Consider the following 54,374-nt stretch of genomic DNA (forward strand, 5'->3'; position numbering starts at 1 on the left):
CAGGCTGGAGTGCAGTGGCACAATCTCGGCTCACTGCAACCTCCGCCTCCTGGGTTCACGCCATTCTCCTGCCTCAGCCTCTTGAGTAGCTGGGACCACAGGTGTCTGCCACCACGCCCGGTTAATTTTTTTTTTTTTTTTTTTGGTATTTTCAGTAGAGACAGAGTTTCACCGTATTAGCCAGGATGGTCTAGATCTCCTGACCTTGTGATCCACCCGCCTCAGCCTCCCAAAGTGCTGGGATTATAGGCGTGAGCCACAGCGCCCGGCCAAACCCCAGAAAATTCCTAAACAGTTCTCGAGTCCCTATGTTCCACTGGCTCCCACCCTGTGGAGTGTACTTTCGTTTTCAATAAATCTCTGCTTTTGTTAAGCTTCATTCTTTCCTTGCTTTGTTTGTGCACTTTGTTCAATTCTTTGTTCAAGATGCCAAGAACCTGGACACCTTCAACAGGTAACAACCCACAGGCAGTAGTTTGCTACTCTAGTAGAGAATGCATAGGGGTTTCCATTGAAAATCATTTTTCAAGCCACTTGCGGTGGCTCATGCCTGTCATCCCAGCACTTTGGGAGGCTAAGGCGGGTGGATCACTTGAGGTCAGGAGTTCGAGACCAGCCTGGCTAACATGGTAAAACCGCTGTCTAGACCAAAAATACAAAATTAGCTGGTCGTGGTGGCCCGTGCCTGTTGTCAGGCCTCTGAGCCCAAGCCAAGCCATTGCATCCCCTGTGTCTTGCACGTCTACACCCAGATGGCCTGAAGTAACTGAAGATCACAAAAGAAGTGCAAATGCCCTGCCTCAACTTAACTGATGACATTCCACCACAAAAGAAGTGAAAATGGCCGGTCCTTGCCTTAAGCAATGATATTATCTTATGAAATTCCTTTTCCTGGCTCATCCTGGTTCAAAAAGCTCCCCCACTGAGCACCTTGTGACCCCCACTCCTGCCCACCAGAGAACAAACCCCCTTTGACTGTAATTTTCCTTTACCTACCCAAATCCTATAAAACAGCCCCACCCTTATCTCCCTTCACTGACTCTCTTTTCGGACTCAGCCTGCCTGCACCCAGGTGAAATAAACAGGCAGGTTGCTCACACAAAGCCTGTTTGGTGGTCTCTTCACACGGACACGCACGACACCTGTAATCTCAGCTGCTTGGGAGGCTGAGACACGAGAATCGCTTGAACCCGGGAGGCGGAGGTTGCAGTGAGCGGAGATCGTGCCACTACACTCCAGCCTGGGTGACAGAGCAAGACTCCATTTCAAAAAAAGAAGAAAAGAAAAAAATGGGCCAGGCGCAGTGGCTCAAGCCTGTAATCCCAGCACTTTGGGAGGCCGAGACGGGCGAATCACGAGGTCAGGAGATCGAGACCATCCTGGCTAACATGGTGAAACCCCGTCTCTACTAAAAAATACAAAAACTAGCCAGGCGAGGTGGCGGGCGCCTGTAGTCCCAGCTACTCAGGAGGCTGAGGCAGGAGAATGGCGTAAACCCGGGAGGCGGAGCTTGCAGTGAGCTGAGATCTGGCCACTGACTGCACTCCAGCCTGGACGACAGAGCCAGACTCCGTCTCAAAAAAAGAAAAGAAAAGAAAAAAAAAAAATCATTTTTCCCTACGGAACGGTATAATTAGGATACAATTGTTTCTGCAAGAGCACAAATTCGCTTGGAAGGAGTCAACGTGAATCGTATGCCCAGAACAGTGACTAACACTTCAATTACTATCATTATTCGGAACCTGAGATAAGAGAACCAGTCAAGGTCAGGCCCAAGGTCATTTTCTGGACCAGGCTCCAACTGGGCTGAGCCGCAGCAGAACTGTACCCCACCCCAAGTTCCATGAATGTGTTTTACAGGATTGGAGTCCACCTCGGTAGCTGTCCTGGTGACAGATCACATCCCTTTTGGTTAAGTCCAGGAGAATCCGGAAATACGGAAGGCAACCAGGCCAGAAGGCGTTGTAACTTCCTAAGATTGTCCAACCTCAAAGCGGGAGGCGGGACGACGGTCACTGATTTGCCCGCGTGACACCGGTCTACGATTGGCCAGGGCCATACTGGGCTGTTCGGTAGCTGCGACGGTTTCCCATAGGCTGGCACAGAAAGGGGCGGGGCAACAGGAGTGCAGCGTTACCAATCGGCATGCGGGAAGTAACGCAATTCTTTTTTCCGATTGGTCCGTGAACCTCGGGCGGTCACTGGGAGATCGACCTTGGGATAGAACGTCTGCCTTTTATTGGTCAATACGCTTCGGGGCGGGCAATGTGGCGCTCCGAGGCTGCCTGCGATTGGTGGACGCGGCGCGGCTCAGGGCGGACCTGCGGACTGAAGATCCCTATGCATTGGTCGGGATGCCGGAGGGGCGGGCAATTTGGGATCGACTGTGACTCGCGACTGGTCGGCGCGGCGAGAGCAGAGCGGCGCGCGGATTCCTTGGCTCCCGAGGGCTATGGCGCGGGGTGGCTGGCGCCGTCTGCGCCGCCTGTTATCCGCGGGGCAGCTTCTATTCCAGGGCCGCGCGCTGCTCGTCACCAACACGCTGGGCTGCGGCGCGCTCATGGCGGCCGGTGATGGCCTGCGCCAGTCATGGGAGATCCGTGCCCGGCCCGGCCAGGTTTTCGACCCGCGGCGCTCCGGTGAGGACGCCACGCTACTTAGCCCTTCACCCCGGGCGACCTTTGATCCCGATACCCGACTGCTGGCCGTGACCCCTGACCCGTGGCCTCAGTCCCCCGCAGGACCCTTGCCCTGACCGCGCCTCTTCCGGGTGTCTGTCTCCCGCAGCCCTGGGTCTTCATCACCTCCCAACCCCCGGGGGTCTCTACCCACTACCTAGGAGCCTCTGGAGCCACGCCTGCTGGTGGGGCTTGTAGTGGAAGAATGCACGGGTGGGCTCTTCCGGTTTTCTCGGTGAGGCTGAGGCTCTGGGATGGCATTGGGCTTACCCAGGCCTTAGGCAGGGAGGGAGGGAGTGGACTGGAGAATTTGCCGGCCTAACCCAGCCCCCTGACTTACACTCTTATAGCGAGCATGTTTGCGGTGGGCTGCAGCATGGGTCCCTTCCTGCACTACTGGTACTTGTCGCTGGACCGTCTATTCCCTGCGTCTGGCCTCCGAGGCTTCCCAAATGTCCTCAAGAAGGTCCTCGTGGATCAGCTGGTAGCCTCTCCCTTGCTGGGCGTCTGGTACTTCTTGGGTAAGGAGCCTCCTAAGCCTAGGCTTTGCCTCTCATAGGTGGCGAGGGGTGGAGCCAGCTTTGTGTTAAGAAGGATGCAGAGGTGCATTTCCAATGTGCCCCCTGTTTGGGTGGCCCCGAACTAGGAGCCAGGTCACAGCGGGGACGGGACAGATTCGGCCGATGTGAACACTGGCGAGTGTAAGAGGGACCTCGTCCCTCCTACAGTATCTGCTGGGGCCGTCCTGGGCGGGAGGTTGAGAGCATTTCCCAAAGAAGGGGACGACAAAAAGAAACAAAAAACAAAAACAACAACAACAAAAAAAAAGAAAGGCCGGGCGCGGTGGCTCACGCCTGTAATCCCAGCTCTCAGGGAGGCAGAGGCGGGAGGATAGCTTGAGCCCAGGAGTTCGAGACCTGCCTGGGTAATATAGCGAGACCCTGTTCTCCACAAAAAAAGGAAAAAAAAAAAAAAAAAAAGACAAAAAAAAAAGAAGGGGGGCCGGGCGCGGTGGCTCAAGCCTGTAATCCCAGCACTTTGGGAGGCCGAGACGGGCGGATCACGAGGTCGGGAGATCGAGACCATCCTGGCTAACACGGTGAAACCCCATCTCTACTAAAAAAATACAAAAAACTAGCCGGGCGAGGTGGCGGGCGCCTGTAGTCCCAGCTACTCAGGAGGCTGAGGCAGGAGAATGGCGGGAACCCGGGAGGCGGAGCTTGCAGTGAGCTGAGATCCGGCCACTGTACTCCAGCCTGGGAGACAGAGCGAGACTCCGTCTCAAAAAAAAAAAAAAAAAAAAAAAAAAGAAGGGGACGACACTCAGTCGAGACGTGAAAAGGGAACCAGCGGGCAGAGGGAACAGCTAATGCAAAGGCTCCGAGACCTGAACGAAGAGAAATTGAGGCTGGACTTCATGAGGTGCAACGGTGCCAGCCCTAGGCTCGGTAAAGACAGCAGTATTAATAAAGGAGTCTCTCATTCTCCACCTCCCAGGCCGGCTTCCTGGTCTGTGATGGAAAAGTAATACAACTGACTCAACTACAGGGTGTGTCTCCTTTGGGGCACGTGTTTATATGTTTATGACTTCTGTCTCTCACTGGGACTGACTTGCTCTGTTTTGTCCCTACACCAGCTACCCTAATTCTCTGTCCTTCCCATCTGAAAGTCCCTGTCCCTCTGCCCGGGGTGGGGGGCGCGGGCTCTCAGGGGCCCAACCCCGCGCTCTCCATCGTCAGCCCATCTTGTCATCTCAACAGTACTTCCTGGCCTCTAACACTCTGATTTCTTGGTTTCCTTCCCAGGCCTTGGCTGCATGGAGGGTCAGACAGTGGGTGAGAGCTGCCAGGAGCTGCGGGAGAAGTTCTGGGAATTCTACAAGGTGGGAGCACCCGCCCCTTGCCCCTGTCCGGCCTCGCCCCCTCATGGACGCTCCGCCCCCACCCAGCTCCGGCCCCGCCCCTCATTCCCCGCCTTTCCCCGCAGGCAGACTGGTGCGTGTGGCCTGCTGCACAGTTCGTGAACTTCCTCTTCGTGCCCCCCCAATTTCGAGTCACCTACATCAACGGCCTGACGCTGGGCTGGGACACGTACCTGTCGTACTTGAAGTACCGGGTGAGTGTGGAGGGCATACCAGGCACCCAGGGGACTCCCCAGGGGGCTACACGTGTGAGCTACAAGTGGCAGTGTAGCCAGCCACCCTGGAGAGTGGGAGTCCCCTGTGCTCCAGGCAACCTTTACCCAACAGTGGGCTGGTGGAGAGCTCCTCACTAGCCGTTAAGACCCAGCCCCGGCTGGGCGCCATGGCTCATGCCTATAATCCCAGCACTTTGGGAGGCCCAAGCGGGTGGATTGCCTGAGATTGGGAGTTCGAGAGCAGCCTGGGCAATCTGGTGAAACCCCTTCTCTACTAAAAATACAAAAAATTAGTGGTACCCACCTGTAATCCCAGTTACTTGAGAGGCTGAGGCAGGAGAATCGCTTGAACCCAGGAGGCAGAGGCTGCAGTGAGCCGAGATCATGCCACTGCACTCCAGCCTAGGTGACAGAGCGAGACTCCGTTTCAAAAAAAAAAAAAAAAACCCAGCCCTTCTGTGCTGTCTGATGCGACCTCAGCCAGGTCCCTGCCATGTCTGTTGAGCAGGGCTGACGTCTGGCCCGAGGGCAGGTAGGATAGGGCTCAGTTAGGAGGGACCAGGAGGGATGAGCCAGGCTTCTGACCAGATGCCTTGTCTTGTGTGGACAGAGCCCAGTTCCTCTGACATCCCCAGGCTGTGTGGCCCTGGACACCCGAGCAGACTGAACTGTCCACCTCCGGGACTAGATGCAAGACTGACTCCTGGCAGACCATCCCCTCTACCAGAAGGGGAATGGGCCCCTGCAGCGAGCTCGGGTCCTGGGCCACGTCCCAGCGCCACTCCAGCTCCCGGGCATTGGGCTGAGCCGTCCTTCCCAAGCGCACTTCTGGGACTCAGTTTCCCCAACTGGAACACACCCGTGAAGATGGATGATCATCCCCTAGCCCTTCTCAGCAGGAACCTCATACGACCTGTGACCAAGATGTCCCACTTGGGACTCAGCACGGGGCTCACCCTGCCAACCAGTCCCAAGCCCCAACCCCTCAACACTGCCGTCCACCTGGCTCTGGGCCAAGCCACCGATCCAGAGCTCCCTCAGGTCCTGGGACTAAGGCGGGGATGTGGCCGATCCCCTCAGAGCAGGCTCAGGCCTGGAGTCGGCCCCCAAAAGTTTCAGGCAGGGCCGGGCAGCCTCTGTGTTTCCTTCCCTGGTCGTGAACTATGGAAATGCCATTAAATTATCTCTGTAATGTAACTGAAACTGCTGGCTGGGCGCAGTGGCTCACACCTGTAATCTCAGCCCTTCGAGAGGCTGAGGTGGAAGGATTGCTTGAGGCCAGGTGTTCGAGGCCAGCCTGGGCAACATAGCAAGACCCTGTCTCTATTTATATTGAAAAATAAAAATAACAAAAGAAAATGCTGTGGATGGTCAAAACCAGGGTGGGCAGGGCCCGGTGCTCACAGGAACACACGTGGTCCATTCGCTTTATTGGGTGTGTGTAGTGTTGTCTTGACATCTCCTAAGGAACTGGGGGGCACGTTTGACACTCATGAGGTCAGAACAGGTCTGGTGGGTAGGGGGAGGGGTCCCAGGGTGGTGAATACCCACAGCACAGCCCCCCACCAAAAGAGAAAACTGGGGGAGAGGAGCCCGGCAGGCCAGCCTCTGACCCCCATGGTCCGCACAGGGAAACCCCCAACAGCGGCCTTGGCCCACCGCGGCAGAGCCGAGGGACTGGCAGGCCTGGCCACCTCCCATTGCCTGATCAGCCTGCTCTAGGGTGTCATCTGGCCCCCTCTTCACAACTGACAACTGTGGTTGGGGGTGAATTTAAAAAAAAGGCGAGGGGGTTCAGGAGGGTGAGTGGTGAGTTCACAGGGCCACGAGACACCACGGCTGAGTGGGGAAAGGGCTATATGTACAGGATGGGCAGGGCTTGGGGTGGGCAGGGGAGCCCGGGCCCCTGGGGGACATCTTCGATAAATAAATAAATAGCTACAATAATAAATAAGGGTGATGGGCTAAGTCAGGAGTAGGGGTCTTGTGCCCATGGCTGGTAGGGGCCAGGTCAGGCCCAGGTAGTTGGGGGAAGGTGGGGAAGACGGGAAAGAGGGGAAAGGGGTTGGGGTGGCTCTCAGCAGGCGCAGTCCTGGTGAGGTGGCACCTGCTGGTCACTGAGCTGTGGGCCCTGCTTGGCGCCTGTGACCGCAGGGTCTGCCGTGTCCAATGACTCGGACATCTTCTCGCAGATGACGTCCACCAGGCGCTCAAAGGTCTGCTTGACGTTGATGTTGTCCTTGGCGCTGGCCTCAAAGAACTCGAACCCTGTGGTCAGGGAAGGCAGAGATGAGGACCCTGGCCACGCCCTATGCCAACTCCCAGAGATGCTTCTCTGAGGAAAGGAAACACTGGAGATTCCCAGTGCCAAGTAGGTTATTGAAGGTACTGACAAATCCCACAGAGAAGCAACGTTGAACTGGGTCAGCTCTGCATTTCCTGCTTTTTTTTTTTTTTTTTTTTTTTTTTTTTTGAGACAGGGCCTTGCTGTGTTGCCCAGGATGGAGTAGGGTGGCGTGATCATAGCTCACTGCAGTTTCGACCTCCTGGGCTCAAGTAATCCTCCACCTCCACCTCTCAAAGTGCTGGGATTATAGGCGTGAGCCAGTGCACCTGGCCTCCTGCCCTTCCTTCCGAAAACTGTGTCTCGTTGTCCTTAGGACCTGGCAAGACATGCCCTGCAGCATCCAGCCCAGCACCATAGACTGGCCCTGGAAGCCTCAGACACTCAAATCCAGCCGTGACCTCCCCCTGCTCACACACCCTCTGTGGCTCCCTATTGCCCTCCAAAGAGTCCCAGCCTCTCAGCATATGGTTGAGGCCCTCTCTGATCGGCTACATTTCCTCCAGCTGACCCTCATGTTTCAGTCTTGTGAAATTATCACCAAAACACACAGGATCTTTCTCACCACAAGCCTTTGCCCAAGCTACTTCCTCTGCCTGAAAGACCTTCTTCCAAGCTCTAGAGTCCACTGCCCACCACTCCAGGAAGCCTGGCTCCTCTCATGGGCTCCTCTCATCCAGGTCCCTCCCTCCACCTCAGGGGTCCCTTGAGGCCTCCCTAGATGCCTCTCGAGCCCAGCAACACCCAACAAAGCGTTGGACAATGAGTGTCAGAATCAATCCTTAAACTTTCTGCATGGTGAACTCCTACACATCCCTCAAGATCCGACACAAATGGCTCCTGGATGAAGGCTAGTTTGCAGAAAGTGTGAATTACCTGGCTTAGCTGTAAGACCTTGGGTGTGAGCCCTCCCCTTTCTTAGTGTCCTTTTTCTAGCCTTGTGGGTCTCTGGCCCAGCTGGGCACTCACCAAGGTGGTCAGCTAGCTGCCGGCCACGTTCTGATGACACCACCCGCTCATCCTCCATGTCACACTTGTTTCCTACCAGCAGCACCTGGGCATTGTCCCACGAGTAGGTCTTGATCTGGGTGGACCTATAGGATGCAGCCAGAGGGGGACAGGTTATTGCTTGGAGGATCCCAGCTCCACCCTGACGGGCTGGTGTGGAACCCGTGTCCTTGTCCGAGGGAGAAAGACCCTGAAGCTTGGCCCTCCATCCTCCCCACCATGCTTTTCCCCCATGTGCCCCTCGTTCACCCCACTCCAGCCCCCATTGACCCATTATTGCTTTTGTGTTTTGTGTTGTTTTTTTTTTAGATAGAGTCTGGCTCTGTTGCCCAGGCTGGAGTATCTGTCTGCCTTGACTTCTCAAAGTGTTGGAATTATAGGCATGAGCCACCCAGCCCAGAAATTTTCTTTTTTTGAGATAGAGTCTTGCTCTGTTGCCCAGGCTGGAGTGCAGTGGTACGATCTAGGCTCACTGCAACCTCTGCCTCCCAGGTTCAAGTGATTCTTCTGCCTCACCCTCCCAAATAGCTGGGACTACAGGCATGAGCCACCACGTTTGGGTAATTTTTTGTGCTTTTAGTAGAGACAGGGTTTCACTATGTTGGCCAGGATGGTCTAGAACTCCTGAGCTCAAGATCCACCCACCTCGGCCTCCCAAGGTGCTGGGATTACAGGTGTGAGCCACTGTGCCCAGCCTAGAAATTTTTTTTAAAGTTATTATTTCTAGAAAAAAAAACAAAACAGTTATTACTTCTGAGCAGAAAATTGAAATGTTTGCAACCTCTAACCTATGCCAACTCTCCTTTTTTTTTTTTTTTTTTGGAGACAGAGTTTTGCTCTTGTTGCCCAGGCTGGAGTGCAATGGCGCAATCTTGGCTCACTGCAACCTCTGCCTCCTGGGTTTGAGCGATTCTCCTGCCTCAGGCTCCCAAGTAGCTGGGATTACAGGCATGCACTACCCCGCTAATTTTTGCATTTTTAGTAGAGATGGGGTTTCTCCATTTTGGTCAGGCTGGTCTCGAACTCCTGACCTCAGGTGATCCACCTGCCTTAGTCTCCCAAAGTGCTGGGATTACAGGTGTGAGCCACCGCGCCCGGCCATGCCAACTCTCCTTATAGTCTCTATATTCTCCACCCTACGCTTGCAGATATTTTTTTCTACATGGTTATAGTTTTACTTTTCCATTTGAAATCCTTCCCAGACTCCTACCTTTTATTTGTTATTTTTGTTGTTATTGTTGTTGAGACGGAGTCTCACTCTGTCGCCCAGGCTGGAGTGCTGTGGCTGGATCTCAGCTCACTGCAAGCTCCGCCTCCTGGGTTTACGCCATTCTCCTGCCTCAGCCTCCCGAGTAGCTGGGACTACAGGCGCCCGCCACCTCGCCCGGCTAGTTTTTTTTTATTTTTTTTAGTAGAGACGGGGTTTCACTGTGTTCGCCAGGATGGTCTCAATCTCCTGACCTCGTGATCCGCCCGTCTTGGCCTCCCAAAGTGCTGGGATTACAGGCTTGAGCCACCGCGCCCGGCCTTATTTGTTATTTTTTGAAGAAAGTTTGGCTCAGAGACAATGGCCCCAGAATGAGTGTGCAAGGCCAGAAGCGATGGCTCATGCCCATCATCCCAGCACTTTGGGAGGCCAAGGTGGGCAGATCGCTTGAGCCAAGGAGTTCAAGACCAGCCTGGGCAACATGACGAAATCCCATCTCAATTAAAAATACAAAAAATGAGCCAGGTGTGGTGGTATGCACCTGTAGTCCCAGCTACTTGGGAGGCTGAGACAGGAGGATCACTTGAGCCCAGGAGGTCGAGGCTGCAATGAGCCCTGATAATGCCACTGCACTCCAGCCTGGGTGACAGAATAAAACCCTCTCTCAAAGAAAAGAAAAAAAAAAAAAAAAAAAAAAAGAGCAAGTGGGATGCACTCACCAGTCCTGCACTGCATTGAAGGACTCCTCATTGGTGATGTCATACATGAGAATGAAGCCCATAGCGCCCCGGTAGTAGGCGGTGGTGATGGTCCGGTACCGCTCTTGCCCTGCTGTGTCCTAGGGAGGAAGAGATGAAGGTCAGAGAAGACCCACACATAAGGCCCTGGGAGAGGAAATGAGCTCTGATATCATCCAGTTCAGCCCCCTGGGAGGAGTAGGAGCTTGCCCAGAGGCACAAAGTGTCAGGAAGAGCAGGTTAGGTCACCAGTGCTCGGAATATATGATTGCTCCATTATTCTACAGAGTCATTCAACAAACATTTACCGTGCCAGGTGCTGCGGCTCACACCTGTAATCCCAGCACTATGGGAGGCTGAGTTGGGCAGATGGTTTGAACCCAGGAGTTCCAGACCAGCCTGGGCAACATAGCGAGACCCCAACTCTACAAAAAATACAAAAATGAACAGGGTGTGGTGGCTCACACCTGTAGTCCCAACTACTCAGGAGACTCAGGTGAGAGGGTTACTTGAGCCCAGGAGGCAGAGGTTGTAGTAAGGTGAGATTGCACCACTGCAGTTCAGCCTAGTGACAGAGTGAAACCCTGTCTCAAAAAAACAAACAGGGGGCCAGGTGCAGCGGTGGCTCACACCTGTAATCCTAGCACTTTGGGAGGCCAAGGTGGGTGGATCACCTGAGGTCAGGGATTGAGACCAGCCTGGCCAACATGGTGAAACCCTGTCTCTACTGAAAAAAAAAAAAAAAAAATTGGCTGGGCGTGGTGGTGAGCCCCTGTAATCCCAGCTACTCAGGAGGCTGAGGCAGGAGAATCGCTTGAACCCGGGAGGCGGAGGTTTCAGTGAGCCAAGATTGCGCTACTGCACTCCAGCCTGGGTGACAGAGCAAAAACTCTGTCTCAAAAAACAAACAAACAAACAAACATGGACTGGGCACTGATCTTTGCCATACCCTGAAATGGACACTGGGGACACAGTTGTTAACAAGATGGGCAGAAATTCCTGCCCTTGCTAAGTGACACCCAGTGTGGGAAATAGAAAATAACAGTGTAAACTGGGCGCAGTGGCTCACACCTGTAATCCCAGCACTCTGGGAGTCCGAGGCAGGTGGATCACAAGGTCAGGGGTTCGAGACCAGCCTGACCAACATGGTGAAACCCCATCTCTACTAAAAAAACAAAAATTAGTTGGGTATGGTAGCAGGTGCCTGTAATCCCAGCTACTCAGGAGGCTGAGGCAGGAGAATTGCTTGAACCCAGGAGGCGGAGGTTGCAGTGAGCAGAGATCATGCCATTGCACTCCAGCCTGGGCGACAGAGCGAGACTCCGTTTAAAAAAAAAGAGAGAGGGCCAGGCGCGGTGGCTCAAGCCTGTAATCCCAGCACTTTGGGAGGCCGAGACGGGCGGATCACGAGGTCAGGAGATCGAGACCATCCTGGCTAACACGGTGAAACCCCGTCTCTACTAAAAAATACAAAAAACTAGCCGGGCGAAGTGGCGGGCGCCTGTAGTCCCAGCTACTTGGGAGGCTGAGGCAGGAGAATGGCGTGAACCCGGGAGGCGGAGCTTGCAGTGAGCTGAGATCCGGCCACTGCACTCCAGCCTGGGCGACAGAGCATGACTCCGTCTCAAAAAAAAAAAAAAAAAAAAAAAAAGAGAGAGAGAGAGAAAAGAATAGTGTAAATGTATCCTATATTGGAAAGTGACAGTGACAAGGACCAAGGAGAAAAATCAAGCCAAACGAAGATAGAGAGAATATAGCTGTAGGTTTAAAAACTAAAGGAAGCCAGACTCAGTGACACTTGCCTGTACTCCCAGCTACTAGGGAAGCTAAGGCAGGAGGATTGCTTGAGCCCAGGAGTTCAAATCCAGCCTGGGCAACAGAGTGAGGCTCTGTCTCTTAAAACTAACAAGGCCAGGTGGGGCGGCTCATGCCTGTAATCCTAGTACTTTGAGAGGCTGAGGTGGGAGGATCGCTTGAGCCTAGGAGTTCAAGACCAGCCTGGGCAGACATAGCCAAACCCTGCAAAAAAGAAAAAAATTAGCAGGCGTGGTGGTAGGTGCCTGTGGTCCTAGCTCCTCAAGAGGCTTAGGTGGAAGAATGGCTTGAGCCTGGAAAGTCGAGGCTGCAGAAAGCCGTAATCACGCAACTGCATTCCAGCTTAGATGACAGAGTAAGACCACCCTGTCTCAAAAAACAAACAAAAAAAGAGAATGGGGACCAAGATCCAGCTGAAACCTCATACATGGAAGAACTTGAAGATGGGGAAACTGAGGGACAAGGATTAGGCGCTTATGGGAGAACACAGTTGCTGTCTGTTTCTGCCCCTGGTATATAGTGGGCACCTGATAAATGCCCAGTGTGTAAGTGAATGACTCCAGTCAGCAAAGAGACAGACAAGGCTGGGGCTGCTTTTCCAAGGACAGGAATCAGACGGAGCCGGGCGGGAGCCCTCCAGCTGGGACCCACCCAGATCTGCAGCTTGATCCTCTTGTCGTTGCGATAGATGGTCTTGACCTTGAAGTCGATGCCCACGGTGCTGACGAAGGCAGGCGTGAACGAGTCGTCAGCATAGCGGAAGAGGAAGGACGTCTTGCCCACGCTGCTGTTGCCGATGATGAGAATCTTGAACATGTAGTCGAAGTTCTGATCCGAGGACTCCTTCTGCCCATAGCGTGAATCTGTGGCGGATGCCATCTGGGGATACCGGGTGTAGGAGAGCCGTGAGGGGGGCTCTCTCCATCCTCATGTGCTCAAGCCCAGGCAGAGGATGGTGAGGGCTCCAGAAAACGGCCAGTATATGGAGAACACCCTTATCCCATCAGGAACCCCAGTATTAATTGGTGGTGCCCCCAGCAGAGGGCAGCCTGTGACCTTGAAATCCTGGACGTTTCGGAGGAGGGGCTCAAAGAGTCGCCGATGGGGACACTCCAGCAGCCCCCTCCAAAAGGCCTGTGCCCCCGGTGGGGCTGTAACCCTAAACCCAGGGCTGAGTCCAGAGGGGATGACTGCAGCTGGCTCCGCCCCCCATCAATCTTTCATGGTCCTCAGAACCCGGCCGCAATGCCCCACGTGCACTGCGTGCATGGTCCCTCGAGGACGCGCATCTGCAGCCCCCGCTTCCCCCAAACCTCCAGGCCGGAGAGCTCCGGCCAAGGCCGCTGCATCACATGATACAGGCGGGGCAAGCACACGCTCACGTGCACACAGCCTCAAACACGCTCATCCGTACATACAGGAGTGTGTGAACGCACTGGAATGCACAGGACAAAGACATAGACACCTGTTTGCACACCGACTCGCCTATAGAAATGTGCAAACCACCCGTGAGCACAGGCCCCTCCACCCATGCAGGGTGTGCACATCACCCACACGGACACGGATCCCCGTGCTTGTATGCACGGGCCATGCATGCACAGGCGGTCCACACGTCTTTCTCCACGCGCATGCAACACGCACACACTTAGGCCCAGACCCCCACGGGGTCACACGAGCATATCCAGGTACACACGCAAGGGTACACACAGACCTGCTGACACAGGCAGGCGCGCACACGCGTGTGCACACCACGCGCACGCGCACGCAAAAACCTCCCGCGCGCACAGCTTCCCGCAAGGAGCTCGCCTCCCCTCCCCCTCCGCCGCAGAGCAGGGGGGTTGGGGGGGTTAGTGGTGAGGATCAGACAGGAGTGGGGCGCCCAGGCCCTACCCATTCCTAGCCTCGCGACCGCCGCATCCTTCCCCTCATTCAACCCTAGTCAACCCATCAGTCAAATGAAGGTTATGCAGGTGCTTGGAATCTGAGCACACCCGGCCGCGCAGGAGCTCACCTTGCCCTGAACCGATGCAACGGCGACCCTAGCGGCAGTGACTTTTTTGGCGGTGGCGGTGACAGGGCCCCCTGTGCGTTGATGTGGGGCTGGCTGTGCGGTGGCGGTGGCGGCGGCGGCAGCGGCTCAGGCCCCTGCAGTCCTCGGTGACGTCCTGCAAAGGGAGGGGCGGGGCCTCACATGTAGATAAGCCCGTGACGCCATCCGGAGGCGGAGCCACGCGTAGAGATGTGGCCCATTGACGCACGCGGAGCCAGATGGGGCGGGGCTCCTGCGCAGATTGACGCGCAAATGGGGCGGGGCCTAGAGTTTGCATCCAGTAGGGGCGGGAGCGGCGCGGCGGCCGACTCCGCCTCTCGTCCGCCTCGGGGAGGCGGGGCCCCTCAGCGTTCTCTCACTGGCTTAAGCCCTCGAGCGACGGGCGGAGTAGCCAATCAACGATTGTCTACTCCCTCCTCCTGTCCAATGGTGGCATCTGGGAGATTGAAGGGTCGAGAGGCTGAGGCCTTGGCTGAGCCCCGGTCTTCGAGGGGCGGTTCCCTTACCCGCCCGCGCCCACCCCAGGTAGGGACTCTTGAGGCCACCGTCTTGTCCAAGGTGCTGTGACACCTGGTAAATGCCCCTGACTCCCAATTGCAGAAAAGAAAAACCGAGGCCCAAGAGATGTTTTATGCCCTCACACAAATGGGGTTCAAAATAATACAAAAGAATAAACAGGGGTCAAGAAGGACCCCTGTCCCATTCCCGAGGCGTAAGACCCCCACTGAGGGAGGGGCTAGCAAAGACTCCACCCCTCCCCCGTTTCTGAGGTTTGAAAAGAAAGAAGTAGACGTCAAGAGAGCCACCTCTCCCCACCATTCCCAGAAAAGGAGGAAGGGGCTGACGGACTCTCTGGGAACCCCTCCCCTCCCTGCGCCCCGTCATCAAGAGGAAAATTCGAAGAAAAGGTTTAGCAGGGACAGAGAAGCGACCTGTCCTGGAAACCCCTTAAAGCCTGCGGTAAATGCCCCGGGAAACAGGGAGGGCACCAGCCGAAGCCTCCAGCCCTTCAATGCTTGGGTTCAAAGACCCGGGGGCTGGGAGACGCCCCTCCCTCCATCCTGGGAAAGCAAATGGAGCCTTTTGGGAGCTAAGATGGTCCATCGTTTATTCCTCCAAATCTTCAGGGAAAGAAGTCAGAATTTGGGGAGGGGGCAGGAGCCCGAAACCCCAGCCCCTACTTTGGGTCTCCTGCGCCCTCTACTCCAGCTTTCAAACCCTCCAGGGGTGTGTGGCCCCCTGGAGAGTCCTGATCCCCTAGATTCTCTCCCCACACCTCCCAGTAGGCGGGGCTGGAGTGTGTGTGTGTTGGGGGTGACTCGTCCTGTTTATAAAAAGCTCGCCAGCTGCGGAGGCGCGGAGAGACCAGAATAACTTAGCGCCTCGAGGCCCAGCCGCCGCCAACCCCGTCCCCAGCCCGCCCCCAACGCCCTGGAAGTACTGGGACGCCCAACCCCATGTCCCCGCACCGTTTGCATTTGGGAAATTTATTTTTTTTCTTTTTAGGGTAACAAGTTGGCTCCCTCCTCCCCCACTCGGACTATAAAAGTATCACGAATCCACTGCGGAGAGACTGGGAAAATTCAGAAAAACAAAAAAGAAAATAAAAAGAAATCCACCTCCCATTCTCCCCGCCCTCCGCGCCCACGCGGTAGTCCGTGCTCTGTGGGGGGTTCCAGGGCAGCTCCTCCAAGCCCTTGCCTGCGGCCTCGTTGGAGGGGAGGAGGTTTTAGGCTACTCAGCTCCCTGATCGCCCAAAGGCACGCTTCCTACATGGGTGGTTCTCTCGGAAATACCTCCTTCCTTTTTTTCCCCAGGAAGAGAAAAGTGAGCCACGAGAATGTGCAAAAGCTTCTGTCACTGACGTAGTATTTTAAAGTAAAAATAGCCGGGTGAGGCGGCTCACGCCTGTAATCCCACCACTTTGGGAGACCAAGGCGGGAGGATCGCTTGAGCCCAGGAATTGGAAACCAGCCTGGGTAACATAGGGAGGCCCCGTCTCTACAAAAAATTTAAAAATCAGCTGGGTGTGGTGTCGCGTGCTTGTGGTCCCAGCTACTCCCGAGGCTGAAGTAGGAGGATCACTTGAGCCCAGGAGGTCGAGGCTGTAGGAAACCGTATCGCGCCACTGCACTCCAGCCTGGACGACAGAGTGAGACCCTGTCTCAAAAAATTAATTACGGCCGGGCGCGGTGGCTCAAGCCTGTAATCCCAGCACTTTGGGAGGCCGAGACGGGCGGATCACGAGGTCAGGAGATCGAGACCATCCTGGCTGACACGGTGAAACCCCGTCTCTACTAAAAAATACAAAAAACTAGCCGGGCGAGGTGGCGGGCGTCTGTAGTCCCAGCTACTCGGGAGGCTGAGGCAGGAGAATGGCGTGAACCCGGGAGGCGGAGCTTGCAGTGAGCTGAGATCCGGCCACTGCACTCCAGCCTGGGCGACAGAGCGAGACTCTGTCTCAAAAAAAAAAAAAAAAAAGAAAAAAAATAATTACTTAATTTAAATTTAAAAAGAATGCAAGCCCTTGATTATCCAGAGCAGCACTGGGCTCTGGAATTAGAAATGGTTGAGCTGGAGGAGGGGCTGTGGGCTTGGGGCATTTTCTGTGTGGCAGGAGAGACACAGCTGGTGGGAGAAGGGGCTGGGCTTCCAGGCCGGCCCCACTCAGAGGAAAGTCCAGAGGCCTCCCCATGGCCCCACCCTATCGTCTACACTAGACAAATAAAAATAAAAATCTGGCCAGGCGCGGTGGCTTATACCTGTAATACCAGCACCTTGGGAGGCCGAGGCAGGAGGATCACTTCTTCACCTTGAGGTCAGGAGTTCGAGACCAGCCTGGCCAACATGGTGAAACCCCATCTCTGCTAAAAATACAAAAATTAGCCTGGTGTGCTGGTGCCTGTCCCAGGAGGCTGCTTGGGAGGCTCAGGCATGAGAATCGCATGAACCAGGGAGGCGGAGGTTGCAGTGAGCTGAGATCACACCACCACTGCACACCAGCCTGGGTGATAACAGGGAGACTCTGTCTCAAGAAAAAAAAAAAAAAAAAAAATTAAAAAAAAAAAAGTATCCCAGATACGGGTCCAGGGACGACTTCTTGGGGAAGAAGACACTAACTTAAAACCCAGTGGGGGGCCAGGCATGGTGGCTCACGCCTGTAATCCCAGCACTTCAGGAGGCCGAGCGGGTGGATCACCTGAGGTCAGAAGTTCAAGACCAGCCTGGTCAACATGCTAAAACCCCGTTTCTACTAAATATACTCCACCTAAAAAAATAAAAAAGAATGGCCGGGCGCGGTGGCTCAAGCCTGTAATCCCAGCACTTTGGGAGGCCGAGGCGGGCGGATCACGAGGTCAGGAGATCGAGACCATCCTGGCTGACACGGTGAAACCCCGTCTCTACTAAAAAATACAAAAAACTAGCCGGGCGAGGTGGCGGGCGCCTGTAGTCCCAGCTACTGGGGAGGCTGAGGCAGGAGAATTGCGTGAACCCGGGAGGCGGAGCCTGCAGTGAGCTGAGATCCGGCCACTGCACTCCAGCCTGGGCGGCAGAGCAAGACTCCGTCTCAAAAAAAAATAAATAAATAAAAATAAAAAAGAAAAAAAAAAGAGAGAGAAAGAAAGAAAAGAAAGAAAAGAAATATGAATATCTTATAACAGATGTAGAAAAAATGGAGGGAAATAAGGCAAAATACTGCAGATAATCTATGGGTGGAGATACAGCAGAATTTTATTTCCTTCTTTATACATTTCCATTATTCCCAAATTTTCTACAACGAATACGTATTACTTTGTAAGGGGACTGGGGGAAAAATCTTGGAAAAAAAAAATTCCCTAAATCTCTGCCTTTTAAAAGTCTGGAAGGAAATGCACCAAGTTCGTGAACCCGGATGACTTTTAGTTCTGGCACTGTGGAATTTTATCATTAACTGTGATGATGATGAATTCTGAGTGGTTATAATATTTACGAACGAAGCCAGCTGCTCTGGAAGCCGAGGGCGGCTGTGATGACGCCTGCATCTTGTATAAATATTCAGGCACGCGAAGAGGGAGGCAGAGGGTAGGGATGGATACTAAGGCTTCCGGAGGCGGGGATCGAACCCTAGGCTTGGGTATGGTGTTCCCAGTACGCTCGGAGTCCCGACCAGCAGGACGAGCTCTTCCCGGCGAGGTGCCCTAAGTGGGACCATCAGGGCGGGAGGATGCCACCCCTCCAACCCACCCGCCAACCGCGGAGAAGCGCGCCCCGCCGTGTCTCCCACGCGCGCCACCAGGGGGCGCCGCTGGCTAATATTGGGCGCCCAGATGCTTGACTTTGTGCTGGCAAGAGGACCGCTCTGTGCCTCAGTTTCCCCATCAGTGAAATGGCCAGGACGCTCAATTTGGTCAATCGAATGTCTTAAGATGTAAAGATTTTATTTAACCCCAGATAAATGCTCAGTACCCCAAATGTCTAGGATATTTCAGGTAGGTAACAGACAACAACTCCCCACCCCCAACCGGAGTTTATCCAAGTACTAGGATCAGGTTACAGAGGGGAAACGGAGGCCCAGAAGGGGCTATGATGGCAAGAAAGCCTCAGGGGCCTCCCTCCCTCTAGGGGGAGTCTGAGTCAGTTTCAGGAATCAGGAGACTTGGAGACCCGCTAGGGAGGGGAAAATTGTGTGTTTTTGTTGCTGTCCTAGGGAAGGAGAAACATGTGGGGGACCCAGCATGGAGTTCTGAGGACAGAGAAAGCAGGGGGCTCCTACATCCAGAGACACCGAAGACAGAAAATACAGCAACTTAAAGCAACAACTGGTGCATAGGTTAAATCAATCTTCAGAGACATGTTGGCACAGAGCCCCCTCTTTTTGTTGTTGTCGCCCAGGCTGGAGTGCAATGACATGACCTCGGCTCACCACAACCTCCACCTCCCAGATTCAAGCGATTCTCCTGCCTCAGCCTCTCAAGTAGCTGGGATTACAGGCGCCCACCACCACGCCCAGCTAATTTTTGTATTTTTAGTAGAGATGGGGTTTCACCGTGTTGGCCAGGCTGGTCTTGAACTCCTGACCTCGTGATCCACCCGCCTCAGCCTCCCAAAGTTCTGGGATTACAGGTGTGAGCCACCGCGCCTGGCCTCTAATTCTGTGTATTTTTAGTAGAGACAGAGTTTCACTATGTTGGCCAGGCTGATCTCAAACTCCTGACCTCAGGCGATCCACCCCCACTCAGCCTCCCAAAGTGCTAGGATTACAGGCAGGCGTGAGCCACCTGGCCTGGCAACTTTTTCTTTTTTTTTTTTTTGAGACAGAGTCTTGCTCTGTTGCCCAGGCTGGAGTGCAGTGGCACGCTCTCGGCTCACTTCAACCTCCACCATCTGAGTTCAAGCGATTCTCCTGCCTCAGCCTCCCAAGTAGCTGAGATTACGGGTGCCCATCACCACGCCCAGCTAATTTTTGTATTTTTAGTAGAGATGGGGTTTCACCATGTTGGCCAGACTGGTCTCGAACTCCTAACCTCAGGTGATCCACCCACCTCAGCCTCCCAAAGTGCTGGGATTACAGGCATGGGCCACCGTGCTCAGTCTCAGAGCCCCCCTGTCTTTCCTTTCCTTCTCTTTTCTTTTTTTTAATTTTATTTTTATTTATATATTTATTTTTTGAGACAGTGTCACTCTGTCGCCCAGGCTGGAGTGCAGTGGCGCCATCTCAGCTCACTGCAAGCTCCGCCTCTGGGGTTCATGCCATTCTCCTGCCTCAGCCTCCCCAGTAGCTGGGACTACAGGCGCCCGCCACAATGCCCGGCTAATTTTTTATATTTTTAGTAGACACAGCGTTTCACCGTGTTAGCCAGGATGGTCTTGATCTCCCAACTGCGTGATCCACCCTCCTTGGCCTCCCAAAGTGCTGGGACTACAGGCGTGAACCACTGCGCCCAGTCTTTTTTTTTTCTTTTAGACAGGATCTTGCTGTGCTGCCCAGGCTGGAGTGCAGTGATACAATCATAGCTCTCTTCAGCCTCCAACTCCTGGGCTCAAGCGAATCTCTTTGTCTCAACCTTCTGAGTAGCTGGGACTACAGGTGCACACCGCCATGCCTGGCTAATTTTTTTTTCAGAGATGGGGGTCTTGCTATGTTGCCCAGGCTGGTCTCAAACTCCTGAGCTCAAGTGATCCTCCCACCTCAGCTTCCCAAAGTGCCGGGATTACAGGCATGAGCCACCATGCCTTGCCCAGCCCCTCTTTTCTGCTCCTCTTCCTGCCTCCTACCACAGTTTCAGAAACAAAATTGGGTATGAATGAAGCTTTGGTGCTGAAAATTTCCCCACTCACATTTCCATGCTCTTGCAGAGAGCTGCTTGGTAAGGGAAGATGGTGAGATGCCTTTGGGATGGTCTCCTGACTCCCCCACCCCTTGTGCAGGGCTACTACAGAGGCATAAAGCTGGTATGAAGTAGATGGGCAATACATATTTGACAAAGAAGGAAATAATTAAGTGACAGATGTGGCTCAAGAGTGACCACTGGAGAGGGTGGGCTAGAGGCTCTAGCAGACAGCACCTCTCCTCGCAGGGATAGAAGCCCAGGAGAAAGATCCCAAGGGCATTATAAGAGGCTGCCCCTTGGAGAGCTCTTTTAGGTAAGTCCGGGGTCAGAGTGGACCCCAGCCAGGTGCCTCCAATTAGACCCTGAGAGCCACCTATGACTAAGAACTTGATTGTCTCCCTCAATGGGTGGGAAAGTGAAGCAAAAGCCACATGGAGCCACTTCCTGGAAAGTCTGCCTGCCAAGAGCCAAAGGGATTCACCATCCATTGCCCCTGCAGTTCACGCAGGGCTGGCCCTAAGTCCTCTGGTTGTCGAGGGGTAAGTCCCCAGGGTCTGGGCCAGCTTCCGGGGACAGGAGTTCAGTGTCAGGCAACTTCAAGGCCTCTTTGTCTAAAGCTGTCTCTTCCCGTCCTCTTCCTCCTCCTCATCCTCTTCCTCTGCCTCCTCCAGAGTCAGCTCAAACTGGAATCTGTCAGGCCCGCCCCACTCAGGGTTGGTGAGGTCTGAGGGACTTCGGGGGATCTTGCTCTGGTACCACTCTCGATTGTCCTCCAGCGTGTCCAGCAGGTCCTGTGCGTCTGGGTGGACCAGGTCAGCCCAAGTCTCCCACAGTGGGTGGGCAATGTAGTCAATGAAACCCACCTGTGGCGGGGGGTTGGGCAGGTAGGCATTTGGTGAGTCACAGTGAACCCTAGACTCAATCCAACCTCCAGATCTTTAGCCAAGTTGTTCCCTCTGCCTGGAATGCCGCTTCCCAACTCCTACCCATCCTTCAAAACCCTTTTCAAATAACTCACTGTCTAGAATGCCTCCCTTAACCCTTCTGGTCTCCTCCAACCCCAACCCTGACCCCACAGGGCTGAATGTACATGTCCCCCAGACTGGAAGCCCCTCCAGGGTCCCGCATGTCACCCAGAATAGATGTTTCCAAATCCCAGAAGTGCATGTCCCTCTCCCTGAAGCCCAGAGAGAATGGATCCCAGGTCTAACTCGGCCCAGACAGCACCCTTAGGACACACTCTCTGGCTAGCCAGCCAGGGCCAAGCCAGGGCTCATGGGTTTGGCTCAGCCCCTCCCTTTTACTCTCTCCCAGTGTCTACCGGCTCAGCCCAGTCCCCTGCCAACCTGGGACTTCTCCACTGAGGCCGTGTGCTTGTCACACATGGGACTGATGTCCAGGCCCGACTCACGCTCGCGGTCTCCCTGATGGAAGAACTCGGCCATGATACGGTCTGTCCACTGGCGGTACAGGGGCAGCGGCTTGGTGGGGTTGCTCAGGTCAGCGCAGTGCACCAGATTCTGCAAAACCTACAGAGAGCAAGGCTCGGGAGGGCACTGGAGGGGCCCAGCCACATCTGGACCTGACACCCCCACAGACAGGCTTGGTGCCATGGACACATTCATCTTACAGGTGGGGAAACTGAGGCTTGAGACCTGAAGAAGTGGTTTAGGCATAGGCATGCGACTCTTGACATTTCTTCAAGTTTGGCATACAGTCAGCACTTCATAAATGAAGCTAAATGAGAATTGCGAAAATGGAGGCCCCTCCAATTTTTTTTTTTTTTTTAAATGAGATGGGATCTCACTCTGTGACCCTGGCTGGAGTGCAGTGGCGAGATCTTGGCTCACTGCAACCTCTGCCTCCCAGGCTCAAATGATCCTCCCACCCCAGCCTCCCGAGTAACTGGAACTATAGGCATGCGCCACCATGCCCGGCTAATTTTTGTATTTTTGTAGAGACAGGGTGTTGCCCAGGCTGGTCTTGAACTCCTGAGCTCAAGCGATCCGCCCATCTCAGCCTCTCAAAGTGCCAGGATTACAGGTGTGAGCCTCTGAGCCAGGCTTCTTTTTTTAATTTCTTTTTTTTTTTTCTTTTAAGAGACAGGGTCTCACTCTGTTGCCCAGACCAGAGTACAATGGTGCAATCACACCTCACTGCAGCCTCTAACTCCTGACCTCAAGCAATCCTCACGCCTTAACCTCCCAAAGTGTTAGGATTACAGGTGTGAGCCACTGCCTTCAGCCTTCACTCAAACTAAATGTGTAAGAGGCCTAGCTAAAATTGTTTTTAAAGTAAAACCAAAATATAAAAAGGAGGCCCCGGGGCCCGCCCAGCTACACACCTGGATTCGGTCGGAATAGTTGTCCAGGAGGAGGACGCCAAGGCTTGTCACCTTCTTGGTCTCCACCATGGTCTTGAGGTCGGCCAGGAGGTTCATGTGTTTGGACATGTCTGTGGCCAGCACCTGGGGGCAGGCAAGGGAAGGTGACAGGTGCAAGGACCCTGCCCACCCCGACCCTCACTCCCAACTCCCAGACGCCACTCCGGCTCAGCATCAGCCTTCTGGGCCTCAGCATACTCATCTGTGAAATGGGAGGATGGAACTGCATTCACTGCAAACCCTGCTGACAAGAGGGGCTCAGTCAGGGGCCCCTTCTGGGAGGTTGTTTGGGTTGGCCATGAATTCTACATGTGTGACAGGGTATGGGGGGAGGTGACCAAACCTGTGCGTCTGGGACTTGTGAGCCCAGGTCTCCCACAGTGGGTGGGCAATGTAATCAATGAAATCCACCTGTGGGGTGGGTGGGTCAGGTAGGCATTCAGTGAGTCACAGCAAACCCTAGAACCAATACAGTCTCCAGATCTTTAGCCAGGTTTTTCCCTCTGCCTGGAATGCCACTTCCCAACTCCTACTCATCCCTCAAAACCCTTTTCAAATAATCCATCCTCTAGGATGCCTCTGTTGACCCTTCCAGCCTCCTCCAACCCCAATTCTGATCCCACAGGGCTGCTTACGTGCTAAGGTGAGTTGTACCTGAGGACAGCGTGGAGGATGAGGTCTGTGCAAAGGGACTGGAAGAGTTGCGTACATAAGAGGAACCTAGAAGGGGTGGTTGTGGCTGGAAGAAGTGAGCTCAAGAGAGATGGAGGTGAGACCGAGGAGGTTGAGGGCCTCTGGCAGCTGGAGGACCTTGTCCAAAGCTGCAAGGGAGTTTGCAGCTCACTGTGGGGAGGGATGTGACTTCATACCCCTTAAACTTCCATGTGGCTGCCATGTGCCCTGGAGAGCTATTTCTTTCTTTTTTCTTTCCATTTTATTTTATTTTATTTTTTTATTTTATTTTATTTTATTTTTGTGAGATGGAGTCTTGCTCTGTCACCCAGGTTGAAGTGCAGTGTTGTGATCTCAGCTCACTGCAACCTCTGCCTCCTGGGTTCAAGTGATTCTCCTGCTTCAGCCTCCCGAGTAGCTGTGATTACAGGTGCGTGTCACTGTGCCCAGATAATTTTTTGTATTTTTAGTAGAGACGGGGTTTCACCATGTTAGCCAGGATGGTCTCGATCTCCTGACCTCGTGATCCACCTGCCGTGGCCTCCCAAAGTGCTGGGATTACAGGCGTGATCCACCATGCCCAGCCTTGGAGGGCTGTTTTTAACTCTGGGCACAGATGTTTAAAAACCAGAATGACCACCAGGCGCAGTGGCTCACGCCTGTAATCCCAGAACTTTGGGAGGCCGAGGCGGGTGGATCATGAGGTCAGGAGTTCGAGACCAGCCTGGCCAACATGGTGAAACCTCATCTCTACTAAAAATACAAAAATTAGCTGGGCATGGAGGTGCGCACCTGTAGTCCTCACATGTGGTTCCCACCCCTGGGAACACAGTTCCCCATCCCGTAGTCTTCCTCATTCTGCACATCCTGGCTTTAATGTTCCCTCTCCAGGAACCCCTCTCTGATCTCTTTGGCTGGTCTGGGCTCTGAAAGCACCTTGAACCTCCCTCCTCACCGCTCTGCCTGCAGGTCCCTAGTCACAGCTACCACCTCTGTGGCCATCTGCCCTACAGATCATGAATTTCATAAAGGCCGGAACTGTCTTTGCACAGATCAAGCACATAATAGGTGCTCAATAAATGCTTGTTAAGTGCATTAATGGGGCATGAGACCCCAAAACCTACTGATGTGCCCCTACTTAAAAAAAAAAAATCAAATGGACAGATGTGCTTAATTTTTATTTTTTTATTTTTTTTTTTTTTTGAGACGGAATCTTGCTGTGTCGCCAGGCTGGAGTGCAGTGGCGCTATCTCCACTCACTGCAACCTCCACCTCCCAAGTTCAGGTGATTCTCCTGACTCAGCCGCCTGAGTATCTGGGATTACAGGCGCGTGCCACCACGCCTGGCTAATTTTTGTATTTTTAGTAGAGACGGGGTTTCACCATGTTGGCCAGGATGGTCTTGATCTCTTGACCTCATGATCCACCTGCCTCAGCCTCCCAAAGTGCTGGGATTACAGGCCTGAGCCACCGTGCCTGGCTGCTTAATGATTTTTCCTTTTTTTGAGACAGAGTCTCACTCTGTTACTGAGGCTGGAGTGCCGTGGTGCAATCTCAGCTCACTGCGACCTCCACCTCCTGGGTTCAAGCGACTCTCCTGCCTTAGCCTCCCAAGTAACTGGGATCACAGGTGCCCACCACCACGCCTGGCTAATTTTGGTATTTTTAGTAGAGACGGGGGTTTCACCATGTTTGTCAGGCTGGTCTCGAACTCTTGACCTCAAGTGATCTGCCCGCTTCAGCCTCCCAAAATGCTGAGATTACAGGCGTGAGCCGGTGCCCAACCCAGATAGGCCAAATTTAAGGCTCAGCAAAGTTGCACTTGAGACTCCAGAAACAGTTTCCATATCACCTGCGTACAGCCAGGATCTGCTGAGCCCAGCAGAGGGCCTGGGGTTTGGGCAGTTACTGTCCCTTTTTTTTTTTTTGAGATGGAGTCTCACTCTGTTGCTGACGCTGAAGTGCAGTGGCACGATCTCAGCTCACTAGCTCACTGCAGCCTCTGCCTCCTGGGTTCTAGCAATTCTCCTGCCTCAGCCTCCCGAGTAGCTAGGATTACAGGTGTGCACCACCACGCCCACCTAATTTCTGTATTTTTAGTAGAGACAAGGTTTCACCATGTTGGCCAGGCTGGTCTCGAACTCATGACCTGCCTGCCTCTGCTTCCCAAAGTGCTAGGATTACAGGCATGAGCCACCGCTCCTGGCCCCACTGTTCCATTTCACAGACGAGGAAGCTCAGACTCAGAGTGAGGACATGCCTAGGTCTGGATGAACCTCCGGCCATGCTAATATTACCCCACCCTGCTGTTGGCAGATGAGAAGGATGCCCCCCTCCCCTCTACCCCTCCCTCCCCTATTACTGCCCTAGCCTCACCATGTCAATGACCATCCTGCGCAGACTCAGTCGCTGCTTGGTGCTGAGGTTCTGGAAGATATCGCAGTTCTTTGCCTGCAGCAGCTTGAAGCCCACAGCCAGGTGGTGGTTCTCCAGCACGGAGGCATCATTGTACATAAGCGCCAGCTCTGAGTCTGCGGGGATACGGGACTGAGAGCCCCAAGATCCACCCGCCCCACCCACTCTACCCAAAAGCAGCTTTCGGAAATCCTTAGCAAATTCCTACCCATGCATTGAAGGCCCAACTCTAGCATGCCCTCCTGTAAGAAACCATCCATGTCCCTGACCCTTCTCTGACTGCAGGGCCAGGGGTATCTGTGTTTGGCTCTGCCTACCCAAGACTGGGAAGGCTCCTCACGGACCCACTATGGCCAGAGACAGTGAGTACTCAGTAATGTTTTTTTGTTTGTTTGTTTCTTTTTTTGTTTTGTTTTGTTTTTTTTGAGACGGATTCTCACTCTGTCCCCCTTGCTGGAGTGCAGTGGCCGGATCTCAGCTCACTGCAAGCTCCGCCTCCCGGGTTCAGGCCATTCTCCTGCCTCAGCCTCCCGAGTAGCTGGGACTACAGGCGCCCGCCACCTCGCCCGGCTAGTTTTTTTGTATTTTTTAGTAGAGACGGGGTTTCACTGTGTTAGCCAGGATGGTCTCGATCTCCTGACCTCGTGATCCACCCGTCTCGGCCTCCCAAAGTGCTGGGATTACAGGCTTGAGCCACCGCGCCCGGCCTGTTTGTTTCTTTTTTAGAGACAGGGTCTTGCTGTCACCCAGGCTGGAGCACAGTGGTGTAATCACGGCTCCCTGCAGCCTCAACCTCCCGGCCTCAAGTGATCCTCCCATTTCAGCCTCCTGAGTAATTGGGATTACAGGTGTGTGCCACCACACTTGGCTAATTTTTTTTTTATTTTTTGGAGAGACAGGGTCTCACTGTATTGCCCAGGCTGTTCTCGAACTCCTGAACTCAAGCAATCCTCCCGTCTCGGCCTCCCACAGTGTTGGGATTACAGGTGTGAGCCATGATGCCCAGTCTCTCAGTGCTGGTTAAATAAACAACTGAGTCTTTGTCTTATTGGACTCTAGGCCCTTTGAGTGAGGGGCCTCCACTCTCACCCCCAGCATTCCAGGGCTTATACACAGAAGGTGCCCAATAATTGCCTGTCGACCGAGTTTTTCAGATTCCTCATACGATCCTAAACTTTAAGATCTTGGTGGAAATGGCCAGGCGTGGTGACTTATGACTGTAATCCCGGCACTTTGGGAGGCCGAGGCAGGCAGATCGCTTGACACCAGGAGTTTGAAACCAGCCTGGGCAACATAGCGAAACCTTGTATCTATGAAAAATACAAAACTTAGCCAGGCATGGTAGCGCGCACCTGTAATCCCAGCTACTCCGGGAATCTGAGGCTAGAGAATCGCTTGAACCTGGGATGTAGAGGTTGCAGAGAGCCGAAATCGCACCACTGCACTCCAGCCTGGGTGACAGAGCAAGACCCTGTCTTAAAAAATAAATAAATAGGCCGGGCGCGGTGGCTCACGCCTGTAATCCCAGCACTTTGGGAGGCCAAGGCGGGCAGATCACAAGGTCAGGAGATTGAGATCACGGTGAAACCCTGTCTCTACTAAAAATAAAAAAAATTAGCCAGGCGCCGTGGCCGGCGCCTGTAGTCCCAGCTACTCAGGAGGCTGAGGCAGGAGAATGGCGTGAACCCGGGAGGCAGAGCTTGCAGTGAGCCGAGATCGCGCCACTGCACTCCAACCTGAGTGACAAAGCGAGACTCCGTCTCAAAAAATAAAAAATAGGCCGGGCGCGGTGGCTCACGCCTGTAATCCCAGCATTTTGGGAGGCCGAGGCAGGTGGATCACGAGGTCAGGATATCAAGACCATCCTGGCTAACACGGTGAAACCCCGTCTCTACTAAAAATACAAAAAAATTAGCCGGGCGAGGTGGCCGGCGCCTGTAGTCCCAGCTACTCGGGAGGCTGAGGCAGGAGAATGGCGTGAACCCGGGAGGCGGAGCTTGCAGTGAGCCGAGATCGCGCCGCCGCACTCCAGCCTGGGCGTCTGAGCAAGACTCCGTCTCAAATAAATAAATAAATAAATAAATAAATAAACAAATAAATAAAGACCTTATCATTATTCTGTCATTTATTGAGCACCTACTGTGCACCCAGACCTGCTCCAAGCCCCTGAAGGGAGGGAAGACTGTGATAGTCATTTCATAGACAGGGAGACTGGGCTCAGGATAGATGGGAACCCCCTGAGATCACCTGGTAGACAGGGTGGAGGCGGGGTCTGCCTCACCTCCTGCACCCACTTCCCACTCCTACTTACTGGTGTTAATCAGAAACTGGTTGGAGACGCCAGGATGGTCCACATCATGGATGGCGCTTGCGAAGAGGGCAGCCAGGATTTCCAAGTCTGTGAACACAGCCTGAGCAGGCAGAGAGCACAGGTGATGAGGGGCGGGTTCTCTGGGCCCTGCACCCGCCCGCCTGCCTGCAGTCCTAGCACAGTACCTCGAGGGCAGGTGTAGCCAGCAGCACATGCGTGGACTGGGCCACATCGGCAGCATGTAGGCTGTTGTGATAGGCCACATCGGCATGGTAGTGACCCTCCAGCATCAGCAGGTAGGTGGCCAGTGTGTCTGCTGGGATCTGGAATGTCTTCAGCAGGTCCCGCTCCTGGTCCATCACAGATCCTGGCCTCAGGGCCTTGGTCTTGGGGCTGCAGCACACTGTTCCTACTCCTCTCTTCTGAACTCCTATCCATGCCTCAAGTACCCACTCCTCTGAGACACCCTCCCTGCTCTCCTGAACTCCTCCACTCTGTGTTCTTTGGTGGTCCATCCCTGACCCTACAGGACTGGGGATGTCTGTGTCCAGCTCTTCTCTCCAGATTTCTCTCCTCTTCAGGGCGAGGGGCCAGGGCTGAGGCTTCTGGACAATGAACTGTTCATCTGCGTGAACTCCTATTCATCCTTCAATACCCTGCTCAAATTATCCCCTTCAGAAATGTCAGAAAGGATTTCAAAAATGAGTGTCCCAGAGGTCTAGGGTAGGAAGTGGTGAAGGAAACCCCAGGAGTTTTTCCTTGGAAGCCAAGGGCAGGGTAGGTACCTGAAAAATGCTGAATATGATAGCTGTAAGGGGCCGGTTCCCACTTAGCTCCGCCACCTTGAACACGTCAAGTCCCCACCTGTTGGTGTCTTCTAGCTCCTAAGATGTGAAGGACTTAATTAACCCCAGCCCAACTTCCCCAGACTCTAGAGCCTCCATCCTCCCACCCCAGGTTCCACAGTGAGCCCCAACTGCCCAGTATATAGGTGGGCAAACAGGCAGACAGAGCCAAGGACCAAACCTTGATCTTGGCATTGTGGTTGAGGACCCACCTTGGCCAGCTGTTCCTCCTGGTCAGTCTGGACCCCAAAGCGTGGGACAGTGGCTGAGGAGAGGCTGGCACCATGGCAGAGCCCATGTAGGCCACTGATCCGGGACATGGGTTGCGGGGCCTCCTCAGCGGTCACTTTGGGCAGCTCCACCTCAGTCTGCTGGTCTGCAGATGGGCCAGGGTGAGGCTTACAGAAGCCAATTTCACCTGTTGGGGCCTGGCCTCAGAACCTGAATAGGAAATCAACCTATTCCCCTTTATACAGGAACCAAAGTAAGTTCGGGGTAAAGACCCTGTCGGCCGGATGCGGTGGCTCACACCTGTAATCTCAGTGCTTTGGGAGGTCGAGGTGGGCGGATCACTTGAGGTCAGGAGTTCAAGACCAGTCTGAGCAATATGGTGAAACCCCATCACTACTAAAAATACAAAAATTAGCCAGGTATGGTGGCGGGCACCTGTAACCCCAGCTACTCGGGAGGCTGAGGCAGGAGAATTGCTTGAACCCAGGAGGCAGAGGTTGCAGTGGCTGAGATTGCACCACTGCACTCCTGCCTGAGCAACAAAGTGAAACTATATAAAAAAAAAAAAAAAATCCCGTCTTGCCTGTAGCTACCTACCCCTCTCCTCTGTTCACAGCTGATTTCAGTAAACTCTTCTGCTAGGCATGGCCCCGTGGTGCCTGGGGCTCAGCATTTCCCCCCTAACAGCCTAGTGTCCTTTCCATCTCCCAAGCTGGTGTCTGGTTCCCTCCATCTCCTCCTAGGCAAATTTCTACTCATGCTTCAAAACCCTAGCTTTAATGTCCCCTGCCCCTGGAAGTTCCCCTTGTTCCTCTCTCTGATCCAGCCCTGACTCATGGGGCTGAAGGTTTCTGTGTCAGGCTGTATCTCCCCCGGACTGAGGTCTATAATAGAAATATTTCTTTGTCTTTCTTCTTAGTACTCCTATAATATCGTCCAGGCAGTGACTCAACAAAGCTCACCCAGGAAGGTCCGGGAGATGTACTCGGACACCTGGTTCCCCGAGCGGCTGGTTTCAGACAGGTGGGTCAACTCCCGGTTTAGGATCCGCTTGAACTGGGGCGGACGGAACGTGAAGACAGTGATGATGGGGTACCGTGGGCCGAGGCAGGTAAGCTCAGCGATCTGCCCCACCTCACCTTGTTGGAGGCCATCTCCCCCACCGAGTGCCGGGTCTGCAGCGTCTCCAACTGATCCAGGCACCAGTCCAGCTCGTCTAGCGTCTCCAATGCCAGCTTCTGCCCCGTGTCCTCTGGGAGCCGAGGCAGTCAGGGGCCTGCCCCACCCCCGCTCAGGGACCCCACGCCTCTCACGCTTTCGTCTCTGCATCTGGACCCTGAAACTGTTCCCACGGGGGCCACCCAGGACTCCTGGACCCAAGTTCCAGATCTGTCCCCCGAGTGGCTGTGTGACCATGAGCTCTCTGGGCCTCAGCCTCCTCATCTGTAATATGGGTGTGGTGGGGTCCATCCCCGAGGGCGTTATTGTTTGTTTTTGCAGGGGCGGGGCTACAATTAGCCCCAGTCTAAGGGCTCATGGACTGGGGAGGTCACTACGGAAAGGAAGCTCCCAGCTGTCCTCAGCAGGGGAGGGAAGGAACAGGTACTTTACCTGCAGGCGGAGGGGGCTGATTGCTGGATGAAGGGTTTCCGACGGGTCCCTGCCTGCGGTACAGCAGCCTCAGGCGTGGCTGCTCCGCCCATCTCGCACCGCCCCCAAGTCCTCCAGGCCCCGCCCCTCAAGCCCACCCTTAGGCGCCGGAGTCCCAGCCTCAATTTGCAGCCCGCTTTCCGCCAGGCCCCGCCTCCGTCGTCTGCTGGCCCCGCCCCTCCCCGCCCACCTTGTCTCTGCCGGCCCCGCCCCCGCCCCGCCCCGCCCTCTACCTACTTGGTTGCTCCTAGGCATTGCAGGCGGGCAAGGGCCGCCACGTTACTCCGAACCGTCCGCAGACTGGCCAGGACCTGTTGGGAGGAGGTGGTAGGCGGTGGGAAGGAGAGGCCAGATCCGGAGGGGGTCAGGGCAGGGAGGGCGGGGGACACCCACCTGGGCAAAGGGCGTCACAATCATGTCCTCTCCATGTCTGCGAGGAGACGTGCCATGAGGAAGAGTCCTCTCCCATCTTCCAGCTTTTACCCACACCACATACCCTCAGCTGAGGGGTTCCTGTTCTCAGGACTTCTCCTCCGGGCGCCTTCTTAGTCCCTGGGCTCCCTTCATGCGACTCTCCCTGAGACCCACCACAGCCCCTCCAACCATTCACTCACTTTATCGGCATCTCATAAATGGGGAAACTGAGTCCCAGGGGCAAGGAGGTATTTCCCTTTTCATTATGCCCACTAGGAAGGTCAAAGTATTTCTTTATTTGCTGCTAATTAGCCTTAATGTGTTTGTTTTTTGAGGCATAGTCTTGCTCTTTCGCCCAGGCTGGAGTGCAGTGGTACCATCTCGGCTCACTACAACCTTCACCTCCTGGGTTCAAGCGATTCTTGTGCCTCAGCCTCCTGAGTAGCTGGGACTACAGGCACGCACCACCACACCTGGCTAATTTTTGTATTTTTTAATAGTGACGGGGTTTCACCATGTTAGCTAGGCTGGTCCTGAACTCCTGACCTCAAGTGATCCGCCGACCTCAGCCTCCCAAAGTGCTGGGATTACAGGCGTGAGCCACCGTGCCCGGCCGACCTTAATGTTTTTGGATTACCACCCCCACCCCAGCAAAAGGCCGAGTTCTCTACACACTTGATTGAATAAATGAGCTGCCTGGCAAACTCCTACCTGAACTTCAAAACCTTCCTTAAATGGCTACTTGAAGGAACTTGCTGAATAGAGGAACAAAGGAAGGAGGGAGCGTAGAGGAGGTGTCATTCCACCAGCCCCAGACTCACAGGTCGCTGGCCACAGAGGAGTTCCGAGACACGGCCTTGGGTGAGAGTTCATAGTCACTATCTGAGCGGTACAGGAAGGACTCGCGCCGCTGGGTGTGCGGGACTGGAGCCTGCATGACCCGGCCCAGCCCAGGGCTGGACTGAGGGTCCAGGGCCCTCCTCCCGCATGAGAGCCCATTTTCCAGGTCAAAGCTGAAAGGAGAGAAGACATGGTCAGAGACGAGGGTCATGACAATTGGGTGCCGGGTCGTGGCCACCTTGTCTGGTGCATCCTCCCTGAGGCTACTTGGCAGTCAGGCAAGTGTGGTTTCCAGCTTGTTCACCTGACCCCAGCTGCACCCTCAGGAAACTGCACCCCTCACACTTTGGTCTTCGAGTCTACACTGGACTCCAGGACCTCAGTTCCAGATCTTCCTCAAAGTGGCTGTGTGGTCATAGACAGGTACTGACTTTCTCTGGACCTCAACCACCCTGTGTCTTTTATTTTTCTCTCTTTCTTTTTTCTCTTTCTCAGTTTTTCTTTCTCTCTCTCTCTCTCTCTCGCTCTCTCTCTCTTTCTTTCTTTTCTTTTCTTTTCTTTTTTTTTTTTTTTGACAGGGCCCAACTCTGTCACCCAGGCTGCAGTGCAGTGGTATGATCCTAGCTCACTGCAGCCTCAATCTCCTAAGCTCAAGCCATCCTCCAGCCTCAACCTCCTGAGTAGCTGAGACTACAGGAGCACGCCCCAACACCCGGGTAATTTTTAAATTTTTTGTAGAGACCAGGTCTCACTATTTTGCCCAGGCTGGTCTTGAACTTCTGGCCTCAAATAATCCTGCCACCTCCGCCTCCCAAAGTGCTGGGATTACAGGAGTGAGCCACTGCACTAGGCTTCCCCTGTTTCTTTTCATTCTGTTTTTTGGGGGGGTTTTGAGATGAAGTATCACTCTGTTGCCAGAGCTGGAGTGCAGTTATCCACGCTGGAGTGCAGTGGGGGCACAATCGCAGCTCACTGTAACCTCCGCCTCTCGGGTTCACGCAATTCTCTTGCCTCAGCCTCCCAAGTAGCTGGGATTACAGGTGCGCACCACCACGCCTGGCTAATTTTTGTATTTTTACTAGACACGGGGTTTCATCATGTTGGCCAGGCTGCTCTTGAACTCCTGACCTCGTGATCTGCCTGCCTGGGCCTTCCAAAGTACTGAGATTACAGGCATGAGCCACCGTACCCGGCCTCCCCTGTTTCTAACATGTGCGTGATGTAGCCCATCCCCAAGAGCTCTTTTTTTTTTTTTTTTTTTTTTTTGAGGCGGAGTCTTCACTCGGTCGCCCAGGCTGGAGTGCAGTGGCAGGATCTCGGCTCACTGCAAGCTCCGCCTCCTTGGTTCACGCCATTCTCCTGCCTCAGCCTCCCGAGTAGCTGGGACTACAGGCGCCCGCCACCGCACCCGGCTAATTTTTTTGTATTTTAGTAGAGACGGGGTTTCACCGTGTTAGCCAGGATGGTCTCGATCTCCTGACCTCATGATCCGCCCGCCTCGGCCTCCCAAAGTGCAGGGATTACAGGCGTGAGCCACCGCCCAAGAGCTCTTTGAGGGAGTTACAACCGAACATCCAACGACTGCGACAGGATGACCATATTGCAAAGGGACAAACTGAGATCTAGCTCACATGGTGAACACGTGGGCTGGAAACAGCTTCTTGGACTCTTCTACCTGGAGAAGGCCGGGGTTCTGCCTAGCTCCTGCGTGCGCCTTAGTCTAGAGAGACCCTACTCCCAGCCAACTTGACCACACCCTTGGCCACCTGCCACGCCCCCAGCGTTCCAGGCTCCACCCTCAGCCCATAAGGCTCCGCCCCACGGCCGTCGACCACGCCCCCAGCTAACCAGGTCCTGCCCTAGGCTCCCCCACTCCTCCACTTCATCTTCAGCCTGAACCTTCCGCCTGTTCTCTTGCACCTCCGGGTCTTTGCACAGGCCGTGCCCTCTGCCCGGAGCACTCTCCTCCTTCTCCACACTACTTGTCCCGTTCTATCCTCAAACCCTGTCTTTCCCTCTGGCCACACCCTCTAGCCCCTCCTCTTTGGGGTCACAGGTCAGAGAAAGGGCGTAGGGCAAGTACTGAGGCCCAAGAGAAGGTGGTGATCTGGGGGTAGGGTTTTCAAGAAGGGCGGGCGGAAGCAGCACCGACAGGAAGACAACGGGGACCGCCCGAGACTCGCAGCTCCCGGCCGAGGGCCAGCGTCCAGCTGGTCCCGGCCATGACTTTTGGGTCAAAGGTCACCCTATCCCCGTCCACGGGCTGGGTCAGCACCCCCGCGTAGATCTGGGTAGAGGTGAGGGACTCGGCAGCATTTGGTCAAGTATGACCGGGTCTGAATTGGGTCTGATCACATCGAAGTGGACTTCGTCCCGAAGAGTTTGTTTGATGAGTTCGGGAGAATTCGGCTACGTCCGATTAAGCGCGGGAGAGTTCGGATAAGTTCGATCTTGTTCGTCTAAGTCCGGTTACGCTCGGTCTGCTTCGAACAAGTCCGGGTGACGCTCGGGCCGGGTCGGGCATGTTCGGTCACGTCCGGCTACACGGGGGCTAGTTCGGGCATCTCCGACTAAGACCGGCCGCGCTCGGCCAGTTCCGTCCGACTCCAGCGGGTTTAGCGGGACTGGGATGATCCCCCGGCCAGCCGAAGGGGCGGGGCTTCTTAACCCTTCCCTGGCCGGTTTGGGGTGCGCCGTGGGCGCTGTGGCGCAATGGGAGACGCTCTTAGGGGAGGGCTGGAGGCGGCGGATACCCCAAATCTGCCCCTCGAGGGGCAGGCATGCAGGTTGCGGCCCCCTACCCCTCTCGCCTCTCCCCAAGGGTTCCAGAAAAGCGCGTCTATGGACAAATAGGGAAACTGAGGCCAGGAGCGGCCACAAGGTGTGCAAATCCGGATCCCGGGCGCAGAGGGTTAAGAGCTGGGCCCGAGTTTTCTTGGGGCGGGGGAGGCTGTTTTTCTTTCTGCTCTAAACTTAGCCAGGAGCGGCGGGGTCAGGCTGTGGTTCCATGACGCGGGCGGCGCGGGGGTAGGGCCCCCCGGCTGTGGGAACGGCGCGGCTGCCCATTGGCCAGGGGGGTAAACTGAGCCTGAGAGGCTCGGACTTGGGTTCGGGTCCGGCCTGCGCGGGGCCCGCCCTCGTTCATCCTCACTTCTGGGTACCCGTGACGCGTCCTCGACGTCCTTGCGCTCTCTCCAGCGCCTTCAGAAGTGACCGTGCTTCCCTCGTGTTCGGTGCCCCGAGGTCGCTCTCCAGGACACAGAACCCCCACTCCCCCACTCCCTGGCTGAAATGAAACCACCAGGAACCACGATCATGCCTTCTCCCTCCAACCCCAGCTATGACCTTGCAGAGGGACCTCCCTCCCCTCTCAGCCTTTGGATGCCAGACTTACCAAGTGGGTGCCAATTCGGCGCGGACCGAGCGCAGGATGCCAGTCACAGTCGGCGCCCACAAGCCCCACTCCGGACCCCAGCCTCGCCCCCACCCCTCCCCACGAGGTCACAGTCGTTTCTGGAAAGGCAGGGATTTGAACCCAGAGGAGGGGTGGACCGAGTGCTTCGAGGATGCAGCGCAAGCAGCTGCGGGGCACGGGCGCGCGCTCATCCTGGGACTCCCGAATGCCCTGCCTCGAAAACCCCCTCAATTTAGGTCTTCCTCCGTGGACACCCAGAGTTCATTGTGAGGCCCCCAGGGCATCTCTTTGCTGGCACTGGGACGGAATGGTGGTGGAAGGGGGCGCCAAGGGGAGAAGTGCCCCTTCCCCTTCCTCCCATTGCCAGGACGCACAGCCTGCCTGCCCTAGGCCGGCGAGGGTCAGGAGGAGACGTGAGCCTCAGCCCGTCCCACTCTGGGCCTCACAGCTGGAAGGAGACAGACGGCTGGTCCCCTGGGCCTATATCCAGGCGGCGGGTGGAGACAGACAGAGACAGAGAGAGACAGAGTCACCAACTGCGAGACAAAAGTAGGGTAGGGTAGGGGGAGAGAGATACAGAGAAAGCGAGGGAGAGGCAGAGCGTCCATGCCCTGACTCCGGCCCTGGCCCCAGCTGTCCCTGCCCTTGTCCCTGTCCCTGCCCTTCCCACCTCCACACCGGGCGTCCCGGTGACCCCGCCAGGCCCTCTGTCCCGCCTCACCACAGCGGATGGGCCACCGTGAAACGCCGCTGCAGGCGGATGCTCTGATTCACCAAAAGCTTCCTGAAGAGCCCGGGGGAGCCGCGCGGGGATCCCCGAGGGGAGCTGGGCCCCGGGGCCGGGGCGGGCGCGGGGGGGCCCTGCATCGCCAGGACCGCGTGGAGGCTGGACCGAGCGCCGGCTGCGCGGGACCTTTTCTGGACAGCTGCGGGGGCGGGGCCCAGCGGGGAGGGGGCAAAGGGCGCATCCGCCCCGCCTCGCGACGGGCGGCTCCCTGACGACCCCCGAGACAAACGGGGAAACCGAGGCACAGAGTCAGACGCAACTCTCCGCTCCTTTCTTTTTCTTTTCTTTTCTTTTTTTTTTTTTTTTTTTTTTTTTGAGACAGGATCTCCATGTGTTGCCTAAGTTGGAGTGCAGTGGCACAGTCCTAGCTCACTGCAGCCTCAACCTCCTGGGCTCAAGGGATCCTCCTACCTCAGCCTCCCGAGTAGCTGAGACTACAGATGAACACCACTACGCCCGGGCTAATGTATTTTCTGGAGAGATGGGGGGGTCTCCTTATGTTGCCCAGGCTGCTCTCGAACTCCCGGACTCAAGTGATCCTTCTGCCTCAGCCTCGCAAAGTGCTGGGCTTACAGGTGTGAGCCATTGCGCCTGGCCCAACTGCACTTCTTTAGGGGGGCTGCCCCTAAGATCTCAGAGCCTGGATCTTACTCAGGCTTCCTCTGCATGCCCCTGGTTAGTGCAGCTTGCTGGGCCAATAACTGCTAAAAAGTGTAGAATGAGGGAGTCAGAAAGCAAGGTGCCCAGAGAAACAGCTGTCCTACCTTCCATTATGAGGTCGTCACCAAGGTATAGAGTTTGCCAATGTCCGATCCCACTCAATGTTTCTAATCCTCCTCTACCCATTTTCCAGATGGAGAAACTGAGGCCCAGTGCCACCCAACGGCCCACCAGAAACTACAAACCCTTAATCCTTTGCCAAGTGGGGAAACTGAGGCTTCCATGGAAGCGGTCACAGGCATGGGTCTTTGTTGCAGGGCAGCGAGACTCAAACTCAGGTCCCCTCTCCCAGCACCCCTCCACACGAGTCCCCACGTGATCCCCCACCTGCTCTGACATTCCCCAGGCCCTGTCTCTGGATGCCTTTGCCTCTCCTGCTGTCTCCTCCTAGACAAACATCCGCACACCACCTCTGCCAAGTCTTCCGTCCTGTGAAGCCTCAGCCGCACACCCCTGCCCTGGGAGGACCTCACTCACTGTCCCAGGACTTGGGGGGACCTCTGGTCAGTGTCTGGGAGGATTCCCAGAGTCTGTACCAGGTGCTCTACCATTGGAATGCTAGAGTCAGGCTGGCCCTGTTCCACTCTACAGAAAAGGAAACCAAGGCTTAGCATGTGTCACACAAGGAGGAGGGACCTAGAAACAACCATTCACGGGCAGAGGCCCAAGGGACCTCCCAGCAACTGAGGCCTGACCATGCCCCTTGCTGTGGAATGACCTCTGGCTCTCAGCCTGGGCCTTCCCCCTGGGGGGGCTGCCTCAGTCTTGGTGTCCCCAGACATGGTACCCACGTTTCTGGCAGTCCTAGAGAAGCCCATTGATCAGGGCTCCTATAGGAGATCCTGAGGCAACCATGCTAAGGCCAGATACATGAGATTCTCCCCATTCTACAGATGAGAAAACAGAGGCTCAGAGGAGGAGACACACAGCCCAGAAAGACAGAGAGCCTCAGGTATCTGGCCAGGAAGCCCCCCTAACCCCCACAGCCTTGCAACCAGACACCTGGTGGGAACCAGACCTCGTTGTCCCCAAGACAAAAATACCATCGTGGCTGCTGGGGCCAGACCTAATTATAGCCATCCCTAGGGGACAGAGGCTGCTAGGATTGTCCTAGTGGGGACACTGGAGCCAAGGTCTGAGCAGTCTTGACACCACCTCCCCGCCACTGTGAGAGACGTGACAATAGTTACATGTCCCCAAGGAGAAACCAAGGCACAGAGATTCAGCCCCTCCCCCAAAGTCACAGACATAAAATAGGAGGCTAAGACTAAACAAAATGATATAAACTGAGTGCCTCAAAAACGTGCAGCACTCAGCCAACAGCAGTTAAGAGAAAAATCATTGGATTTTCAGACGAAACCTGCAAAATGTGGACTACTGTTCCCATTTCGAGGATGGGGCTACTGAGGCATAGAGAGGCACAGTCATTTGCCCAAGGACACACAGCCATAAGGTGCAAGACTGGGGTCATTTGAACCCGGACAGGCGCTGTTCTTCCCAGCCTGCGTTCTCCCGCACTGGATGTCTTAACTCACTTCATCCCCTCTGTAGTCTCAGGGGCGACTCGTACATTAATATTTTATCAATAGTTTTACTATTAATGTTTCATTCATAGATTTAATTTTAAATATTTTATTAACAGTGCTAACAAGAAGGTGTTAATTAATAGCTGTTTGGATGGAGAAAGAGTCACAGCAAGGGGTGGCCACAGAGCCAGAACTCAGCATTCAGAGTCTGGCTCCTACCTGACCCTGGGAGGCTCTCCAAGCCCCGCTGGGTAAGGGACAAAAGCTGAAAGAGGTTTGGACAGAAGCACCCCCACCCTGACTCCATCCCTGCATGACTGCATGACCTGTAGAGGTGCCCAGTAGTCTCTGGTGCCTTTATTTTTATTTTTTTATTATTTTATTTTATTTTTTTATTTTTTTTTTTGAGATGGAGTCTCGCTCTGTCGCCCAGGCTGGAGTGCAGTGGCCGGATCTCAGCTCACTGCAAGCTCCGCCTCCCGGGTTTACGACATTCTCCTGCCTCAGCCTCCCGAGTAGCTGGGACTACAGGCGCCTGCCACCGCGCCCGGCTAGTTTTTTGTATTTTTTTAGTAGAGACGGGGTTTCACCGTGTTAGCCAGGACGGTCTCGATCTCCTGACCTCGTGATCCGCCCTTCTCGGCCTCCCAAAGTGCTGGGATTACAGGCTTGAGCCACCGCACCCGGACTATTTTTATTTTTAATTTAATTTTATTTATTATTATTATTATTTTTGAGACAGAGTTTTACTGCTGTTGCCCAGGCTGGAGTGCAATGGGGCAATCTCGGCTCACTGAAACCTCCACTTCCTGGGCTCAAGCAATTCTCTTGCCTTAGCCTCCCAAGTAGCTGGGATTACAGGCATGTGCCACCATGATGCCCAGCTAATTTTTTTTTTCTTTTTTTTTTTGGTATTTAGTAGAGATGGGGTTTCACCATGTTGGTCATGCTGGTCTTGAACTCCTGACTTCAAGTGATCCACCTGCCTCGGACTCCCAAAGTGCTGGGATTACAGGTGTGAGCCACTGTCCCTGGCCTTACTTTTTTGAGACACAGTTTCACTCTGTCACCCAGGGTGGAGTTCAGTGGCGCGATCTTGGCTCACTGTAACCTCTGCCTCCCAGGTTCAAGCGGTTCTTCTGCCTCAACTTCCTGAGTAGCCGGGATTACAGGCATCTGCTGCCATGCGGAGCTAATTTTCGTATTTATAGTAAAGACAGGGTTTCACCATGTTGGCCAGGCTGGTCTTGAACTCCTGACCTCAGGTGATCCTCCCGCCTCAGTCTCCCAAAGTACTGGGATTACAGGTGTGAGCCACCACGCCCACTCTGATGCCTTTAGCACGCTACTGCCTCAATTTCCCCCATTTGAATGTCCCTTCTCTGGGCAGGCACTTTTCCCCAGGGCCACCAGGTGGCCCCAGAGAGTTTTTTTAATGGGTGTTTTTGCCCATTTTACAGATAAGTAAACTGAGACGTGGAGAGGGAAGATAACTTGCCCAAGTCCCCATGGAGAAGTCAAGCAGAACGAGGAGGGTGGGGGCCAAGTCGCATGTGTAGATGCTCACATGAGTCAAATCACACACTCCTTTGCTCCGGACCCTCCCATGATCCCCCATTGCCCTCAGATCTGAATTCACACCTCCCCAGAGGTCCCATGTGGCCCATCCCCGCCTCACTTCTCTAGGCTTACGCTGTTCCAGTCTCTCCCCACTCCTCACTGTTGCCTGAATCAGCCAGGCTTATTTCCACCCCATGGCGCTTACCTGAATGCTTGCCGCCTGCCTATGCTTTGTCTTTTGGGTTACAGTCAGAGAGTCACCTCCTCCGAGAAGTCCTCCCTGACTAGCCAGGTAAGTGCCTCAGAGCACCCTCCAGCCATGGGTACAACTTCACATTTATTGTCATGATTATTTGCCTGTGAGTCCCTGGAGAGCAAGGCCAGGTCTGCTTTGTTCCCTGCTGTTCTCTCAGTACTTGGCACTTAGTAGATGCTCAATAAACGCTTGTAGCGGCCAGATGTGGTGGCTCTTGCCTGTAATCCCACACTCTGGGAGGCCAAGGTGTGTGGATCACTTGAGATCAAGAGTTTGAGAGCAGTCTGGCCAACATGGTGAAATGTTGTCTCTACTAAAAATACAAATATTAGCCAGGTGTGGTGGTGAACACCTGTAATCCCAGCTACTGGGGAGGCTGAGGTAGGAGACTCGCTTGAACCCAGGAGGCAGAGGTTGCAGTGAGGCAAGGTTGTGCCACTGCACCCAGCCTGGGCAACAGAGTGAGAGACGCCGTCTAAAAAATAATAAATAAATAAATAAATGCTTGTAGCATAAACAGAGAGCCTCTCCTTCCATCCTCCAGCCACAGTGATACGTTTTCAGCTCCTCACACACCTGATCCTCTTGAGTCTGAGGCTTTGCACATTCTGTTCCTTCTACTTAGAATGCCCTTCTTGCACTCACCCTGGCTGACCTCTTTTCTCCTGCAGGCTAAGCTTAAATGTTACTTCTCCCAAGCAGTCCTCCCTGACTCCCACCCCACTGCTGAGTCTGGAGCCTCCTCTGTGCTTGTTCTCTGATCTTTCTCCATCACCCTGTGCCTTCTCCACTTGGTGTGAGTGTCTCCACCATAAGCCTTAGGGGACACAGCTTCTTGTCCATGGTTGTGTCTCCAACACAGGGCCTTCCACCCATTAAGTGCTTAAATGCCTTCTGAACGAAATGCTTGGACCCTCCCATACCCCTGTGATCCATCTGAGGCTCTGGGGAAGCACAGTCCTCCAACAGTTTCTAGGGTTGTGAAAAGAGCCACAAGCTGGGGACCCAATGTGTACCAGGCTCAGGCGCAGAATGTTCATCTCACTGATGAGGACGCTGAGGCTCTGGGAGGCACCACCACTTGCTCAACACCACACAGCAGGTTGGCCTTGGGGCCTGGCCTTGAACTCAGTTTCTCTGGGCTTCCCCCTGGGGTGAACCCTTCACATATCAGCACAGAGAAGCACAGTGGGCCACATGCATGCACACCCACATATGTGTGACTGCAGTGCACATGATGCGCAGAACATGTGTGTGCACACACACACGTGCACAGGGACACCCAATCCACCGCTCCTGCCTCCCAGAGCCAAGCGGGGGCTTCCCCCAGAAGAGCTCATACCAAGGCTCTGTTTGTTCTTTCTTGAAAATGGAAAATCATGAGTCACCAGAAGGGATGGGGCAGCAGGAGCTAGAAGCCGGGGCGGGAGAAGGGGCTCCTGGGTCACCTGAGAACAGCTCCAACCCCTCTGGGCTGTGGGAACCATCTACCTGAGATGCCTCCCAAGATGCTGGAGGGCCAGGCTGGGGGCGAGAGGCCAGGCTTGCTGATGGAGTCAGAAGCCAGTGGCCCCTAGGAGATCTATGCACCAGAACGCGAGAAAGCCAAGCTCCAGGGTGGGGAAGCAACACTTTCAAGGCCACCCAGCCTGGACTGAAACCTGGGACGCTGGTCCCGCTGACTTGGCTCTCCCTCCAACCTAAGGAGGGCTTGGAGTTCCTGGACCCTCCTCCCTGGCCCTGGAGCCTCCACCTGGTAGCTGGAGACCCTTATGTCAGGCCTCCTGAGGATTCTACATTATTTTTCCATGAGTCTCTTCTTCTGTCTCTGTCCTAACCCCACCCCACTCAGCTTACACAAAACAGGAGAAGCAGCCCCTCCTTAAACGAAAGAAACCTCCGGTGCACAAGCTTCCCAAGGGACTTCCCTTCCTCCTACAGGGGAGCCGGGTGGGGTGATGGAGCGGGGGCGGAGGAGGTAGCAAGAGGAGGCTCCTCCCCACAACACTGGTGGCAGCCTGCCCTGGCCCTTATATATCTATAATATATGAAATAGGCTGAGTGCAGTGGTTTACACATGTAATCCTAGTACTTTGAGAGACTAAGGCAGGAGGATCACTTGAGGCCAAGAATTCAAGACCAGCTTGGGCAACATGGCAAAACCCCATCTCTAGCAAAAAATACAAAAATTAGCTAGGCGTGGTAATATGCCCCTGTAGTCCCAGCTACTGGAGACTGAGGTGGGAGGATAGCTTGAGCCTGGGAGGCAGAGGTTGCAGTGAGCCGTGATCAAGACACTGCACTTCTACCTGGGCGACAGAATGAGACTCTGTCTCAAAAATCAAAACGTGTGTGTGTGTGTGTGTTTATATCCAAGCACCCTAGGGTTACCTCGGGTGCTTGAGGTGATCACAAACCTCCCCCACAGGCCTGTGGACATTCCACAATCCTGAAAACCTTCGGACCCCCAGCCGTGTTAGCGCAAGGACAGTCACAGTCAGTCACACACCAACAGGCACCACAAGGGGAGACACACCAGCACACCCACAACTACCTGGGACACATGGAATCATATCCAAGCATGTAGGCACAGGAGCACCCCAAACACATCTGGTCACCCCAGTCTCACGCGCGAGCGCGCGCACACACACACACGCACAGAGTCTTTCGGTCCCAACCGCACGTGGGCACACCCGGTCACACAGACCCACAAGCCATGATGACACCAGCACCCTCAGCTCCACCCCTACGTAGAAATAGCTTTTTCCTTCCAAGCGCCAGCCTCAACCAAGCAGCAGAGACCCCCGCCCCCTGGAGAAGCAAGGACCCTCCCCCACTCCCGCCAGGCCCCGCGCGCCCCTCCCCCGCGCTGCAGGAAGCCCGTGCCCCGGCCACCTACCGCCTGCAGGAGGAAATGGGCCAGGAAAGCCGCGACTTCCCCAGCCCCGGCCGCGGGCTCAGGTCCCGCTCGCGGCGGCCCGCGGACTTGTCCGGATCCGAATAGAAGCGCTGTTGGATGCGGATGGGGCGCCGGGGTTGCCGCCACAGGTGCTTTGGGGCTCTGGTCATGCTGTGGCGGCCGCGAGAGCGACTCAACCTGCTGCACACCTCTGCCCCTTCGCTGACCCCCAGGGTCTCCATGGCCAGAGAAAGGGGTTTGGGATAGCAGGGAGCAGGAGTCGTCCCCGTGAGCGGGCGCCGAGGAGCGTCTGCTCTCGGGTCCGGCCCAGGGCCGGGAGTGGAGGCGACAGCGAGGAGCTGTCCGCGCCGGAGGTGCTGAAGCGGGAGAAGGTGGAACGGGGGCTCAAGGTGGGGCCGAAGCCGAGGAGCTGTCGATGCCCAGATGGTGCTGAAGGGTAGAACAGGGAAAAATAACGTGGCGAGGGGTGTTGAAGCTAGGGGCTGAAGAGACCCCCCACCCCAGCCCTGAGAACCGTCTGCCGTTCCCTCTAGCGCTGCATGGGAAAGAACCAAGACAAGGACTTGGAGTGGAGAAGACAGAAATTGTCCACTGATCGCTGCTAAATGGAGAGCAGGGAGACAGGGTCTCAGGAGACCCCCAGGGCCGAGACGCTGTCCCTCGCACCGTGCTGAAAGAGAAAAAGGTAGCTTTAGGGGCTGTGGGTGGATGAGACGGCGAGGAGCTGTCCGCGACCTGATGGTGCTGAGGGAAGGGGAGGGAGATAGGGGTTCAGAAGCACCCCCCAGACCAGGGCGTCATCCGCCCAGGAGGTGCTGAAACCTGAGCAGTGACGGGCCCTCAACCTTCCCCAGCAACAATGGCAACAAGGAGTCTGGAAGCAGAGTCAAGGGTCTGGTCTTTGGAGGTACGTACAGATAGCGGTCTTTCTGCCAAGCCCATGAAGGTAGGCTCCGCGGTTCAGCCCCAGAAGGGGTCTCTTTGGAGCCCTAAAACCCCCACCCATGCCAGGCAGGGATCTGAGAAGGACAGGGAAATTGGCAAGGCTGTGACGGGGCCTCCCATGTCTGGGATGGGCACACAGAGGCTACCTCTGGCTGGAGCTCCAAACAGCTACCAGTAGGGATGGGCAAAGAGGGGAAGTCAGGTCTCTCTAAGAAATATTCTAGTTCTGCTTCTAAGACCCTCCCCACCCCAAAGCCATGGTGCAGCTCAGTTGGGGGAGGACTGGCAGAAAACCCACCTTTTGTGGAAGCTCAGGACAGGCAGGAGGAGTATCTCTGAGACTCTCATGCTTTTAAAGCCGCAGCAACACTCAGACCCTCAGCGGAAATGGCAGGATCTCATTCGCCCTGAGAAAGTCCCAGGCCCCACCTCACAGCCACGATTCCTGCCCTCAAACCCCAGGCCTGCCCCTCCCTCCCAGTTCTGGAAACTCAAGTCCCCACCCACCAGGCATCTTAGTCTCAGGGGTAATTTCCTGGGAAGTGCAAGGATGGGTAAGAACATTTTCCATCATAGTTAACTGAAGTAGGCACGAACAGCAGCAGGGCTGGGCCGGTGAGTGTGGTGCAGAAAGAGGTAAGATTTCATAGTCCCAGGGTCATGACTCGGTGGAGGCCTCCTGTGGGGTCTGGGCTTGGGCAAGGAGTAATTTGGGGCCATTAGGGTGCCACTTACTGCAGCAGATTTGGGAAGAGCCTCGATGTTTTTGGAAGTCTCAGAAGCACTCTACAGGGTCTTCCCCATGGAGACCATCTCCCAGTGACCCCAGCCATGTCCCCAGCCTGGAGAAAAGGAAAATGTTTAGACCAGGATGTCAGAAAGACTGAATTCAAGCCCAGTACCATCATGTCTTGCTGTGTGACGCATGACAAATGACTCCCTCTCTGTTTTATGCTTCTGTGGTTCAGTCCCTGTTCTCCACCCCTACACCACCCCCAAGAACTGACTGTGGGAGACAACTTGGCTCACTGGTGAGGTACATGGTCACTGGCTGGCTCTGTCACTTCCCCACCCAAAGCCTTTTTTTTTTTTTTTTTAATATTCTGGAAAAGAGGGATAATAATGGTGTCTGTGACTCTCGGCATCATTGCGAGGACTAAAAGTGATGCCAGATATAAAGAGTCTGAGACCAGGAGCTGTGCATACCAATGCCCCCTCTCCCCAGCTCCTGCTAGCATCCACCAACAACTGGTGTATCTAGTTGGTTTGTTTGTTTGACACAGAGTCTGTGTTGCCCAGGCTGGAGTGCAATGGTGCAATCTCGGCTCACTGCAACCTCTGCCTCCCAGGTTCAAGTGATTATCCTGCCTCAGTCTCCCAAGCAGCTGGGATTACAAGCACCCATGACCACACCCAGCTAATTTTTGTATTTTTAGTAGAGACACAGTTTCACCATGTCGTCCAGGCTGGTCTCGAGCTCCTGACCTCAGGAAATCCACCCGCCTCGGCCTCCAAAAGTGCTGGGATTACAGGCGTGAGCCACCGCACCCAGCCCTGGTGGTGTGTCTACTTTGTAAATGTCATCCAAATCTCCTCACTTCTCTCCAGCCCATGGCTCCCACCCTGGTCCAAGCACCAGTATCTCCTGCCCAAGGCTCCTTCCTAGTCTCCTTGGTCTCCTTCCACTCCTATCCCTGACAGTCAATGTTCCCCAACAGCAACCACAGGGAATTTTTAAAATGCCAATATTGACCAACTGTCTCTCTGGAAAACACACCTCTTACTCTCCAGGGTACCCCATGAGGTCTTGTGTGTGGTTTCAGCTCCTGCCCACTTCCCGGGGCTCCCCTCCCACCCTCCAGCCACACTGATCTGTTTTCAGCTCCTCACACTCCTGATCCTCTTGAGTCTGAGGCTTTACTTCTGCTTGGAATGCCCTTCCCTGCACTCCCACTGGTTGACTTCTCTTCATCCCTCAGGCTAAGGATTTGTTTTACTGGTTTTTTGTTTGTTTGTTTGTTTTGTTTTGTTTTGTTTGTTTTGAGACAGAGTCTTGCTCGGCTGCTCAGGCTGGAGTGCAGTGGTGCGATCTCAGCTCATTGCAAGCTCCGCCTCCCTGGTTCATGCCATTCTCCTGTCTCAGTATCCCGAGTAGCTGGGACTACAGGCACCCGCCATCATACCTGGCTAATTTTTTTGTATTTTTAGTAGAAACGGGGTTTCACCGTGTTAGCGAGGATGGTCTCGATCTCCTGACTTCATGATCCACTCGCCTCAGCCTCCCAAAGTGCTGGGATTACAGGTGTGAGTCACCTCGCCCAGTCTGTTTTTATTTTTTTAAGATGGTGTCTTGCTCTGTCACCCAGGCTGGAGTGCAGTGGTGCAATCTTGGCTCACTGCAACCTCCACCTCCCGGGTTCAAACAATTCTGCTCCTGAGTAGCTGGGACTACAGGTGTGCACCACAACTAATTTTTGTATTTTTAGTAGAGACAGGGTTTCACCATGTTGGCCAGGCTGGTCTCGAACTCCTGATCTCAAGTGATGGACCGGCCTCGGCCTCCCAAAGTGCTGGGATTACAGGCATCAGCCACCACACCCAGGCCCTCAGGCTAAGTTTAAATGCCTCTTCCTCCAGGTAGTCCTCCCTGAGCCCCCTCCATGCGGGGTCAGGAGCCTCCTCTGGGCTCCTCTGGTCTTCTCCATCACGGCATGATGACTTTGTCCTGTCTCTGGTATGATCTGTCTCCACCATCAGCCTATGGGCACCTCCTTGTGCATGGCTGTGTGCCTACTGTGTGCCCAGTACAGGGCCTGGCACACAGTGGGTGCTAACTTAATAAATGCTTTCTGGATGAGGTCAAGAAGGGTTCAGATGGACGAACTGCTCTTCCTCTCCTGGGGCCGGCCCCTTTAATCCCCATCAGCCTTCTCACCTACCTGGGACCACTCTGTCTTTTCTCTGTCCCTTGAGCCTCGGTGGTGAACACCACATGGGTACCAGGCTCGACTTCTCCAGGTGGCACAAGGCGACTCGGCAGCGATGGCAGCAATGGGGTCCCCGAGAAGCCTCTCCGGATGATACCACCACCAACGGAGGCTCAAAGGGGCCAAGCCAGAATCTACCAACTCCCAGATCCACTGGAAGAAACCAGAAAGACGTGAGCAAGTTCTTGGTCACGGGACCTCTCTAGGACCCTGAAATGCCCTCACCCAGACACCTGAACTGGCCTAGAGAGCTGTGTCTCAATCCCACTCTCCTGAGGGAACTTACGTCTCTGAGTCTCAGTTTCCTCATCCGTGAAGTAGGGATCTCAAACGTGGGGGTATATAAATAGTGCCTAGTCCAGGCCAGGTGCTGTGGCTCATGCCTGTAATCCCAGCACTTTGGGAGACCAAGGCAGGTGGATCACCTGAGTTCGGGAGTTTGAGACCAGCTTGACCAACATGGAGAAACCCCACCTCTACGAAAAATACGTTAGCTGGGCGTGGTGGTGCATGCCTGTAATTCCAGCTACTCAAGAGGCTGAAGCAGAAGAATCGTTTGAACCTGGGAGGCGGAGCAGAGACTGTGCCATTGCACTCCAGCCTGGGCAACAAGAGCGAAATTCCATCTCAAATATAAAAAAATAGGCCAGGCGTGGTGGCTCACACATGTAATCCCAGCACTTTGGGAGGCCGAGGCGAGTGAATCACCTGAGGTCGGGAGTTCTAGACCAGCCTGACCAACATGGAGAAATACTGTCTTTTTTTTTTTTTTTTTTGAGACGGAGTCTCGCTGTGTCTCCCAGGCTGGAGTGCAGTGGCGTGATCTCGGCTCACTGCAAGCTCCGCCTCCTGGGTTCACGCCATTCTCCCGCCTCAGCCTCCCGAGTAGCTGAGACTACAGGCGCCCGCCACCACACCCGGCTAGTTTTTTGTATTTTTAGTAGAGACGGGGTTTCACCATGTTAGCCAGGATAGTCTCGATCTCCTGACCTCGTGATCCACCCGCCTCGGCCTCCCAAAGTGCTGGGATTACAGGCTTGAGCCACCGCGCCCGGCCAGAAATACTGTCTTTACTAAAAATACAAAATTGGCTAGGCGTGGTGGCACATGCCTATAATCCCAGCTACTAGGGAGGCTGAGGCAGGAGAATAGCTTGAACCTCAGAGGCAGAGGTTGCGGTGAGTCGAGATCATGCCATTGCACTCCAGTCTGGGCAACAAGAGCGAAACTCCATCTCAAAACACTAAATAAATAAATAAAAATAAAAATAAAAGATATAAATAAATAAATAGTGCCTGGTCCAGCTGGGCGCGGTGGCTCACGCCTGTAATCTCAGCACTTTGGGAGGCCGAGGCAGGTAGATCACGAGGTCAGGAGATTGAGACCATCCTGGCTAACACGGTGAAACGCCATCTCTACTAAAAATACAAAAACATTAGCCGGGCTTGGTGGCGGGCGCCTGTGGTCCCAGCAACTCGAGAGGCTGAGGCAGGAGAATGGCATGAATCCGGGAGGTGGAGATTGTAGTGAGCCAAGATCGGGCCCCTGCACTCCAGCCTGGGTGACAGAGTGAGACTCCGTCTCAAAAAAAAAAAAAAAAAAAAAAAAGGGCCTGGTCCACAGTGGACATTGCAGAAATATTTATTTATTAACTAATAATAGCATGCTCAGTAGGGCACGGTGGCTCACGCCAGTAATCCCAATACTTTGAAAGGGTCGTTTGACTCCAGGAGTCCTTGACAAGCCTGAGTAACATAGTGAGACCCTATCTCTACAAAAAATAAACAAGATTAGCCAGGCATTGTGGTGTATGCCTGTAACCTCAGCTACTCAGGAGGCTGAGGTGGGAGGACTGCTTCAGCCCAGAAGGTCAAGGCTGTAGTGAGACAAGATCATGCCACTGTACTTTAGTTTGGGTGGCAGAGTGAGACCCTGCATCTCTCTCTCTCTCTCTCTCTCTCTCTCTCTTTTTCTTTGAGATGGAGTCTCACTCTGTCAACCACATTGGAGTGCACTGGAACAATCTTGCCTTACTGCAACCTCCGCCTCCCGGGTTCAAGTGATTCTCCTGCCTCAGCCTCCTGAGTAGCTGGGATTATAGGTGCCTGCCACCAGGCCTGGCTAATTTTTTTGTATTTTTATTAGAGAGGGGTTTTCACCGTGTTGGCCAGGCTGGTCTCGAACTCCTGACCTCAAGTGATCTGCCCACCTTAGCCTCCCAAAGTGTGGGGATTACAGGCATGAGCCACTGTGCTCAGCTGAGACCCTGTCTCTAAAAATAAAAATAAATAAAAGAGTATGTTTATTTTTATAACATATGCTATATAATGCTATTTATTATAATGCTATGCACCATAATGATATTCTATCATACATTAATTTTTTTCTTACATTTGAGATCCCAATATCTTATTTATTAAAATATAAAAGTAAGGCTGGGCACGGTGGCTCGTGCCTGTAATCCCAACACTTTGGGAGGCCAAGCCAGGTGGATCACGAGGTCAGGAGTTCGAGACCAGCCTGGCCAACATAGTGAAAGCCTGTCTCTACTAAAAATATGAAAGTTAGCTGGGTGTAGTGGCACGTACCTGTAGTCCCAGCTACTCAAGAGGCTGAGGCAGGAGAATCACTTGAACCCGGGAGGTGGAGGTTGCAGTGAGCGGAGACCACACCATTCACTCCAGCCTGGGTGACAGAGCAAGATTCTGTCTCAAAAAAAAAAAAAAAGTAAAACAGTAAAACATGCAGTAAATAAGCAAATGAATAATAACGATAGTACTAATGGCTAACATTTTCTGCACAATCACTCTATATAAATGCGGTTCCAATAGTAGGTGGATGGGCTCATGAAGGCATAATGAAGCCATTTAGCACCATTATTTCCATTTAACGAAAGAGGAAATGAAGGCTCAGAGGTTAAGAAACTAGAGCCCAGGGTTGCAGTTCATAACTAAATGCAATTCTGAGCTTCAGTGCCGAGTTCCTTGAAGGAAGGACTGAATGAGAAATTAAATGAGATGCTGTTTCCCAGCAGGCTCTGGATAAATGCTGGATACATTTTAAGAACAGGCAGAATCAGGCTGAACAGATGCTTTGGGAGTGAGCTCTTCAGCGCAACAGATCTGGGTTCAATCCAGGCCACGTGGTCTAGGGCAAGGGGGCCTCAGTTTGAGCATCTGGGAAATGGAGATGAAAGGGGTATGATACCTCAGAGGTGTTGATGATAGAACAATGGGACCCACGTGCGCCAGACACAGGCTGTGTGCTGTCCGCAGTGCTGACCCCAGAATGGGGCACGAAACTGGAACTCACAGCTTTGGGGTAAGGGAATCAGAGAAGACAAATGTGGAGATGGGGAGAGTTGGGGTTCAAAGAGATGGCCCAGCCTTCCCCTGCTGTACTCCTGAGCCTCACCAATGAGCCTATCTCCACCACCAGACTGAGCATTAAAACTGGGAAACTGGCCAGGCGCGGTGGCTCACGCCTGTAATCCCAGCACTTTGGGAGGCTGAGGCAGGCGGATCGCTTAAGGTCAGGAGTTCAAGACCAGCCTGACCAACATGGCAAAACCCTGTCTCTACTAAAAATACAAAAATTAGCCAAGCATGGCGCTTTGCACCTGTAATCCCAGCTACTTGGGAGGCTGAGGAAGAATTGTTTGAACCCAGGAGGTGGAGGTTGCAGTGGAACGATCTGGGCACCAGATCTGGGCAACAGCACTCAGGCTGGAGTGCAATGGTGTGGTCTCCACTCACTGCAACCTCTGCCTACTGGGTTCAAGTGATTCTCCTGCCTCAGCCTCCCGAGTAGCTGGGACCACAGGCACGTAGTCCCCATCTCAAAAAATAAAAAAGTAAAAATAAAAATCAAAAAGCTGGGAAACTGCCAGACGTGGTGGCTAATGCCTGTAGTCCCAGCACTTTGTGAGGCTGAGGCCAAAAGTGAGTTCAAAAACCAGCCTGGGCACCCTGTCCCTACAAAACATTTTTAAAATTAGCCAGGTGTAGCCGGGCGCGGTGGCTCAAGCCTGTAATCCCAGCACTTTGGGAGGCCGAGACGGGTGGATCACAACGTCAGGAGATCGAGACCATCCTGCCTAACACGGTGAAACCCCGTCTCTACTAAAAAATACAAAAAAGTAGCCGGGCGAGGTGGCGGGCGCCTGTAGTCCCAGCTACTCGGGAAGCTGAGGCAGGAGAATGGCTTGAACCCAGGAGGCAGAGCTTGCAGTGAGCTGAGATCCGGCCACTGCACTCCAGCCTGGGCGACAGAGCAAGACTCCGTCTCAAAAAAAAAAAAAAAAAAAAAAATTAGCCAGGTGTAGTGGTACATGTGCCTGTAGTTCCAGCTCCCATGGAGGCTGAAGCAGGAGGATCGCTTGAGCCCAGGAGGTTGAGACTGCAGTGAGCCATGATTGCGCCACCGCTCTTCAGCCTGGGTTACAGAGGGAAACTCTGTCAAAAAAAAAAAAAAATGGGGCTGGGCACGGTGGTTCACGCCTATAATCCCAGAACTTCAGCACTTTGGGAGGCTGAAGTGGGTGGATCACAAGGTCAAGAGATTGAGACCAGCCAACATGCTGAAACCCCATCTCTACTGAAAATACAAAAATTAGCTGGGCTGGTGGTGCGCACCTGTAGTCCCAGCTATTCGGGAGGCTGAGACAGGAGAATTGCTTGAAACCGGGAGGTAGAGGTTGCAGTGAGCCCAGATCATGCCACTGCACTCCAGCCTGGTGACGGAGCAAGACTAGGTCTCAAAAAAAATGGGGAAACTGAGGTCCAAGACCATGCCACTAATCAGGACCAGAGCCAGGGCAAAGCGGGGTGGGAGGAAGAGGGTGAGGAGAATGGATGTGAGTTGAACTTGAACTTCTGTGTGTGTAGGGGATGCAGCATAACTCATTTCCTTGCCTATGAGTAGGGGATCCTCTGACTCTTGTGTTTCGGAGGAAGACATCAAAGCTTGGAGAGAAAATGACCTGCTTGCTGGGAGTCATACAGCTGGGGGCTTGAGTCCCGCTCAGACCTCATCCTTCTAGGACTGGTCCCCACATCTGAGCACAATTCGTCCCCACCCTCTCCCAGGGGCACCTGAATTTGAAGGCAGAAATGTAAGTGCTCTGGTAGCTGGGAGGGTGTGTCGGGAAGGAAGACGGTGGAGTGTGAGGGAACAGTGAGCACCTCCCAGATGGGAGGCCCCTGAGATGTCAGCTGCTCATTTTCCTTTCTCTCCTTCCTTCCTTCCTTCCTTCCTTCCTTCCTTCCTTCCTTCCTTCCTTCCTTCCTTCCTTCCTTCCCGTTCCTTCCTTCCTCTCTCTCTCTCTCTCTTTCTTTCTTTCTTTCTTTCTTTCTTTCCTTCTTGAGATGGAGTCTCTGTGTCTCCCAGGCTGGAGGGCAGTGGCGCAATCTCAGCTCACTGTAAGCTCCGCCTCCCGGGTTCACACCATTCTCCTGCCTCAGCCTCCCGAGTAGCTGGGACTACAGGCACCCGCCACCACACCCAGCTAATTTTTTTGTATTTTTAGTAGAGACATGGTTTCACCGTGTTAGCCACGATGGTCTCGATCTCCTAACCTCATGATCCGCCTGCCTCGGCCTCCCAAAGTGCTGGGATTACAGGCATGAGCCACCGCGCCCAGCCAAGACAGGGTCTTTCTCTGTCACCCAGGCTGGAGTATGCAGTGGTGCAGTCTTAACTCACTGCAGCTTCGACCTCCCAAGCTCAAGGATCCTCCAACCTCAGCCTCCCAAGTAACTGAGACTACAGGCACACACCACAACTCCCAGGTAATTTTTGTATTATTTGTAGAGACAGGATCTCACTATGCTGCCCAGGCTGGTCTTGAAACCCTGGGCTCAAGTGATCCACAAGCCTCAGCCTCCCAACGTGCTGGGATTCCAGGCTTGAGCCATGGAAGCCGAGCTTGTCTGCCCATTTTCCTGCTGGGAAAACAAGGTTCCAGATGGGAGAACTCCCTGCACACATTTCTATTTGTTCATGTATTCATTGAACAAATGTAAAAAAATAATTCACCTCGTGTTAGAAAGAAAAGAAAACTGGACAAGGGCCTGGGAATGAGGGAGTGGATAATGTTGCTGGCATGAGTTAGGGAATTTTCTGAGCAGGTGACTTTGAGGCAAGACCTGAAAGAGGAGAATGAGCCAGCCAGGAGAAAGTTAGGGGAAAAGAATAACAGGCAGAAGGAACAGCACTTGCGAAGGCCCGGAAGTGGCAAAAAGTTGGTAGGTTTAAGGAACAGGAGTTGGTAAGCCAGGTGCAGTGGCTCATGCCTGTAATCCCAGCACTTTGGGAGGCTGAGGCGGGCAGATTGCCTGAGGTCAGGAGTTCGAGACCAGCCTGGCCAACATGATGAAACCCCTGTCTCTATAAAAATACAAAAATTACCTGGGTATGGTGTTGCGTGCCTGTAAGCCCAGCTACTCGGGAGGCTGAGGCAAGATAATTGTTTAAGACTGGGAGGCGGAGGCTACAGTGAGCCGAGACTGCACCATTGCACTCCAGCCTGGGCGACAAAGGGAGACTCCATCTCAAAAAAAAAAAAAAAAAAAAAAAGCCAGGCCCAGTGGCTCACATCTGTAATCCCAGCATTTTGGGAGGCTGAGGCGGGTGGATTGCCTGAGGTCAGGAGTTCGAGACTAACCTGGCTAGCATGGTGAAACCCCGTCTCTACTAAAAATACAAAATAGCCAGGTGTGGTGGCATGGGGCTGTAATCCCAGCTACTCGGGAGGCTGATGCAGGGGAATTGCTTGAATCAGGGAAGTAGAGGTTACAGTGAGCCAAGATTGCACCGCTGCACTCCAGCCTGGGCCACAGAGCAAGACTTCATCTCCAAAAAAAAAAAAAAGAATGGCAGCTGCGAGCCAAGGGCCAGAGTGGAGGGAAGTTCATTGCTTCAGGGGCTGGGTGAGGACTTGGGATTTGATTCTGGGAGAATGTTGAGGCTTTGAGGAATGTGATTTACTTGGGAATTATAGGAAACCTCCTGTGGCCGACTTGGGGAGCAGGGCCTGTCCCTGGGGCAGAGGCTAGAACAGTGTCCAGGTGAGATATGGACCAGAGCGGGGCCTGTGAGTGGATCTGAGATATGTTTTGGGGGCTGAAGGACAGGTCATAGTCACAGGGTGTGAGAAACAGAAGATTCAAGGGTGTCTGGTGATTTTTTTTTTTTTTTTTTTTGAGACAGAG

General features: G+C 54.1%; 3 protein-coding genes across 9 annotated transcripts; 1 reads left to right on the forward strand and 2 right to left on the reverse strand.

Annotated features, from left to right (window-relative positions):
• Positions 1–2,357: 2,357 nt before the first annotated feature.
• MPV17L2 (MPV17 mitochondrial inner membrane protein like 2) lies at positions 2,358–6,173 on the forward strand. Of its 2 annotated transcripts, XR_001441290.3 has the most exons (6): positions 2,389–2,639; positions 3,029–3,199; positions 4,484–4,560; positions 4,665–4,793; positions 5,425–5,855; positions 5,895–6,173. XR_001441290.3 is itself a non-coding variant. In NM_001194635.1 (5 exon segments), coding segments are annotated over 5 exon segments (621 nt in total). In that variant the 5' UTR covers positions 2,358–2,452; the 3' UTR covers positions 5,482–5,896.
• A 5-nt stretch (positions 6,174–6,178) lies between these two features.
• On the reverse strand, positions 6,179–14,094 carry RAB3A (RAB3A, member RAS oncogene family). Of its 2 annotated transcripts, none has more exons than XM_077976766.1 (5): positions 13,917–14,094; positions 12,577–12,840; positions 10,093–10,211; positions 8,128–8,252; positions 6,179–7,082 (listed from the first exon to the last, which is right to left on the reverse strand). In XM_077976766.1, exons 2-5 carry the CDS (start codon positions 12,802–12,804, stop codon positions 6,892–6,894), a joined length of 663 nt encoding a protein of 220 aa, XP_077832892.1. In that variant the 5' UTR covers positions 12,805–12,840; positions 13,917–14,094; the 3' UTR covers positions 6,179–6,891.
• A 6,157-nt stretch (positions 14,095–20,251) lies between these two features.
• PDE4C (phosphodiesterase 4C) lies at positions 20,252–44,548 on the reverse strand. 5 transcript variants are annotated; one of them, XM_015123341.3, is made up of 16 exons: positions 44,475–44,548; positions 43,211–43,901; positions 32,029–32,220; positions 31,187–31,223; positions 31,031–31,104; positions 30,755–30,807; positions 30,283–30,395; positions 30,106–30,199; positions 29,125–29,288; positions 28,853–28,951; positions 28,253–28,417; positions 28,068–28,167; positions 25,718–25,872; positions 22,631–22,753; positions 21,633–21,815; positions 20,252–21,149 (listed from the first exon to the last, which is right to left on the reverse strand). In XM_015123341.3, the coding sequence occupies exons 2-16, from the start codon at positions 43,450–43,452 to the stop codon at positions 20,898–20,900; spliced, it is 2,046 nt and encodes a 681-aa protein (XP_014978827.2). In that variant the 5' UTR covers positions 43,453–43,901; positions 44,475–44,548; the 3' UTR covers positions 20,252–20,897. The 5 variants fall into 5 exon arrangements, with proteins under 5 accessions (XP_014978827.2, XP_077834564.1, XP_077834563.1 ...); XM_077978438.1 differs by lacking the exons at positions 43,211–43,901; positions 44,475–44,548 and adding exons at positions 35,442–35,998; positions 36,184–36,383; XM_077978437.1 differs by lacking the exons at positions 43,211–43,901; positions 44,475–44,548 and adding an exon at positions 36,187–36,413.
• Positions 44,549–54,374: the final 9,826 nt, after the last annotated feature.

The sequence above is a fragment of the Macaca mulatta genome, chromosome 19 (assembly GCF_049350105.2).
Source record: "Macaca mulatta isolate MMU2019108-1 chromosome 19, T2T-MMU8v2.0, whole genome shotgun sequence".
NCBI lineage: Eukaryota > Metazoa > Chordata > Mammalia > Primates > Cercopithecidae > Macaca > Macaca mulatta.

What these genes read in the sequence shown, in the direction of transcription:
- PDE4C (XM_015123341.3), bottom strand. Translation starts at nt 43,452, where the DNA reads ATGGAGACCCTGGGGGTCAGCGAAGGGGCAGAGGTGTGCAGCAGGTTG. An exon ending in TGGCTACACCTGCCCTCGAG is followed by an intron (nt 28,168 to 28,252) that starts GTACTGTGCTAG and finishes CTGCCTGCTCAG; the next exon opens with GCTGTGTTCACAGACTTGGA. An exon ending in ACTATTCCGACCGAATCCAG is followed by an intron (nt 21,816 to 22,630) that starts GTGTGTAGCTGG and finishes TGCTCTCTGTAG; the next exon opens with GTTTTGCAGAATCTGGTGCA.
- RAB3A (XM_077976766.1), bottom strand. Translation starts at nt 12,804, where the DNA reads ATGGCATCCGCCACAGATTCACGCTATGGGCAGAAGGAGTCCTCGGAT. An exon ending in GGATCAAGCTGCAGATCTGG is followed by an intron (nt 10,212 to 12,576) that starts GTGGGTCCCAGC and finishes CTTCCTCCCTAG; the next exon opens with GACACAGCAGGGCAAGAGCG. An exon ending in TTCAATGCAGTGCAGGACTG is followed by an intron (nt 8,253 to 10,092) that starts GTGAGTGCATCC and finishes TGCATCCTATAG; the next exon opens with GTCCACCCAGATCAAGACCT.